We start from the raw sequence: 72,089 nt of genomic DNA, 5'->3' as shown, positions 1-72,089 counted from the left end.
ACTGTGTAGAGGTCAAAGGACACATGTGTCACGTCTCAAGTGCCTTCCACTTTTCTTTGAAACAGGATTTGTCTTAGTCATGTTTTATTGCCTTCAGGAAACACCATAACCAAAAAAGCAAGTTGGGGAGGAAAAGGTTTATTTGACCTATATTTCCAGATCATAATCCATCTTTAGAGAAAGTCAGGACAAGAAGACACACAGTACAGAAACCTGGAGATAAAAGTTGATGCAGAGGCCAAAGGAGGGTGCTGTTTCTTGGCTTGCTCCCCATGGCTTGTTCATCCTTGTTTCTCATGGGACCCAGGACAACCACCACATTGATCCCTGATTGAGAAAATGCCCTACAGCTGATATTTCCTCAACTGAGGCTCCTTTCTGTGTGATGATTCTAACTTTTGTCATGTTGACACACAGAACCAGCCAGTGCAGGGTCTCTTACCAGACTGTAACTTCATGTTTGCCATGCTAGCCGGCTTATGACTTTTCAGTAATCTGCCTGTCTCCACCTTCTATCTCACTAATACTCAGATGACCAGCATGAATCACTGCACTAAACTTCCTACATAAGTTTGGAGAACATGAACCCAGGTTGTCTCTCAGGCTTATAAGGCATATGCTTTACCAACTAAACCAGCCCTCCCCCAATTCTAACTTTTCTTTCCTTCTTAAAGAAAGACTTACTTCACAGGACCAAGGGCTTTTCCTCCTACTGATGCTGGACAAGGCCATCCTTTGTGACACATGTGACTGGAGTCATGGGTCCCTCAATGTTTACTCATTGGTTGGTTGTTAAGTCTCTGGGAGCTCTGGTAGAGTCTGGTTGGTTGATATTGTTCTTCTTATGGGGTTGCAAATCCCTTCAGCTCCTTCAGTCTTTTCTCCAACTCCTTCATTGGGGTCCCCTAGTTCAGTGCAATGGTTAGCTGTAAGCATCCTAATCTGTATCAGTAGAGTTTTGACAGAGCTTCTCAGGAGTCGCACATATCTGGATCCTGTCAGCAAGCCCTTCTTAGCATTAACAATAGTGACTGGATTTGGTGGCTGCATGCAGGTTGGATCCAAAAGTGGGCAGTCTCTGGATGATCTTTTCTTCAGTCCCTGCTCATCTCTTTGCCCCATTATTTCCTCCTGTGAATATTTTGCTCTTCCTTCTAAGAAGGAATGAAGCATTCACATTTTGGTCTTCCTTCTTCTTGAGCTTCAAATGATCTGTGATTTCTTTTTTAGGTATTCCAAGATTTTGGGCTCATATCCACTTATAAGTGAGTGTACACCATGTATGTTCTTTTGTTCCTGGGTTACCTCACTCAGGATGATATTTTATAGTTCCATCCCTTTGAGGTAGGACTGGGTGGGTGGGAGTGGGAGCATCCTCATAGAAGCAGAGGGAGGGGTATGGGAGGGGAGAAAAGGGGATAACATTTAAAATATAAATGTATAAAACATCCAAGAAAAATAAAATTAAAAAATCATGGACTTACTTGCTTATTACATATATGTAAGTCTGTATGTATGTGCCTGAATGAGTTTGTGTACACTACATGCAGTCAAATCCTCAGAGGTCAGGAGGTCCCAGATCACTTGGACAGAGAGTTACATGTAGCTGTGAGCACCCAGATGTGGGATTGGATCCACAAACCCAAGTTCTCTGTAAGAATGGTAAGCACTCTTTTAACTGATGAGGCTTCTTTTTTTTTTTTTTTTAATTAAGTCAGGTCTTTTTTTTTTTTTTTTTTATTAACTTGAGTATTTCTTATATACATTTCGAGTGTTATTCCCTTTCCCGGTTTCCGGGCAAACACCCCCCTCCCCCCTCCCCTTCCTTATGGGTGTTCCCCTCCCAACCCTCCCCCCATTGCCGCCCTCCCCCCATAGTCTAGTTCACTGGGGGTTCAGTCTTAGCAGGACCCAGGGCTTCCCCTTCCACTGGTGCTCTTACTAGGATATTCATTGCTACCTATGGGGTCAGAGTCCAGGGTCAGTATGAGGCTTCTTTATAACCCAAATTCTAATATTTTGATACTTCTAAGTTTTCTCTCTTTTTTACAAATTATTTTTTTTTCATTTTTAATTCATTTGTGTAGTTTTTTTTACATGTTTATGTGCTTTGGTTGCATATGCATCAATAAGCCAGAAGATCATATCAGATCCCTTTATAGATGGTCCTGAGCTACCATGTGGTCCCTGGGAATTGAACTCAGGACTAGTGTTCTCAACTTCTGAGCCATCTCTCTAGCACTATACTTCTAAGTTATCACACAGCGACAGCATAGTATATATAATATGACTGAGTCTTGAATTTATATCATATTTTACAAACTTCATATTCAACTAGAGAAAAGAGCCAAGTATAAGGCAAAACAAAGTAACTTCCAAGGGAAAGAATTGAGTATATTTAGAAGGTAGTTGACATTTTTAACAGCCCCTATCAACTACCTTGACTTTAAAATTTTTTCAAGGTGAAGGCTAAACTTTCAAGAAAGCAAATCGATGACTACTGCTGAAAGCTACTTACAGCATGTAACCGTGTGGCTAGAAATCTGCCTGAGGCATTCTTTGCAAATGTTGAGAACCTTGGCTAATTCTATACTAGTAACCCAAGTATTTCTGCCCCACTGTCAATGTAAAGTGCCGTGGGATATAACTTTGAAAGCCACTCCTAACTGATTTCTACAGATTGCAAACAAAACCCACATTGTAACAATTTATGGAGACAATTAAAAAACAATGAAAGAAAGATTCTTACATTAAACAGGGAAGCTACTACCAATAGCCAGACACAGACACAGAATATACAAACTTTACTTTCAGACTGAGTCCCCCAGACAATTATGTGATATATATATATATATATATATATACATATATATTAAAATAATGTTTTTCAACTTTCCTAATTCTAATTCTATGACTCTTTAATACAGTTCCTCATGTTTATGACTTCAAAGCAAGAAATTATGTCTGTTACTACTGTGTAACTATAATTTTGCAACTGCTATGAGTTGCAATATAAGTATCAGATATGCTGGATAGCTGATATGTGGCTCCAAAAGGGTCACAGCCTACAGGTTGAGAAGTACTGATTTAAAGGGTAGAAAATGGCCATTGAAAAATGGAAGAGGAGACTTGGGATCTGTAATAAATAGTAGGTTTCATGAAAATTCAAAGAACTCTTATACTAACTTCCTTCTTTCAAGATAGACACCAAGAAAAGAATATTTTTGGAGCCAATTTCCTATACAATTTTAGGAAGTCCTAAAGAATGGAGAACATTTATGCAAAAAGGAGCTTTGGGGAATGTCAGAGAGTAGCTTTGTGATAAATAACACCTGAAAGAGAAATGTCTTTCTGTTTATAAAATTGTACAAATATGTTAAATAATCTTTCCAGACCAGCGGAATTATTTGAATAAAAACAAAATCAGAATTTCATTCCCCAGTTTTTCATAGCTTTACTTCCTGCAATTTCCAGCAGTGAACTTTAGCCTGAAAATTTTGATACTTGTTTTGATTCTTTAGGAGAGAATAAATCCAAGTAGCCCTTTATATAATGGTGTAGAATTATAATTGTTCTTTGATTATTTTTAAAACATCTTCTCATTGTGGATGATGTATAAATTAAACTATATCTATACTATATAACCTTTGTAAAGGGTGTTCAGCAAAGAAAGTAATCTAAAAAAACTTTGGAAAATTAGGTTTTGTCTTTAATATATATGGCTAAGATCAAAAAGATCTACTTATAGACAACTGATAAACCTGTTTCCACATGACAAATTCTGAACAACTTAACAATATATTACAATTGAACACCTAAGTACATAAAGGATACGTAATGGAGTCATGTTTCTCATTATCATGAAAAAGAAGTTACAGACAAATTAAAAGCAACCTTTGCAATAAACATTGGCTTAAGTAAGTATTAATTTATGTTTATCTTTATATATACACAAAGAGATACAGAAAAATTGTAGATGTATGCTTATGTCATTGTGTATTTGTTTATTTATACATTGCTCTTTCTGTGGAGAAGGCATATAAGAACACATATCCCACAGCACTCACGATTTTTATTTCTGTGTTCAATTTCTTAATAATAGGCACTAGGACTTATTGAATGAACACCCGATTTTAAGACAGGAGCAGAACATATATAAAGAAACTAAAATATGTGAACTAGTCAAAGATAAGCAGGAACAAGGCTTCCAATAATATAACGTCCAATACCTAAAACTAGAATAATACAAGTGATGAAAGCACATACATACATACATACATACATACATACATACATACATACACACACACATATGAACACACTACCACATACTTATACTAAATCTCATTATGAAACAAATATTAAAAAGTTGTGAAAATAATTAAAAAGCACCATGCCTAACTCACCTGGATTACTTCCAATCCATAATTCATTCACAGAACTTGTAGTTCCCAAAAGTATTGCTCAGTGTAGGTTGATGATAGAGTGTATGCTCAGCATGGAGGAGGCATGGTTTTAATCCTCAGCAGTCCCTCCTGTATTCATTTTCTTTCCTGGTGCTGGAAAGAAAGACGCTGACAAAGACAACTTAAGAGAGAAAGGGTTTACTTATCTTACATTTCCAGATTTTAGCCCATCACTGCAGAGAAATCACAGCAGTAGCAGCCTGGGAAAACTGGCCACATTCACAGGTAGAAGAAGAGATTAATAAATTCGTTCTACTGTTCATCTTACCTTTTCTACTCGTACACAGTATAGGATCCCTGCATAGGAAATGATGCCACAAACAATGTTCTTCTCACTTCAATGTTTTCAAGGTAATACTCCTAGGCATATCTAGAGACACATATTCCAAGTAATTCTAGATTCTGTTCAGCTGACAATTAATGTTAACTACCACAACACTCCAAAGAGAATGGACAGTGTGGATTTACTCACCACTTAATAAAACAATGAAGCCAGATGTTAAAATTTGCAATTTGCTAGACACTATAAGGTAGACAAAAGGATGAGAAAGGTATATGGTGAGAAAAAGGGGGTTCTTAAAAACTGTTAGTGTGGAGAAGCCATGGGCAGAGTAATTAAAATGATATATCTGTTATTTGTTAGAAATATGCATTTGGGTTTCTGTCAATGGATCTACTTGGAAAGGGAAACAAAATAATGGAAGTTTTCAATTATTAGCTAACTCTTGGGATTTGATTTTATTTGTTATAACAGCTATTGTCCAGGTTTCTGAGTTATTATTATAGACAGCATCCAAACCTTGTACAAGTCTAATAGAGATATTATGTTGTACACTCAGGCTCCATACCAGTCTGGTGAATCCATTTGATCCTAGTATAGCCATACCATGGCCAACCTCCAGGTTAAACAAGATTGTACATTCTGTATACCATGTCAGTCTGATGACTCCCACAGATCCTAGCTTGCCTGTGCCATTATTAAACTCTGTGTTTTGTTCTGGGGTCACACATACTATGTGCCAGCCCAGTGTGGTAAACCTGCTAGATACTAGCCTGCCAGCAACATATCCAACCTCTAAATATATAGACTATGATAAACATTTGTGTGCTGACCTACCCTGGTAAGTCCCAAAACATCAAGCTTAACCTCTGTCATACAACTTGTACATTGGCCTATCCTCATGAGTGCCCAAAACCCCAGTGCATCCACATCATTCTCACACTATATGATATAGCTCAGGTAACACAGTCCAAGCAGATCTAATTGTTTGTCCCACTAACATATGCCCTTTGCTTACCACTGAACCAGAATTACTTTCATTCCTCCAATCGAAAATCAACATTGAGTAGATTGTCCAACTAACTCATCATACTTGATCTCAAATCAAACAAGTTTGGAAAACAACAAAAATAAACAATTTTCTACTCAGCACAGCAGCCTAGGATCTCACATCAGATACACAGCTGATTCAAGAAGGTCAAATGCCTAGGTCTCCTTGCAAAATACCAAAGAATATGAAATGCAAGAGAGCTTGCATCCACCCTGAATCTATCAGTCCTATAGGGGACATGAATCTAAAAGAATAATTAACAAAGAATGCAAGGATTTAAAAAGGACAGAAAAAATAGTTCAGTGAACTTGAGGATAGCAATAAATGCCCAAGTGAAGAAAAAATAAAAAGAGAGTGAAATGACAAGGACAATCAAGAATGTGAAAACTGAATTTAATAAATATAAATATTGAAAAGAATGAAATCTGAAAAGAAAATGTAATTGAAATATCTGATAACCCAAGTATAAAACTCGAGGGAAGTTCGTAGAGGTAAGACTGATCAAGTAGACAAAGAAATACAGAGGCAAAGAAAAAATAGAACAATTAAACCACAAAGCAAACTAGATAAGATGGATTAAGCAAAGAAGTGCAGGGTGACAGAAACGGGATGTAGATCTCTCCTGAGAGACACAGCCAGAATATGGCGAATACAGAGGCGAATGCCAGCAGGAAACTTGCTGAACTGAGAACAGGACCCCCATTGAAGGAATCAGAGAAAGGACTGGAAGAGCTTGAAGGGACTCAAGACCCCATATGAACAACAATGCCAAGCAACCAGAGCTTCCAGGGACTAAGCCACTACCCAAAGACTGACCCTGGGCTCCAACCTCATAGGTAGAAATGAATAGCCTATTAAGAGCACTGGTGGAAGGGGAAGCCCTTGGTCCTGCCAAGACTGAACCCCCAGTGAACGGGATTGTTGGGGAGAGGGCGGTAATGGGGGGAGGATGGGGAGGGGAAGCCCATATAGAAGGGGAGGGGGAGGGGATAGGGGGATGTTTGCCTGGAAACCAGGAAAGGAAATAATTGAAATGCAAATAAGAAATATCCAATTTAATAAAAATGGAGAAAAAAATAGTTTAAAAGACATGAAAGGAATGTGCAGAAACTGTGGGGATACTATGAACTTCCCCAAATTAAAGAAAGGCAATTTTATACAGATGCAAAAGAAACACAGAAATCCAAATAGAGCCACTTTACTTGTTTGTTCTTTATTTGTTTGTTTGTATGTTGTTTCAAACTCGGCTTTTCTGCAAATGTTTCCCCTAGTGCTAGGATTATAGCTATGTGACACCATGCCTAGCTAGAAATAGATTTTATATATAGTCTAGCTATTGTCAGCTTTCATAATTTGTCTCTTGCTATGCACAAATATATCATATATAAAAAATGACTCTATATAAATTTAGGACAAGGGACAAATCTTACGTAGAAATACATGCAGATATTGAGCTAATTGGTCAGTTTCTTTGTGAGTTAGAACTATGATTTGCTTCTAGCCACAAGATGTACAAAAATGAAAATGTTGTCCCTTTATGGCACAGAAACTGGGTTGAAGTGGAAACTTAAGGGAGTATTGGAAAGTCAGTTGAGTTGGATGGTGTTTTTCTGGGGCAAACACATGAAGGAGTGAGGAGTTTTTTCTGAAGCAGAAATAATTGGACAGATGCACAAATTCTTACATAGGCAATTGCATGAAAGACATGATAGAGCGACATTAGAAAAATGTTGAATAGAAATCCTCTCTAATATAATTTTAGTGGCTGAAATGCTCCAATACAGAGACAGACACAAAACAATTTACTGCCATGTAGGCATTGAGAAGAGAGAATGTGACAACAATAATCTGCTTCCACAGTTATCTTTTTGGTGGTTCATTTAGTCCAATCTAGTAAAACTCAACATTGCTCAGTAAGTTATTTTTTCTCATTGTTTGATACTGTATGAGGGAATCAGAAAGTAAGAATTATACTGCAGAGCTATATCCCTACAATATTTTCATACCGAGTCATAGTCATTTTATTTTATTCATCCACATAGCCATTTATCTTGTGATTACTCTCCAATCTAGATAAGACAATAGGCATGTCCCATATGTCTAACACCTGTGTTAAATTTTTTGGGGAATATCAATTTTCATTTCATTGGGACAAAGAACTAAGAATGCAGTTGTTGGGTCAGATGTAAGTACTATTTTTGCTGTTTTATTACTGAATATTTTGATATTATAATATAATTATACCCTGTCTCCTTTCCCTTCCTTTCCCTCACCCACTAAAACACCAATAAAATTCTACTTGCTATATTTCAAATTGCTGGATGCTTTAAAATTATTATTGCATATATTTATAAACATAACCTGATTGTTTCATATAATGATACCTACATGTATATTTTCAGGGCTGACTCTTTGTCCCTGGACAGTTAAGTGTTGTACACCTCAGCATGGAAGATTATTTCCTTTCTCAGCATTAATTAATTGCCTATAGTCATTTGTGTAGGCTTGAGGCCCCCATGTGCATATCTTCATCCACTTGGGAATGCATGATTTTCTATCTTTGTTTAGCTCATGTTTGGGCAGTGATGTTGGTGACAGCTTATGAGGTTTAGTTTTGACATAATAAGTAGATACAATCTTATAGCAAATTTCCTGATTTCTGGCTCTTAAAAAACTTTCCTCTATACTAGCAAACATAAATTTTATATATCTCCAATTTAGACATTGCATTCTTGGTCTGCGGTTGATATTTTTTAATGAAATGGAGTTTCCTATCTCCAATTAACATACCAATAATATAAGTTAGTTCTTTCATTGTAATCTCATAAGTTTCCAAGATTGCTTTTGGGATGAATAATATCCTCTTTGAAACTGGCTTTGATTTTCAGCACACATGAGAAAGCTCACAAATGTGTATAGAGTTTCATAGGATCTAATGCAATACTTTACCCTTATGTTGTGCTGCATGAATGGGTGCATAGACATGAATGTAGAAACAAGAACCCTACACACATAGATAAATAACATCTTAGATTAAGTAGGACAAATTCTTTGAAGTGTCCTCTAATTCTGTCCCGCGCGTGACTTCCCGCCAGCAGGAAACACGCGGGTACACAGAAATCCTTACTGTGACCAACTTTATTAATCTTAGAAGAGGAAGCGCCCACCGCGCCAACATGGCGCGCTTATAAACACCCTAGTGTGGCGCATCCACACCTGATTGGTTGTTTACCCACGATCTCATAAGGCACGCCCCGGAGTGGTCAAAGACCTGGCACGAAGGCACTCTTGCACATGCGCACAGTTAACTACCTGAAAGGGAGCCGGCTGGTGCGGTGAAGGCTGGCGCCGTCTTGTGGGGGCGAATGTTATTGCGGCCCTCTACATCTCACCCTTATAATTTATATTTTTTTGGCAGTCATGATCACCCTATCGCGTGCAATGAGGAAACCTCAGCGATGTGGAAGGGCTGATCAAAGGAACAATGAGTCTCATCCCAGTGCAATGGATCCACAGATCCATGGGGTGCAGGAGCAGAGAGCTCAGATACAGAGAGAGTCCCTCTCCTCCCAGTGCAATGGATCCACAGATCCATGGGGTGCAGGAGCAGAGAACTCAGATACAGAGAGAGTCCTGAGCAAGATAACCAAATTCCAGGGGAGGCCCCTTGTACAATGGCCACAAGTGCTTGAGTGATCACGGCCTTGTCACGTTTCTGTTGAGATCTGAGTTTGCAAACCAACCATAGTATGAACACTGATCCACAGCATAGGGCTGCACCAGGCAGAGCCACTCCCGAAGTAGTGGGCACCTCATTTGGTCCTCCTCAGCTGTTACCATCAAGGGCCGTAGTCAATCTGCTCCTAAAATAAAATTTAGAATTCCCAATTGTTAGTAACTACTCCAGAAAGTTCACCTACTGTACTTGTCTAACAATAGATTGGGGGAGGATAACTCCAGACACTGCAGACACAATGTCTGCTACAATAGCAGCGAAAGTGTCAAGGTCTTTTCCAGGACAGTTCAGGATCAGTCATTTTTCTCTGGAACAACCAGCAGACAATGGAACCATTTCTGAGATCTGTATGACCAGGACAGAGTTCCCCAGTCCAATGTAGCTTTACGCAGGTAGCATTCCTGTAAAGCTACAGTCTGTAAAATGACCAATTAAGGCAGCAAGAGTCACCACGGAAAATGAAGGGGGCAACAACGGCTGGAGTCCAGTCTTATCCAACAAGCAGCAGTGTAGAGAGGGTCAGAGAGCAGGCCATAGTGGGACGGGACACACGCAGCGGTAACACTGACTGCAGCAATGGCAAAATCTCTGTGATGACAAAGGATGAAGGGGAATCTTCTATCTTCCTCTCAGGGCAGAGGAATGACTCCAGGGACCCGAACCAGGAGAGCTGAATCTTTATGCAACCAGGATCAGCAAGTCTCAGCAACCACTCAGGCAGCTGGCACACTCTTGTAGCATCCTGTAGAAAAAACACAAACATTCCCTCTTCCCCATATAACATATCTGGACAGGATCATGTCAATAAGTGGATCTCTCTATTTCACCTAGGCAGAAGTATACCTAGTTGTAGGGTGCCATAAACTTTGGCATCCAAAATTTTAAAATTGAAATAAAAGGAGCATTATTTAGCATACAGGGATAACTCCCCCCTTTTTATTTATTAAAATTGTTAAAATATTGTTTATTAAGATAAGTCCTAGAGGATTAAATTGAGGACACTGAGCACTTGTATTTATAAATTGACTTGTATACCAAATTATTGTCTCCAGCATTATTGTTTTGGATATATAAAGAATGAGATTTTTTGACTAATTGTTCCTATGTAAGGCCTATAATCTGTCTGGTATCTTGTCCTCCCTTGCTAAAGAGCCCAGGCAATCCAGTTTGAGTTCTTAAATGTCCTATAAAGGAACAGTATTTAGTGCTCTTAACCACTAAGCCATTTCTCTAGCACCTCACAAACTTTATTTACCTAAACATAAGCATTAATTAGAAATGTCGAATCTTGTAAATATCATCTAGATTCAGTCTTACTAGAAATCCCTGAGCTGGCAGGGTGAGGCTGGGAAATGAAAACAAGCAAATGGAGTCTTCCTCTTTTCCTGAGGGTGTGTTATCAACTCCATTACCATTTTTAAAGAGCTGGGTCTATGGTTTTGTTTAGTTGTCTGAGCCAGAGCACTGAAAGGACAGTGAGTTGTCAGACAATTTACACTGAAATCACTCACTGATTTTAAGTAGAAAACCTGTCTCTAATAAAGCATTAAGTAATTGAAATCAATTGTAAACCATAAGCCACACATTGGCTATCAGTGTGTGAATTGAAAGTTTGATTTAAAAACAGTGGCTAAACTATGGAATTTAATAATCTGTGTTGAAGCAATAGAAACTCAAGAGAATAAACAAGTGATCCAATCATACATGTAGCCTTTTCATTAGATGAACCACCTATAAATACAGTAAGCGCATTTCCTATGGGTTGTATGCACAAATATACAGGAAGTACAAAAGCATGTAAAGAGTAAAATTATCAATTTCGTCTGAAAAATTTGTATATGCAATAGGCCAAATATCAGTATTTTGTAATAACCAATTAACTGTTGTTTGGAATAAGATATGTTTTACCAGGTTTCTTTTCAAAATACTTCTATGACTCTAGTCCACAACTCTGTACTAACACAGCTGAAGCTTTATCTCCAATGTGCATAACAAAGACCTAAGTCCTCTGGTAGGGTGAGGTACTTAGCCAATTAACATATCCTTAGAAGCTTAAAATTAGCCTCAAATATTCTTATCTGGAGTAGTGTAACAGCTACTCCCCAAATATCAAAGCTCATTTTGAGAGCAAAGGTTTGTAGTAAAAATTTCCATATACATTGAAAGATTTAAGTTCTAACTTCTTACACTGAAGAAGCAACAAAATTACCTAATATAAGGCTGTTAGCAATCCTCTAAATCTATCCTGAAATGGCAGTTGGAGTAAGTAAGCTGGCTGTAGTATTCTCACAAGTTCCAAAACCTCATCAATCCTTCATAAATCTTGTAACAATCTCTACCTGTATGATTTTTCCTTAATTAAAAATAAGTTAGAGTTAGTCAATGTAACACTGGCAATCCTAAATCACAATCTTTAAGTTCTCTTTGTAACACCAGAACACAGCCACAAGGTCACCTGAGTTCTGAGTACGTGACTAGGCAGCTGTCCTTAGGGCAGTGGAAATTAGAATAAAAATACCGATAGCTTTAGGGCAAACCACAACTTTGGAGAGCAGAACTCGCTAGGCAACTGTTCTTGGGGCAGTGGAATTAGCATTAAAATACAGATACAAAGTTTGACTGCCAATTCTTATATATGAACACAAGATGGTGCGGTCTCTAATACCTCAACAAAGAGACAATATCCTAAATTCTTTTAGAAGCCTGGTTCCTAGAATAAGAATTCCATAAAAACATTACCTCAATTTAGATCTGTCTCCCTAGGTTGGCCCATGTCACACGCTATCTAGAATGACTCCATCCAGATTACCAGCTTTATGTCAACTTTCTGTTACCAATATTATACCCTTTTAACCATATCCAATAACTTGAAAGCCAATAGTTCATAACCAAGGCAAGTAGAGCATATTTATACATTTAAAACCAATGAGAAACAAAATTGAAGTGGTTACACATATCTTTAATATTTAGACCAAACACCATATTTACCTTTTTAGCTATGATTTTAAGAGAAGCACCTTGTCACCTGTTGAGTCAAATAATAAGTCAGGGATCTCTCTAAGAGAAACAGCTATCAACTCTTGTATCAAAGAAGCTGAGAAGCTGTTGGCGCCTTTAAGATCAGCTCATGTAGACGCTTAGCCTCTGCAGCTTCTCCAGCTAATCTAGACACCTGGCTCCAGGCACAGGGCTTCAAAGACCTGATTGAAACTGTTTTTTATTCATTTGTTCCCTCTTGAAACGAGTTAAAACCAAGTCAAGGTGTGAACGACCGGGAGATAAAGTTTTTACCATTTTTTCTTTTGAACATGAAACATATAACATTTAAACAACGAGAAATAAAAACCACAGACATACACTGACAGACATGGGGACATCCTGGTGCACCAGAGACAAACAATAGACAAAGAGGGGAAAAACCAGATGGTGTTCACCGCGACTATCCACTCGAGTGGAGTCGATATGGGCGATGGATTGTCTCAATTCCTGGACTAGTCCACCAATGTGTTGAAACCCAATTCCTGTAAGACACTGAGATATATTATCTGAGCAGGACGACTGACATTCACCAATGGTATGGAAGTGAAACACAGCCCTGAATATATTTACTAACAACCCAATTACATTAACTCCATCAAGCTGTGCACGGGCACTGAGATGTCCTTTTGTTTGATTCTCCTGAATAAATTTTCAGGCGGTCTGCCTCTATCAAGCCTAATCAGTATGACTCTGCAAAGCCGAGCTTAAGCACACTTCTTACAGGCACAAAGAAAAATTTTTTCTCCCAAAATGTTGTGTTCCTTTTATCTCCTCCCTTCTTCTCACCCGGGGCGTTCTTTCCCCAATCTTTTGCCTCTGGTGGTGGTAAGACCGCAGAGGGGCCTGGTGCTTGAGATCGGTCAGGATCCTTTTCTCGTTGCAACTTTTCACTACCCTCTGTTTCTGACACGCTTCGACCTTCCCCCAACACTCTCCGCTTTGCTGTTACAGCTGGGCAGTTCCCACGCGACCTCTGACGCCGTTTGGTGGTAACTAGAAACTCAAAGGTCAATAGAAACAACCCGAGGGCTGCCAGAGCAACCATAACGGCTCCTGCCCCGTCCGGCAGAGGACTGAGCTGGAACAGATCAAGGCTAAACATAGTCTCTCAGAGTCTTAACCCCACTCACAGCTTCTGGACTTCTTCCATGAAACAGAGCTTCCTCTTGGCACCGGCGATGATGTAGCTTTTTTGTGTCCCGGGTTCTTGGCACCAAATGTCCCGCATGGCTTCCAGGCGGCAGGAAACACGCGGGTACACAGAAATCCTTACTGTGACCAACTTTATTAATCTTAGAAGAGGAAGCACCCGCCGCGCCAACATGGCGCGCTTATAAACACCCTAGGTGCGGCGCATCCACACCTGATTGGTTGTTTACCCATGATCTCATAAGGCACGCCCTGGAGTGGTCAAAGACCTGGCACGAAGGCACTCTTGCACATGCGCACAGTTAACTACCTGAAAGGGAGCCGGCTGACGCGGCGAAGGCTGGCGCCATCTTGTAATGGCGGAGGCTATCCTGGCCTTCCACATGGGGCATAGTGGAAGCCAGCGCCATCTAGTGGTGGTGAATGCTATTGCGGCCCTCTACATAATTCCACTGATACATTCATTCTCAATTTCATTCTGCAAAATATAATTCAGGATGTTCTTTTTCCATTACAAATTCTGTGTGTGATAAATACGTGCACACACATATAAGACAAGTTTTGATCATATCAACTTCCCATGCTAGTTAATCTTAGTTATTTTTCTTTGCTGTAAAGAGATGCCATGACCACTGAAACATATAAAGGAAAGGATTTAATAGGAAGATGATGATTTGAAAGAGTTAGAAGATCGATGAGTTTACTACATTCAGGGACTATGTCAGCAGGCACACATTACATGACCAATGTACTTCAAGCCTTCAAACGAAACCTGGCAGAGGTTAGATATCCGCAGAGGGATCAGAGGTAGGGCTTTGTGAGGTCACAGCCATTCCTTAGCTACTGTTGGCTAGGGAGGAATTGGAGGACCAATCAAGACTGAGAGGTGTGGCCCACCATTGTTCTGACAGGTAGATAAGCAGGGCACTCCGAGCTCTGAGACCAGTAGCTGGGAGAACTCCACTATGGCCCGGGTGGCTAAGAAAGCCCCCAGGCCAAGTTCTGAGCCATCAGCAGGCACGGCCAAGAAATCCAGCCAAAAGAAGAAGCATAGGGTTTCCAACCAAGCAAGGTTCAGACGTACCAAGAAGAGTCCACATTCTTATGGTCTCCGAAATGATAGTAAGGTGAGAGGTCCCAAACTAAGCTCATTCCCTCCCTTCTGTAGTCATCTGTACCCCTAAGGCTTTCTCAGGCCTGCTATAAACTTCTCATCTACCCCTGTCCTTTCTCATGAATCTCCACCCAAGATCTGTATATCCTTGTTCCAGACTAGTGCACTGATGACATTAGTATATACTTCTTTCCATAAAAATGAAGGGGGAGAGAACTCTTCAAAGGCCAACTGAGACAAAGGCCAAGAAATCCTTCCACAGTAGGATTCATGAAGAGATTGGAGAACCGACAATGGCACTGCTCATTCCTGAGCCAATGAATGAGAATACCAAATTATCAGTGCCAGGGCAAGTTTCCTCAGTCCCCAAGAGCACTCTGGTTCCTAATGAAGAACTAACAACTCCCTAGATCTCAAGTAGGTTCAAAGATCTAACAAAGATCAGTGAACAGGTCTGGAAGATGATCATGGTTACCATGATGGGGTCAAATTTCACCACTCTTAATTTATATGATGACAAAAGAGTCAATCAAATATGAAAATATATATGTCACTATCAGTCTGTAAAGGTGGAAGAGGAGTGCAGGGACTTGGAGGAAGGTAAGACTGGATAGATGATAAAAACAAACATTGGTTTCTACAAGTTTGGGAGAGGGAAGAACAATTCCCTGATAGGCAGACAGTGGGGGTCAGAGTATGCTAGTTTACATGTCTCCATGAAGCTTTATTTCAAAGAGTAACAAGAAAAACCCTGAGTAGTCCTGTAAGTGATTGGCAAGGCCTATAGCATGGTTTCAAGCTTTTACCACCATATGATCTGTTAATCATATGGATCAAGCCCCAATAGGCAGCACAACACCTTAAGGATACCTACTTACTTGTGGGGTTTCTTACATTCTTTATTATGACCTCATCTAATAAGACCATCAGAAGTGCCAAAGACCTCACCCCATCAAAGGAGCCAACATATAACAGAGACAGAAATCCTGACAGGAGCTGCAAATGCAGAACTGATTTTAGACTACCTGCTCAGACACTGGTGGAGGAATAGGACAGTAAGGAGTGGGTTGTCAACAAGTAGTCCAAACAAAGACAAAGGAAGTAATGTTCACAGTGTATTTTTACACAGATGTGCCTTTCCATACACCTTTACTGTGTATTTTCTAAAACTTTTTAAATTCCTTCAGGAGGTATCCTAAAACTGATTCGTGGCAGACTCATTTCTAAACAGGGAAACTGGGGCTGGAGAGATGACTCAGTTGATTCCTCACAAGCATGAGGACCTGAGTTTGATCCCTAGAACTCATTAAAAAGTGAAAATTCTTACCAGCTGGACTTTTACTTTCACCACTCAAGAAGCAGAAACAGGCAGATCAATATGAGGTTACAAAGTGAGACCCTGTTTTAAACTTCAAATATCTATGTGTGGGGTGGAAATCATGTATTTACTGCACTGAGGATGAGGAGAAGTGTGGATCCTTGGCACATGCTGGCCAGCTAGCCCAACATTCTTGGTATGTCCCAGGCATGGAGAGACTTTGCAGATTTTTTTTTTCTTTTTCTTATTGTTGTTCTTTAGTTTGGTTGGTTTAGAAGGAGGATAGCATCTGAGAATCTAGAAACTTTTCCTCTCCATCACCTTTCTCTCTCTCTCTCTCTCTCTCTCTCTCTCTCTCTCTCTCTCTCTCTCTCACACACACACACACACACACACAAACACACACACAAACACACACACACAAACATACACACCCACAAACACAGAGAGAGAGAGAGAGAGACAGACAGAGAGCTGTATTACACACAGTCATCCTTAGTGTCCACAAACATAATCACATGAATATATGCATATACATACATACCCAAGTAAACTAAAAACCAAATACATACAATCCATACATTTTGATACATTGTCAATATGCATAAACCCATGAAGTATTCACTATGAGAATGAGTATACACAAAATTCTCTACAATTTTCTTAGTTTGGAGTCTGCATTTTATGTTGCTGTTGTGAAATAACAAACTTTGGACACAACATAAAGCAAAGTATGAGTATGTGTGGAAAAATGTGTGGTTGGTTAACTCTAGTTTCCTGGAGCCTATTAAGGTGCATTAAATGTTTTAATTTTATCTACTTTTTTGGGATATTTTAAACATATCCACCCTGTGCCTCCTAAATATTCCTACACATGACTGTCATTCCCAGTCAACAATCTCATATTTCTTCTTTATTTATGCCCCTATAAAAATCAGTAATGCCAATATGTTCATGAGGTAAGGACCTTCATCAGAATAGGGGCAGCCTACAAGGGAAGTAACATACTTTCTCTTACAACTGACAACTGGACATAATTTTCACCCGCAAATTAGTGTCAGGAACCCTCTTCTATGCATGCTAATTTGCTATCTGGATTGATCTCCCGCCAGTCTTATATAGTCTACCATAATTCCTGTGAGTTCATGACTCTTCTGGTGTTGTCATATCCAGAAGACATTTCTGGTGTTCTGGGCCTCCCCAGTATCTAGTTCTTACAATCTTTCTTCCATCTTTTAATCTTCCCTGAGCCTTAAGGGTAGAGGAGTGATATAGATGTGACATTTGTGGCTGATCACTCCACTGGTGTCTATTCTCTGTAGTTTTAGTAGCTGTGAGTCTTGGTGTTGAACGCTGTCCATTGAAAGAAGTTTTCAATGAAAGCTGTAGTAGTATGTGGATGCAAAGTTAAGTGTCTTTTATTTACATTTGTTACCTTCATCAGTGTGTGTGTGTGTGTGTGTGTGTGTGTGTGTGTGTGTGTATGTGTGTGTATCCACATTCATACACATGCATCCATGAAGGCCTGGGGAATTGTTACTTTCCTAACATGAGAGTCTCTGGAATTGAACTTAGGTTGTAAGGCTTGACGGCAAGTGCCATTTTGCCTAGACTCATCCCAATTGATTAATATATTTAAGCTGCAGGTTGAAACTATATTAATTTAGCACAATGGTAGTAGTAGGCCATGATCTCCCCTTTGAGCCTGAAACCTTCACAGCCATCAGTTCTTGACAGGGTTTACAGTGCCAGTTACAACTTCTTTCCTGTTGTGTGCCCCTAAATACAATAAGAGAACTGTATGCAAAGCTACTAGAGGAGAAAAGTCTTCCAACTCTTATCCAGCTATGAGTCCTGCAAGGTCCAAAAATGACCAGGTGGAAACAATTGCCAATTGTGACAACCATAACAGGTAAATTAAAAGCTTTTACAGTGTTATAGCACTAACAATGCCATCACAAGCTGGATAGATCAAGATTTGGGGTTGGGGTAAATCTTAAGTCAAGTGATAGAAAGAAAGTGGTCATGGGTCTGAATTGATCTGTTAGAAAGCATCACTACCAAGATGCCATAAAAGGTAAGAATGACCTTTGGTGTCATTGTGCTTATCACCTCCCTCTAAGAGCACCATCTTTTGAAGAACATTCCATGTATCTTTTTTTTTTTTTTTTTTTTTTTTTTTTTTTTTTTTTTTTTTTTTTCCATGTATCTTTAAGCAGGTGACCGATGGCCTGAACTTAAGAGGTTCAATGAGACAAACTCACTCAGATGTACTCCTGAGACAATTCCTCAAGGTTTCCACTCTAGGCTGTTTGAAGTAGTCAATGAAAACTGACTTAAAAAAATTAGCACGCGTTAATGTGTTGTCTCTTAGCTCCATTTTCCCCACCCTCCCAAAATCATACTTCCTACACACAACATTCTTGGAATTGGACTTTTATAAATTATGATCATTTTCAGCATGATAACACAAGACTTGAATACCAAAACTTGGTAAGCAGATGTTGGTGGATCTCTATAAACTCAAGGATAGCCTAGTCTTCCTAGGGAGGTACAGAACATCCCAAACCATATGGTGAGAACCTCATTTCAAAAATAAGCAAAAATTGGGTTCTAAGGATTATTTAATTTTTTGTCATGTTAGGGCCCAGCTATTTATTACATCAATGAAGCAATGTATAAATTATAACTAGGGAATGTGGAAAATATATAGACTTTATGTGAATTTTTAAATTTTTAATGTATTTATGTTTTTGCCTACATTAATGTCTATACAATATATGTGTATGTTAGGTTCACAGAGGCTAGGACAATGTATCATATCCCTTCATATTTTAAGGATAGATGTATGTGAGCTGCAATGTTTGTTCTCTGGGAGAGTAGCCAGTGATCTTCAAAACAGAGCTATTTCTCTAGCCACATTTAGATGTTTCACCAAATTTCTGTTCTGAAAGGGAATTATCACTTTATGCTGAAAGTATGCCCTTTATATTTTCATTGTTCCAAATAAATTGCCAGTGTCATATCAACTGCATGATTAGATATTTTGCTAAGCTGTTTTTCTCTGTATATTTTAGTTCCCCTCTTTCTTTTCTTTTTTGTCTTACTATTTTATTTTTATTGCATATTTTATGTATTTTCATTTCAAATGTTATCCTGTTTCCCAGTTCCACCACTGCCATGGGTGCTGCCCATGAATGTATTAGGATGCTCCCACTCAAACTCATGCACTCCTTTCAATGCCCTGGCATTTCCCTACACTGTAAAATGAAGACTTCATAGGACCAAGGGCTTCTTCTACTATTAATGCCCGACAATGCCATCCTCTGCTACATATATTGCAGGAGTCATGGGTCCCTCCATGTGTACGCTTTGGTTGTTGATTTATTCCCTGAAGGTTCTGGGGATCTGGATGGTTGATATTGCTATTCTACCTATAGGACTGCAAACCCCTTCAGCTCCTTCAGTCCTTTCCCTAACTCCTCCATTGGAGTTCCCATGCTCAGTCTGATGGGTCTCTGCAAGCATCCTCATGAATATCAGTAAGACTCTGGCAGAATCTCTCAGAAGGCATCTAAATCAGACTCCTGTCAGCAAGCACTTCTTGGTATCAACAATAGTGACTGGATTTGGTGGCTGCATATGGGATGGATCCTCAGTTAAAACAATCTCTGGATGGCCTTTCCTTCAGTCTCCTCTCCACTCTTTGTCCCTGCATTTCCTTTAGACAGGAGCAGTTCTGGGTTAAAATTTTGAGAAAGGTGGTGGCCCCATTCCCAACCGGGGGCCTTGCCTAACCTCTGGATATGGTCTCTACCTATTTTCCCTCCACTTTGTTGGGCAATCTCATCCCTATTGGGTCCTGGGATCCTCTTGCTTTCCTGTCATCTGGAACTTGCTGGTAACTACCACCAGTCTCCCATCCCCGACTGCTACATACCTCTCTTCAAAGTTTTGTCCCTTTGTGTATCAACCAAGTCTCCTCTCATACTTGCCCCTGCCCTGCTTTTGCCACTCTGCCTCCTCTCTTCCTCACATGCCCCTTCCATCCTCTAGAGCTTTTAGGTGTGCTGACAAGCTGTTAGAGTGCTCTTGTCGCGCGCCTAATGTCCCACCAGTAAGAACGACGAACGGCAACAGGATTCTTCTGCGAACAAGCCTTTACTGTGTTACAGCTCTTCTTAGTGTTACAGCTCTCTTAGTGTTACAGCTCTCTTGAACAGGCACCCCGAGCGGCAAAGTCACTCGCCTTATATACACAACAGTATGCTAATTATCTCTCAGGGATTGGTGGGGCATTCACCCCACTATCACCCAACTACTTGTCCTCCAGGGATTGGCGGAGAATGAATCACCCCATTAGCATGGTACCGCCCCTCATTAGCATATTAATGGTCAACTGACACCTGGTGCAAAAACTGCACATGTGCAGTACCGTTGTTCACCACTGGAGGGCGCCCTACATCTCATTACGGTATGGCCGCCCTAGCAAGGGGACAAGCCTGCACATGCGCAGTAAGTTGTCGACATCCAGACAAGGCTGGATGTTGGCGCCATCTTTGTTTCGCCATGCCGCTCTGTACACGCTCTCTCCATTTTCTTTTTGGAGACACTCAGAGCTATGAATTTTCCTCTTAGCACTGCTTTCCTTATGTCTCATAAGTTTGGGTATATTGTGCCTTCATTTTCATCAAATTCTAAGATGTCTTTAATTTCATTCTTCATTTCTGCCTTGACCGAGTTATTGTTGAGTAGAGCTTTGTTCTTCTTCCATTTGTATGTGGACTTTCTGTTGTTTTTATTGTGATTGAAGAACACATATTTGTGTCTTGTACTTTGTCCTATTGATCTACCCTATATAAATATCTGTTGGCAACACGTTATTGTTATTCATACTTATTTTTAATGTGTCTTGGCATGTACAAACATGCCTTTCCAAAAGTCATAGTCTATTAAACAAAAATCCCAGTAACTGTCACAGAAACCATACCATTTTGTTATTGATCCAAGAGAGTACAGAAGTAAGGCAGGCTATCCCATTGCTGTTGCTTGCCTCCCAGAAGAAGAAGGAAGCCACTATTTCTGATGACAATACACACATGTTAGATACAGGACTTGTTGACTATGATCTGGATCTCTTTGGAAGCCTAATTTTCTTGTAAGTATATGCTGTTGAGACATATTCAAGTTATATATAAAATTAACTCTTTTTAAAGTATTTCTTTTCCTTTAAGTACAAAATTCCTCTTCACTTGTACAAAACCATTTGATTATTCACACATTTATTTCTCTAGTTTTTCTCTTGTTTTTCATGTTCATACATTTATATAGTCTTTAGCCACTCAATTTTTCTCACCATCCCCCCTTGACCTACTGAAATCCTCTTCTTCACAAGTCTCCTTCCTTCTTTGTTTTGGGCTTTCTAGTTTTTTGTGAGCCACAGAATTTAATTAGAAATTCTTGGCATCTTTTGCTTGGGGGTGGGGAGAAAGGGCAATTCCTTAGCTACCCCTTTGAAGAAAAGGACATTCTCTTCCCTTCAAACTGTTAATTAATATTAGTTCCTCAGAAAGGGGTAGAGAATCAATGGTCTCTCTTCAATACAACAGGTAACTGCCAATATGCCCCTAGGGAAGAGGGCTGTGACTTGATTGGCCTCTCTCATTCATTTTTTATTTTTTTTTTATTTTTTTATTTTTATTTTTTTATTTTTTTTGATCTTCAAGATTTATTTAGATAAGAAAGCTGTTGATCTCAACAGGAGGGGAAGAGGGAAATTTAAAAAATCTATAGGAAAGTGGTCCCCAAACCCTGACCCCTCAGCACAGCACAGGGTGCTGCTTTTGTCTGCTTGTCCTTCAAAACCAGCCAGCCAGCCCAAAGAACTGGTGCTGACCTGAGGCAGGTAGGTGTGTGCTCTAATTCCAGTCTGAACCGCACTATGCAAAAGATGCACTGACACGTTAACACTCATCAAAACCAACAGCCTCAAATGGCTTCCCGAAGCTGGTAGCCCAGAGTAGTGCGTGTGTGACGCTCTGCAATGCAGTCTGTGACTTTGGTACTAGGGTCCTGGTAGGACAGCAGCATCTACCGAGTGGTGCTGCCTCGGTGAGGCTGCTGACAGCAGGAGCCGTCCGTGAAGGCCACAATGTCAACGTCTGTTCGTGAGGCAGAGTGACAGCAAGAGTCCTGTACAGGCTGCTCGCTTCCACACTGGCTCACTTAGTGTTCTGCTTAGTAAAACTGGCCCTGAGCCGGAGCTCATCCTATAGGTAAATCTGAGGGGACAGTGGAAGAAGCTTTTTACCAAACTGTTGTTTCAGCTTTAGTGCTTTCTAAAAATTGCTGGGTTTTATAAAAATGTCTTCCAGTAAATCAGTGAGTCTATCAAACAGTGGGACTTCCCCAAAGGACTTCATGTAAACTGTTAGGTGCAACCGGTGGAAAGGAGCCCTGTATTGCAGGTGCCCGGTCACGTGCTTAGGCTGTGAGATGGTTTGGTGAGGACTGCTTAGTTAGGAACACAGTTGGAAGCTGTGTGGTGCCATCGGTGCAGAGGTGCCGGGACCCGGCGGCAGGTCGTATTCTCAAGAGTCTGCCTCATCCTTAACTTCAGTAATTCTGTCGATAGACTTGAGGATTTCAGCAACAAGGTTCAGTGTCTCTGCTCCAGACACCAGCTGCTTTATAGATGCGTGTGCACTGTTCATGACAACATGGAGGTTCTGCAAGGCCACATCGGTGTTCTGCTTCACCACGGTAAGGCTGGCACCCTGGCCTGACCGCAGGGCTTCGTTTTCTCGCTTGAAGTTGGAGAGCTGTGCCTGGAGCAAATTTACTTCCTGTTTCAGCTTCATGACATGATTTTCTGCTTTTACAGCCCGTTTGGTCATCAGTTCGAGGTTCTGTTCGACTTGCTGGACTACTGACTCCAGGTCATGGAAGTCACTCTCTTCCTTGATCATCTTCGCCTCCAACTTCCGTTCGAGCGTCCTGACCATTTTTGTTTGAGTTTCAGAGAAGCTCTGAACCTCACTTAGCTTTCTTCTGAGCTTAGAGTTTTCATCTTTCAGTGCTTCGTAACTTAACTGCAGCGTCCGCAGGTGTCTGTCCCCTAAGGATTCTTCATGAGCTGCAAAGTCTACATTAGGATTCCCAGCTGGAGACGCTGGGGAGAGCCTGGAGTCAGTGTCACTCAGTGTCCATGGGGGCAAAGACTCAGGACCTGCCAGCTCTGACGCGTTGGAAAAGAAGGAAAGGTAGGTGCCACAGGGCGATGAGTTCTGCGTGGCTCTCATGGAGTGAGTCTGCTCCACGGCAGACGGCAGGTAGGCTCTGCTCCACCCGTCCTCTTCATCCTCCTCTAGGTTGCTGGCTCTTGTTGGGTCTTCAAAAAATGGCTGCTGATATTCCAGGCCATATCCCATGGGCTGGGAGACAGGGGAGTTGTGGTCTAGTCCCAGTGGGTGCCTCGAGGCCTCCTTCGGGTAAATTCGACTGGTGGCTGTGTCTTCTTTTGACAGGCTGAGGTTCTTGGTTTTCAAAAACTCTTTGAAGGAGAATGGATTGGCTTCTTCAAGGTCTTCAAGTTTGTCACCTCCAAAGCGCGTCTCATGGGCTCCCGACGGACCTTGTTTAGTACATTTCCCCTTTCCATAGCCAAAATCGTCGGGAACTACGAGGCTCCGCGTCCGCGATAGTGGGGGCGCGCCCTGCCGCCGCGCGTAGCCCGACATCGCCGTGCCCTAACCCGGCCGCGGCCCCATGGCCCACAACGCCGTCGCCAGCCCCTGCCTCATCCGGCGCGGCCGGCCGGAAGCCTGCCGGCCTCTCTCATTCATAATAAAATATTGAAGTTTCAATTTGCTGGAGGCCTCTGCATTAACACCTATAGCAGTGGTATGTTGAGCAGTGAGTGAGCTACACCGTGTCAGAAAGACATCCTTTGGATGTGCATCTCCCCATCCTCTCATTTGTTCCGCTACCATTTTCTTCATATCCCATGAACCTTGAAATGGGGACGGAGGATATAGCTGTCCCTTTTATATTTTGAGAAATGTATCATTTAAGATCTTGTGCCTATCAAGAATTGCAAACCTCACTCTTCACCCTTGAGATAGGATTAGAATCATGTGCCAATACAAATACTTACATCATTTGCGAAAAGAAACAGAATTAGAATTAGAGTTCATATATATATATATATATATATATATATATATATATATGATAGATAGACAGATATGCATCCATATATACATTAACATCCACATATACAAAATATCCATACACATAAGCATGCACATCCACATACCTATACATACCTATACATACATATACATGCACACACATGCACATGGATATGCAAATGCACATGTACAAACATTACATATACACATACACATGTGTATATATACCTAAACTTAAAATAAGGAGATATATCTGACATATCTGACATGTCCTTTGTATAAAACACACACACACACACACATATAGATATAGCTGATATGTAGAGAGACAATGTTGAAAAAAGAAGGAAAGACAGACAAACACAAATAATCCACATGTAGATAGATGCTACCTACCAAACTTACATAGAAAATTACATGGAAGAGATGTAATAGAGTGACATTGGAAAGGATGTTGTATAGAAATGTTGTCTGATATAATTTTAGTTGCTGAAAAGTTTTGATATAGAAACAGACACAAAACTCCTTACTGGCACTTAGGCATTGAAAAGACACAACATAACAACAATAATCTGCTTCCACTATCTTTTTGGTGATTCACTTAGCGCAATCTAGTAAAACTAAACATTGCTCAGTAAGTTATTTTTTCTCATTGTTTGGTAATATCTTTTGGTATGACAGAGTAAGATCGCTACTACTCAGCTATATTCCCTAGGCATGAAAAATATTTTAATGTTGAGACAGAGTTATTTATATTGGTCCATACAGCCATGGATATTGTGATTACCCTCCAGTTTAGAGGAGACTGTTGGCATGCCCCATATGTACAACACATGTGTTAAGATTTGTGGGAATATCCATTGTCATGTCTCTGGGACAAATACCAAAGATGCAGTTATTGGGTAACATGGTAATGCTATTTTAGCTGTTCTCTTATTGAATGTTTGGAGAATATCATATGATTAGAACATTCCTCCTGAGCTTCCCCCCAAAGCCCCAATAAAGCTCTTTTTGTTCTCTTTCATATTCATGCCATCTTCTTTTTAATGATTATTGCATTTATGTTTCTAAACATAACCTGATTGGTTCATATAATAACATGAGCCCTTATGTTTTTAAGACTCACTTTGTCACTAGACAGTAATGTGCTATGCTTTTCACAGTGGAAGACTAATTCTCCTCTCAGCATTCCATAAGTCCCAATAAATTAATGTGTAGGCTTGAGGACTCATAGGCATTTCTTTGTCCACTTTGGTATGCCTGTTTTTGTCATTCCTTTTTAGCTCATATTTGGGAAGTGATGTTGGTAATAGATTCTGGATATACCATTTGACATAACAAGGAGATGCAATCTTAAAGCAAATTCCCTGATCTCTGGCTCTTACAAGCCTTTCTTCTGTATCTACAAACAAACTCTGTGTAATTAATTTTCTGTATATATCATCCAGACTTTGCTCTTTCTCTCGAGCCTGAGGTTTAAGATTTTAGTGGAATATTGTTTCAAATATTTTTCTAAGGTACTGATAATATAAAATTTAGTTTGTTCATTGTAATCGGATAAGTTTTCATGTCTGCACTTAGGATGAATAATTTTCTCTTTCATGACTATGATGTTTATAATTCCAGGACCACAGGATCTAACATACTATTCTGCCCTCATGTACCTCTGTATGAATAGGTACATAGACATGAATAAAAACAAGACACCTACACACAAAACATAAAATAGAGGATATTTTTATACTGTAACTTGGTTCTTTTAATTGGTTATTTTATTATTTACATTCTACATCTTATCTCCCTTCTGATTTTCCCCTCCACGAGCCCCCTTTAACCCTTTCCCTCCTACTGCTTCTATATAGGTTCTCCCCCAACAAACCACTCACTCCTACCTCCATGGCCCATTCCCTTATATTGGGTCATCAAACCTTCATAGGACCAAGAGCCTCTCCTCTCACTGATGTCAGATAAAGCCTATCCTCTGCTACATATCAACCAAGAGCCATGTGTCACTCCATGTGTACACTTTGGTTGGTGGTTTAGTCCCTGGGAGCTTTAGAGTGTCTGCTTGGTTGATATTGTTCTTTTTCCTGTGGGGTTGGAAATGCCTTCAACTCCTAAAATCCTTAGCAAAACTTCCTGATTGGAGTCCTCAGGCTGAGTCCAATTTTGGGCTGTGTATATCTGCATCTGTATTTGTCATGTTCTGGCAAAGCCTCTCAGGTGACAACTGCATCAGACTCCTGTCAGCAAGCACATCTTAGCATCTGCAATATAGTATGGGTTTGGTGTCATAGATGAGATGGATCCTTAGGTGGGGCAGTTTCTGGATGGTCTTTCCCTAAGTCTCTGCTCTACTCTTTGTCCCTGCATTTCATTTTGACAGGAACAATTATGGATTAATATTATTGAGGCATGTGGGTAGCCCCAATCACTGAACTGGGGACCATGCCTGTCTACTGGATATGGTCTCTACAGGTTTTCTCTACCCTTTATTTGGTATTTTGGCTAAAGTCCTCCCTGTTGTGTCCGGGAAATCTCATGGGTCCCTGGCATTGGGGCTTTTCTAGTGGCTAATGCAGTTGCCTCTTAACAACTGCTACATGCCTCCTTTCACATTCTTTACCCTCTATATATCTCCGTGATCTCTCATTTCTGAACAGGCTCCTATTTCCCGCCCCCTCCTCTCTCCATCCCATATTCCTCTCTCATTCTACTTCCCACAGATTTTTCTCTTCTCCCTACTGTAGCTTCCACACCTTGGTGTGATCTTTTTTCTTCTTGGGTTTTACATGCTCTGGGAGTTTGATCATGGATATTCTGAGCTTCTTTTTGGATAATATCCACTTATCAGTGAGTACGTACCATGTATATTCTTTCTGACTGGGTTACATAACTCAGAATGATTTTATCAAGTTCTATTCATTTGCCTGAGAATTTCATGAAATTGTTGTTTTTAATAGATGAATGCGTAAATGTACCATAGTTTTGGTATCCATTCCTCTATTGAAGGAAATCTGGGTTCTTTAAAGATTCTGGATATTATGAATAAGGCTGCAATGAGCATTGTGGAGCATTTGTCCTTGTTATATGTTGGAACATCTTTAGGCTATATGCCCAGAAGTGGTATAGATAGGTCATCAGGTAGTATTATGTCCAATTTTCTGAGGAACCTGCAGCCTTATTTTGAGAGTGGTTGTACCAGCTTGCGATCCCACCAACAATGGAAGAGTGAGTGTTCTTTTTTCTCTACATCCTTTCCAGCATCTGTTGTCAGCTGAATTTTTGGTCTTAGCCATTCTAACTGCTGTGAGGTAGAATTTCAGATTTGTTTTGATTTGCATTTCCATGATGACAAAGGATGTTGAACATTTCTTTAAGTAGTTCTCACACATTCAATATTCCTCAGCTGAGAATTCATTTAGCTCTGTATCCCATTTTTAATAGGATTAATTGATTCTCTGGAGTCTAACTTGCTGATTCTCTGCATATATTAGGTATAAAAACTCTATCAGATGTAGGATGCATAAATATTTTCCCAATATTTTAGTTGATATTTTGTCTTATTGAGAGTGTAATTTGCTTGACATAAGCTTTGAAATTTATGAGACCACATTTGTCAATTCTTGATCATAGAACAAAAGACATTGGTATTCTTTCAGGAAAATTTCCCTTGTACCTATATATGTGAGGATCTTCCCCATTTTCTCTTCTAATAGTTTCAGTGTATCTGGTTTTATGTGGAGGACCTTGATCCACTTGGAATTGAGATTGGTACAAGGATATAAGGATAGATTGATTTGGGGTTGGGGATTTAGCTCAGTGGTAGAGCGCTTGCCTAGGAAGCTCAAGGCCCTGGGTTCGGTCCCCAGCTCCGAAAAAAAGAACCAAAAAAAAAAAATAAAAAAAAGAATAGATTGATTTGAATTCTTCAACATGGTGACCTCCAGTTGAACCAACTCAATTTGCTGAAAATGCTGTCATTTTTCGATTGGACGATTCTAGCTCTTTTGTCAAAGATCAAGTGACCATAGATGTGTGGGTTCATTTCCGGGTGTTCGTTTCTATTCCATTGATCTACCTGCTTGTCTTTGTACAAATACTGTGCAGCTGTGATCTCTATTGTTCTCTAAAACAGCTTGAGGTGTATTCAGGAATGGTGATTCCCTCAGAATTTCTTTTATTGTTGAAAAAGTTTTTGACTCTCATGGTTTTATTTTTGTTTGTTTTGCTTATTATTCTGGTATTCCAAATGAATTTGCAAGTTGCTTTTTCTAACTCTATGAAGAATTGAGGTGGGATGTTGATGGTGACTGAATTGAATCAGTAGATTGTTGTTGGAAAAATGGATATTTTTACTAGAATAATCCTGTCAATACATGAACATGGGAGATCTTTCCATCTTCTGACATTTTCTTCAATTTCTTTCTCATACAGATCTTTCACTTGCTTGATTAAAGTCACACCAAGGTATTTTATGTAATTTGTGACTATTATGAAGGGTCTCATTTCTCTAATTTCTTTCTCAGCCTGTTTATCTTTGAGTAGAGGAAGGCTACTGATTTGTTTGAGTTAATTTTATACACAGCCACTTTTCTGAAGTTGTTTATCAGGCTTAGAAATTCTCTGGTGGTCACTTTGAAGTGACTTTGAAGGTCACTTTTATATACTATCACAACATCTCCAGTAGTGATATTTTGACTTCTTTCCAATTTGTATCCCTTTGACCTTTTTTTTTTTGTCTGATTGCTCTGGCTAGGACTTCAAGTACTATATTGAATAAGTATGGGAGATCTTTCCATCTTCTGAGGTCTTCTGCAATTTCTTTCTTCAGAGGCTTGAAGTTCTTATCATACAGATCTTTTACTTGCTTGGTTAAAGTCACACCAAGGTATTTTATATTATTTGGGACTATTATGAAGGGTGTTGTTTCCCTAATTTCTTTCTTGGCTTGTTTCTCTTTTGTGTAGAGGAAGGCTACTGATTTATTTGAGTTAATTTTATACCCAGCCACTTTGCTGAAGGTGTTTATCAGGTTTAGTAGTTCTCTGGTGGAACTTTTGGGATCACTTAAATATACTATCATATCATCTGCAAATAGTGATATTTTGACTTCTTCTTTTCCAATCTGTATCCCTTTGATCTCCTTTTGTTGTCTGATTGCTCTGGCTAGAACTTCAAGAACTATGTTGAATAAGTAGGGAGAAAGTGGGCAGCCTTGTCTAGTCCCTGATTTTAGTCGGATTGCTTCAAATTTTTCTCCATTTAGTTTAATGTTAATTTAGCACAATAAGAGTGGGACATGAAACCCCACACACACCTTAAGCAAAGGATCTTCCTAGCCATCAGTTCTTGGCAGTGTTTACAGTGCCAGCCATGAGTTCTTCCCTTTGAAGTGCCCCTGAATACAATCATAAACCCATATGCAAAGCTACTAAGGAGAAAATTCATCCAACTCTTACCCAGCTATGAATTCTGCTGTTGTCTCACTGTCTCTTTCTTACAGTCACACACATACACATACACTCACAAACATATATGTGTGTGTATGAGTGTGTGTGTGTGTGTGTGTGTGTGTGTGGTGTGTGGGGGGAGAGAGAGAGAGAGAGAGAGAGAGAGAGAGAGAGAGAAAGAGAGAGAAACTTAGAAGTTAGGTAGATTGAAAATAATGTATTAAAAAGGAGTATAGAAGAATGAGCATTAGTGATTTATAAGTACATAGGTATATGTTCAATTAAGTAAGTAATTTGAAGGGAAATAAGTGATAGTGTGAGATTGGTAAAGGTATTTAGTAAAACTGTTGTCTCACATAATTTCATTGGCTAAAATATTACAATAAAGGGACAGACACAAATAATACCCTAGTGACATGAAAGCATTCCAAACTGTCAACATTACAAATCAAATCTTCTTCCACACTCAAATGGGGGGTACATATAGAGAAATCTAATAAAACTCACCATCACTGGGTAAAGGTTTTTTCATTATTTAGTAATATATTTTGGAATCAGATAGTAAGAAGTCTACTGCTAAAATACATTCCCTAGACATTTAAAACATTTTCATTTTGAGACAGGGTCTTTTTAATTTATCCACAGATCCATTGATCTTGTGATTATCCTACAGAGAGGCTGTGAATATCAGCATGCCCTCTGTGCTCAACTCTTGACTATTTACTATTTATTACTGTTCTTATTACTGACATTTTTCTCCAGCCTTTACTTGTATTTTATCAGTTTGTTCTATCTCTATTTTTAACATTATGTTATTATTTATATTTACATTTATTTAAAAACCCAGTCATTGCCCCCTCCCCATTCCCCTTCCAACAATTCTTCATCCCATTTCTCCTCGGCCCTGTCTCTGAGTGGATGCTCCCACACTGCAGACTTCTTCCCTCCCTGTAGCCTCAAGTTTCTCAAGGATTAGGCCCATCTTCTTCCCCTAAGGCCAAACCAGGCAGTCCTCTGCTGTGTCAGGGCCCTTGGACCAGGTCCTGTATGCTGCCTGGTTGGGGGCTCAGTGTCTTGAGGCTCCCAGGCATGCTAGTTAGTTAAGACTCCTTGTCTTCCTATGGGGTTGCCCTCCTCTTCTGCTACTTACATCCTTCCCCTAATTCAATCAAAAGATCCCTGACTTCAGTCCAATGCTTGGTGTAAATATCTGCATCTGTTTCAGTCAGCTTCTGGTTGGGCCTCTCAGAGAACAGGCATAATTAGCCAAGTCTCTCCATGAGGTGTATCTCCAGTTGGGCTGGTCACTGGATCATTTTCCCCTTACTCTTTGTTCCATTTTTGTCTCTGCAGTTCTTTAAGTCAGGAACACTTCTGGTTCAGAAATTATTTGTGAGTTGCTAACACCATTCCTAATCTTGAAGGCCTATCTAATGGAGGTGGACTCTATGTATTTCCTCTCCTGACTGTAGAGAAGTTCATCTATTGTCACTCCTATGAAGGGTCTCCCCACCTCCCACCTTCTGAGGCTGCATGTTTCCATTAATTCCACTGGACCCCTGGGCTTCACTCCTGCTCCTCCATCCCTGATCCAGTCCCCCCTTTCCCCTCCTTCTCCCCCTCCCATCCAAGTGCCTCCCTCCCTCCCTATGCCTCCTATGATTATTTTCTTGCCCCTTCTATGTGGAATTGAATCATCCTCACTTGGCATTTCTGCTTGTTTAAGATCTTAAATTCTGTGGATTTTATCCTAAATATTCTGTACTTTGGGCTAATATCCACCTCTTAGTAAGTACATATCATATATGTCCTTTTGGCCTGGGTTACCTCACTCAGGATGATATTTTCTAATTCCTCCATTTGCCTGCAAATTTCATAATGTCCTTGTTTTAATAGCTGAATAATATTCCATTAGGTAGATGTACCATATTTTCTGTATCCATCCCTCTGTTGAAGGACATCTGGGTTCTTTCCAGGTTCAAGCTATTATAAATAAGGCTGTTATGAATACAGTGGAGCATATGTCCTTGTTATATGTTGGAGCATCTTTTGAGTATATGTTCAGGAGTGGTATAGGTGGTACCTCAGGTAGTACAATGTACACTTTACTGAGCAACTGCCAGACTGATCTCCAGAGTGATTGTATCAGCTTGCAATCCCACCAATGATAGAGGAGTGTTTCTCTTTTTCCACATCCTCACCAGCATCATCTGTCACCTGAGTTTTTGATCTTAGCCATTCTGATTCACATAAGGTGGAATCTCAGGGTCTTTTTGATTTGATTTATCTGATCACTATGGATGTTGAAATTTTTTTTAAATTTTGCAATCAGATTTATATCAATAAATTCAAACCCCACAAAATGTCTGAACAATAAACTCACAACCAATTGATAATGATATAAACCACTCACCGAGTGGATAAATTGACCTATAAAAATCTATCCCTTAAGAAATATTCCTAACTTCCTGTGGCCATTTGAAGCCACGTGGATCTGGGTCATCATTTTTTGACTCCATTTTGGTTCTCCTCCTCTTTCTCCTCTCTCTTCCCTTACTAATACTTTGTCTCCAGCTCTCTTTCTCACTGCCTAACCACTGGGCCTGTCCCATCCTTTGCCAGCCCTCACCTGCATAACCAGCAATCTACACTTCACCTTTTATGTCTAATTAAAAAGGGAACTTTTCTCTCAAATGCAAGCTGAGCATAGCTATTACCATTTTGTAATTTACAAAATATAAATTACACCTGTGCTTCTCACCCATTTGAGATTCCTCAACTGAATCGCTTCTCGGCCTTTTGGCTAAGATCAAGTGTGGAGATTCCTCAACTGAGAATTCTCTGTTCAGTTCTGTGTCCCATTTTTAATTGGGTTATTTGGTTTTCTGGTGTTTATCTTCTTGAATTCTTTGTATATTTTGGATATTAGCCCTCTATCAGATGTAGCATTGGTAAAGATCTTTCCCCAATCTTTGCCAGTTTGTCTTATTGACTGCATCCTTTGCCTTACACAAGCCTTTCAGTTTTATGAAGTCCCATTTGCCAATTCTTGAACTTAGAGCCTGAGCCATTGGTGATCTGTTTAGGAAATTTTTCCCTGTATTTCAGGCTATTTCCCACTTTCTCTTCTATTATATTCATTATTTCTGGTATTTTCGTGGAGGTTCTTGATCTACTTGGACTTGAACTTTGTACAAGGATATAAAAAATAGATCAATTTACATTTTTTCTAATGCTGGCCACCAGATGGACCAGAACCATTTGTGGAAAATGCTGTCTTTCTTTCCACTGAATGCTTTTGGCTTCTTTATAAAAGTTCAACTGGTGATTGTCATGGTGGGGGGAAAGTTGTTTCTGGGTCTTTGAATCTATTCTGTTTGTAAATCTGTATCTATACCAATAGTGTTTAGTTTTTATCACTACTGCTCTGTAGTAGAGCTTGAGGTCAGGGATGGTGTTTCCCCGAGAAGTTATTTATTGTTAAGTATTGTTTTGCTATCTTGGGTTTTTTGTTTTTCTATATGAAAGTAAGAATTGCTCTTTCCATTTCTTTGAAGAATTGTTTTAGAATTTTTATGGGAATAATGTTGAATCTGGAGATGACCATTTTTACTATGACAGTCCTACCAATCCACGGGCATGGGCGATCTTCCCATTTTTTGAGGCCTTTGATTACTTTTTTGAGACTCTTAAAGTTCAAGTCACACAGCTCTTTCACTTGATTGGTTAGAATTACCCCAAGATATTTTATATTATTTGTGACTATTGTGAAGGGTGTTATTTCAGTATTGTCTTTCTCAGTCTGTTCATCATTTGTATAAAGGAAGGCAACTGATTTGTTTGAGCTAATTTTATATCCAGCCCCTTTGCTGAAGTTATCATCTATAGATGTTCTCTGGTAGAATTTTTGCAGCCATTTATGTATACTATCATATCATCTGCAAATAGTAATATCTTGATGTCTTCTTGACCAATTTGTATGCCCATTGATCTCCTTTTATTTTCTTCTTAACTCTAGTAGGCACTTCAAGTACTATGTTGAATAGATACAGGGAGAGTGGGCACCCTTGTCTTGTCCCCGATTTTAGTGTGATTGTTTCCACTATCTTTACATTTAATTTGATATTGGCTGTTGGTTTGATATATATTGCTTTTATTATGCTTAGGTATGTGCTTTGAATTCCTCATCTCTCCAATATTTTAACCTGAAACAGCGTTGTATTTTGTCAAATGCTTTTTCAGCATCTAATGAGATGAACATGTGTTTTTTCGTTGAGTTTGCTTATATAGTGGATTATATTAATGGATTTTCATATATTGAACAAACCTTGCATCCCTGGAATGAAACATACATGATCATGGTAAATGGTGGTTTCGATGTGTTTTTGGATTCAGTTTGCTGTAATTTTATTGAGTATGTTTGCATTGATATCTACAAGTGAAATCAGTCTGAAGTTCTCTTTCTTTGTTGGGTCTTGGTTTGATTTAAGTAGCAGATTAATTGTGGCTCTATAGAATGAATTAGCTAGTGTCCCTTCTATTTCTATTTTACGGAATAGTTATAGAAGAGTTGGTATTACCTCATCTTTGAAGGTATGGTAGAATTCTGAACTAATGTCATCTGGCCCTGAATTTGTTGGTTGTAAGGTTTCTAATGACATTGATAAAAGAAACTTTACTAAAGCTCAAAACATACATTGAACCCCACACAATAGTAGTGGGAGACTTCACCACCCAACTCTCACCAATGGATAGGTCATTGAAACAGAAACTAAACAGAGACACATTCAAACTAATAGAGGTTATGAACCAAATGAATTTGCCAGATATATACAGAACATTTCACCCTAAAACAAGAGAATAAACCTTCTCAAAAATTGACCATATATCTGTCACAAAAACAATTCTCAAGAGATACAAGAAGAGACACCGCCTGGACCTGAAGGAACTGAATCAACACTTCTCTGCACCCAAATCCCGTGGGAAGGAGATCTAAACCTTCAGAGGGGCAGACACACCTGGGAAGCCAGAAGAGACTACACTCTGCCCACATTTCTGACTCCAAAGGAAAACACCTAATGCCATCTGGGACCCCAGTGGACAGGGGCTCACAGAAAAGGCAGCACAGGCCTTCCTGGTTGCTGCCTTCACAGAGAGCTCAAAAACAGGCCCCCACAAGCAACTTGAGCCACAGGACCACAGGTAAGACCAACTTTGCCGCTCCAAGCAACCTCCCTGGTGGACTCAGGACACAGGCCCACAGGAACAGCTGAAGACCAGTAGACAGGAAAGACTACATGCCGAAAAGCAGAACACTCTGTTCCCATAACTGGCTGAAAGAAAAGATGAAAACAGGTCTACAGCACTCATGACACACAGGCCTATGGGACGGTCTAGCCACTGTCAGAAATAGCAGAACAAAGTAACACCAGAGACAATCTGATGGCAAGAAGCAAGTGCAGGAACCCAAGCAACAAAAACCAAGACTACATGGCATCATCAGAGAACAATTCTCCCACCAAAGCAAACACTGAATATCCAAACACACCAGGAGAGCAAGATCTTGATTTTAAATCATATTTGATCATGAGGATGGCAGACTTCAAGAAAGACATAAAGAACGTCCTTAGAGAAATGCAGGAAAACATAAATAAACAAGTAGAAGCCTATTAGAGAGGAATTATAAAAATCCCTGAAAGAATTCCCGGAAAATTCAATCAAACAGGTGAAGGAATTAAAAATGGAAATAGAAGCAATAAAGAAAGCAAAAAGGGAGACAACCCTGGATATAGAAAACCAAAGGAAGAGACAAGGAGCCACAGACACAAGCACCACCAAGAGAATACAATAGATAGAAGAGAGACTCTCAGAAGCAGAAGATTCCATAGAAATCATCGACACAACTGTCAAAGATAATGTAAAACAGAAAGAGCTACTGGTCCAAAACATACAGGAAATCCAGGACTCAATGAGAAGATCAAACCTAAGGATAATAGGTATAGAAGAGAGTGAAGACTCCCAGCTCAAAGGACCAGTAAATATCTTCAACAAAATCATAGAAGAAAACGTCCCTAACCTAAAAAAAGAGATACCCATAGGCATAAAAGAAGCCTACAGAACTCCAAATAGATTGGACCAGAAAAGAAACTCCTCCTGTCACATAATAGTCAAAAGACCAAATGCACAAAATAAAAAAAAATAGAATATTAAAAACAGTGAGGGAAAAAGGTCAAGTAACATATAAAGGCAGACCTATCAGAATCACACCAGATTTCTCGCCAAAGACTATGAAAGCCAGAAGATCCTGGACAGATGTCACACAGACCCTAAGAGAACACAAATGCCATCCCAGGTTACTGTATCCTGCAAAACTCTCAAGTAACATAAATGGAGAAACCAAGATATTCCACGAAAAAACCAAATTTACACAATATCTTTCTACAAATCCAGCGCTACAAAGGATAATAAATGGTAAAGCCCAACATAAGGAGGCAAGCTACACCATAGAAAAAGCAAGAAACTATTTGTCTTGGAAACAAAACAAAGAAAAGAAAAGCACACAAACATAATCTCATATCCAAATATGAATATAACAGGAAGCAATAATCACTATTCCTTAATATCTACCAACATCAATGGTCTCAACTCCCCAATAAAAATACATAGATTAACAAACTGGATACGCAACGAGGACCCTGCATTCTGTTGCCTACAGGAAACAGACCTCAGAGACAAAGACAGACACGACCTCAGAGTGAAAGGCTGGAAAACAACTTTCCAAGCACATGGTCTGAAGAAGCAAGCTGGAGTAGCCATTCTAGTATCGAATAAAATCGATTTTCAACTAAAAGTCATCAAAAATATAAGGAAGGACACTTCATATTCATCAAAGGAAAAATCCACCAAGATGAACTCTCAATCCTAAATATCTATGCCCCAAATACAAGGGCACCTACATACATAAAAGAAACCTTACTAAAGCTCAAAGCACACATTGCATCTCACACAATAATAGTAGGAATTTCAACACCCCCTCTCATCAATGGACAGATCATGGAAACAGAAATTAAACAGAGATGCAGACAGACTAAGAGAAGTCATGAGCCAAATGGACTTAACAGATATTTATAGAACATTCTATCCTAAAGGAAAGGATATACCTTCTTCTCAGCTCCTCATGGTACTTTCTCCAAAATTGACCATATAATTGGTCAAAAAACGGGCCTCAACAGGTACAGAAAGATAGAAATAATCCCATGCGTGCTATCAGACCACCACGGCCTAAAACTGGTCTTCAATAACAATAAGGGAAGAATGCCCACATATACGTGGAAATTGAACAATGCTCTACTCAATGATAACCTGGTCAAGGAAGAAATAAAGAAAGAAATTAAAGACTTCTTAGAATTTAATGAAAATGAAGGTACAATATACCCAAACTTATGGGACACAATGAAAGCTGTGCTAAGAGGAAAACTCATAGCGCTGAGTGCCTGCAGAAAGAAACCGGAAAGAGCATATGTCAGTTGCTTGACAGCACACCTAAAAGCTCTAGAACAAAAAGAAGCAAATACACCCAGGAGGAGTAGAAGGCAGGAAATAATCAAACTCAGAGCTGAAATCAACGAAGTAGAAACAAAAAGGACCATAGAAAGCATCAACAGAACCAAAAGTTGGTTCTTTGAGAAAATGAACAAGATAGATAAACCCTTAGCCAGACTAACGAGAGGACACAGAGAGTGTGTCCGAAAAACAAAATCAGAAATGAAAAGGGAGACATAACTACAGAAACAGAGGAAATTCAAAAAATCATCAGATCTTACTATAAAAGCCTATATTCAACAAAACTTGAAAATCTGCAGGAAATGGACAATTTCCTAGACCGATACCAGTTACCGAAGTTAAATCAGGAACAGATAAACCAGTTAAACAACCCCATAACTCCTAAGGAAATAGAAGCAGTCATTAAAGGTCTCCCAACCAAAAAGAGCCCAGGTCCAGACGGGTTTAGTGCAGAATTCTATCAGACCTTCATAGAAGACCTCATACCAATACTATCCAAACTATTCCACAAAATTGAAACAGATGGAGCACTACCAAATTCTTTCTATGAACTCACGATTACTCTTATACCTAAAACACACAAAGACCCAACAAAGAAAGAGAACTTCAGACCAATTTCCCTTATGAATATCGACGCAAAAGTACTCAATAAAGTTCTGGCAAACCGAATTCAAGAACACATGAAAACAATCATCCACTATGCTCAAGTAGGCTTCATCCCAGGCATGCAGGGACGGTTTAATATATGGAAAACCATCAATGTGATCCATTATATAAACCAACTGAAAGTACAAAAGCACATGATCATTTCATTAGATGCTGAGAAAGCATTTGACAAAATTCAACACCCCTTCATGAGAAAAGTCCTGGAAAGAATAGGAATTCAAGGCCCATACCTGAACATAGTAAAAGCCATATATAGCAAACCAATCGCTAACATTAAACTAAATGGAGAAAAATTTGAAGCAATCCGACTAAAATCAGGGACTAGAAAAGGCTGCCCACTCTCCCCCTACTTATTCAATATAGTTCTTGAAGTTCTAGCCAGAGCAATCAGACAACAAAAGGAGATCAAGGGGATACAGATTGGAAAAGAAGAAGTCACAATATCACTATTTGCAGATGATATGATAGTATATTTAAGTGATCCCAAAAGTTCCACCAGAGAACTACTAAAGCTGATAAACAACTTCAGCAAAGTGGCTGGGTATAAAATTAACTCAAATAAATCAGTAGCCTTCCTCTACACAAAAGAGAAACAAGCCGAGAAAGAAATTAGGGAAACGACACCCTTCATAATAATCCCAAATAATACAAAGTAGCTCAGAGTGACTTTAACCAAGCAAGTAAATGACCTCTACAATAAGAACTTCAAGCCTCTGAAGAAAGAAATTGAAGAAGACCTCAGAAGATGGAAAGATCTCCCATGCTCATGGATTGGCAGGATTAATATAGTAAAAATGGCCATTTTACCAAAAGCGATCTACAGATTCAATGCAATCCCCATCAAAATACCAATCCAATTTTTCAAAGAGTTAGACAGAACAATTTACAAATTCATCTGGAATAACAAAAAACCCAGGACAGCTAAAAATATCCTCAACAATAAACGGACTTCAGGGGGAATCACTATCCCTGAACTCAAGTAGTATTACAGAGCAATAGTTATAAAAACTGCATGATATTGGTACAGAGACAGACAGATAGACCAAGGTAATTGAATTGAACACCCAGAAATGAACCACTTGATTTTTGACAAAGGAGCCAAAACCATCCAATGGAAAAAAGATAGCTTTTTCAGCAAATAGTGCTGATTCCACTGGAGTTCAACATGTAGAAGAAAGCAGATCGATCCATGCTTATCACCCTGTACAAAGTTTAAGTCCAACTGGATCAAGGACCTCCACATCAAACCAGATATAGTCAAACTAACAGAAGAAAAATTGGGATAGCAGCTCGAACACATGGGCACTTGAGAAAATTTCCTGAACAAAACACCAATGGCTTATGTTCTAAGATCAAGAATCAACAAATGGGATCTCATAAACTGCAAAGCTTCTGTAAACAAAGGACACTGTGGTTAGGACAAAATGGCAACCAACATATTGGGAAAAGATTTTTACCAATCCTACAACAGATAGAGGGCTTATATCCAAAATATTCAAAGAACTCAAGAAGTTAGACCGCAGGGAGTTAAATAACCCTATTAAAAATGGAGTTCAGAGCAAAACAAAGAATTCACAGCTGAGGAATGCCGAATGGCTGAGAAACACCTAAACAAATGTTCAACATCTTTAGTCATAAGGGAAATGCAAATCAAAACAACCCTGAGATTTCACCTCACACCAGTGAGAATGGCTAAGATCAAAAACTCAGGGGACAGCAAATGCTGGCAAGGATGTGGAGAAAGAGGAACACTCCTCCATTGTTGGTGGGATTGCAGACTGGTACAGCCATTCTGGAAATCAGTCTGGAGGTTCCTCAGAATATTGGACACTGAACTACCTGAGGACCCAGCTAAACCTCTCTTAGGCATATACCCAAATGATGCCCCAACATATAAAAAAGATACGTGCTCCACTATGTTCATAGCAGCCTTATTTATAATAGCCCGAACCTGGAAAGAACCCAGATGCCCTTCAGCAGAGGGATGGATACAGAAAATGTGGTACATCTACACAATGGAATATTACTCAGCTATCAAAAGCAATGACTTTATGAAATTCATATGCAAATGGTCGGAACTGGAAAATATAATCCTGAGTGAGGTAACCCAATCACAGAAGAACACACAGGGTATGCACTCATTGATAAGTGGCTATTAGCCCAAATGCTTGAATTGCCCTAGATGCACAGAAGACATGAAACTCAAGACAGACGATCAAAATGCGAATGTTTCACTCCTTCTTTAGAAGGTGAACAAGAATACCCTTGGCAGGGAATAGGGAGGCAAAGATTAAAACAGAGGCAGAATAAACACCCATTCAGGACCTGTCCCACATGTGGCCCATACATATACAGCCACCCAATTAGACAAGATGGATGAAGCAAAGAAGTGCAGGCCAACAGGAACTGGATGTAAATCTCTCCTGAGAGACACAGCAAGAATACAGCAAATACATAGGCGAATGCTAGCAGCAAACCACTGAACTGAGAACGGGACCTTCGTTGAACGAATCAGAGAAAGGACTGAAAGAACTTGAAGGGGTTCGAGACCCCATATGAACAACAATGCCAAGTAACCAGAGCTTCCAGGGACTAAGCCACTACCCAAAGACCATACATGGACTGACCCTGGGCTCCAATCTCATAGGTAGCAATGAATGGCCTAGTAAGAGCACCTGTGGAAGGGGAAGCCCTTGGTCCTTCCAAGACTGAACCTCAAGTGAACGTAATTGTTGGGGAGAGGGCAGTAATGGGGGGAGGATGGGGAGGGGAACACCCATATAGAAGGGGAGGGGGATGTTGGCCCAGAAACCGGGAAAGGGAATAACATTCGAAATGTAAACAAGAAATACTCAAGTTAATAATAATAATAATAATAATAATAATAATAATAATAATAATAATAATAATAAAAGGAACCACAATAATCCCTTAAAGAATTACAGGAAAACAGGATCAAACAGGTGAAGGAATTGAGCAAAATCATCCAGGATCTAAAAACAGAAATAGAATCAAAAAAGAAAGCACAAAGGTATATAAACCTGGAGATAGAAAACCAAGAAAAGAGATCAGGAGTCATAGACACAAGCATTACCAACAGAATACAAGAAATAGAAGAGAGAATCTTGGTGGCAGAAGAGAGCACAGAAAACATTGAGACAACTGTGAAAAAAATATAAAATGCAAAAGGGTCTTAACCCAAAGCATTCAAGAATTCCAGGACACAATGAGAAGATCAAACTTAAGAATAATAGGTATAGAAGAGAGTGAAGACTCCCAACTTAAAGGGCCAGGAAATATCAGCAGCAAAATTATAGGAGGAAACGTTCCTAACCAAAAAAAGAAGAGATGCCCATGAACATACAAGAAGTCTACAGACCTCCAAATAGTTTGGACCATAAAAGAAATTCCTCTTTTCAAATAAGAGTCAAAACACCAAATGTACAAAACAAAGAAAGAATATTAAAGGCAGTAAGGGAAAAAGGTATAATAACAGACCTATCAGAATTGTACCAGACTTAACAGAAGAGACTATGAAAACTGGAAGGTCCTGGGCAGATGTCATCCAGACACTAAGAGAACACAAATGCCAGTCCAGGCTACTGTATCCAGAAAAGCTCTCAAATAAGATAGATGGAAAAAACAAAATATTCCATTAAAAAACCAAATTTGCACAATATCTTTCCACAAATCCAGCCATAAAAGGGATAATAGATGGTAAATTCCAAAACAAGGAGAGAAACCATACCATCAAAAAAGGAAGAAAGTAATCTGATTGCAATGACCCCAAAAGAACAGAGACACACAAACATAATTCTACTTCTAACAACAAAAGTAACAGGAAACAACAATCAATATTCCTTAGTTTTTTTAACATCAATGGACTCAATTCCCCAATAAAAGAAATAGACTAACAAGCTAAATATGTTAAGAGGACCCAGCATTTTCTGCATATAGGAAACACACTTCAGTGACAAAGACAGACACCACCTCAGAGTGAAAGGCTGGAAAACAATTTTCCAAGCAAATGGTCCAAAGAAATAAGCTGGAGCAGTCATACTAATATCAAATGCAATCGATTTCAACCAAAAGTTATAAAAAGGTAAAGAAAGGACATGTTATACACATCAAAGGAAAATGCACTAAGGTGAACTCTTTTTTTTTTTTTTTGGTTCTTTTTTTCAGAGCTGGGGATCGAACCCAGGGCCTTGCGCTTCCTAGGTAAGCGCTCTACCACTGAGCTAAATCCCCAGCCCCTAAACCAAATATATTTAACAGATTATAGAAAATTTCATCCTAAAACAAAAGGATATACCTTCTTCTCAACGCCTCATGGTATCTTTAAAATTGAACATATAATCAGACACAAAAGAGGCTTCAACAAATACAAGAAGACTGAAATAATCCCATGCATCCTATCAGAACACCACAAAATAAGGCTGATGTTCAATAACAACAATAACTACAGAAAGCCAACATAAACATTGAAGTTGAGCAGCACTCTACTCAATAATAACTTGGTCAAGAAAGAAATAAAGAAAGAAGTTTAAGAGTTTTTATAATTAATGAAACTGAAGACACAACATACCCAAACTTACGGGACACAATGAAAGCAGTGTTAAGAGGAAAACTCACAGCTCTGAGTACCTCCAAAGAGAAAGAGAAGAGAGCATACATTACAAGCTTGACAGCACACCTAAAAGCTCAATAACACAAAGAAGCAAATACATCAAAGAAGAGTAGAAGGCAGGAAATAATCAAACTAAGGACTGAAATCAACCAAGTAGAAATGAAAAGATCTATATAAAGAATCAACAAAACCAGCAGCTGGTTCTTTGAGAAAATCAACAAGATAGATAAACCCTTAGCCAGACTAACCAGAGGGCACATATAGAGTATCCAAATTAATTAAATTAGAAATGAAAATGGATACATAACAACAGAATCTGAGGAAATTCAAAAAATCATCAGATCCTACTACAAAAGCCTATATACAACAAGATAGGAAAGTCTGGATGAAATGGACAATTTTCTGGACAGATACCAGGTACCAAAGTTAAATCAAGGTCAGAGAAACTAAACAGTCCCATAACTCCTAAAAAAATAGAAGCAGTCATTGAAAGTCTCCCAACCAACAAAAGCCCGGGACCAGATGGGTTTAGTGCAGAATTCTATCAGACCTGAATATACAGGTAGAATAATGGAATAGAATTGAAGACCCAGAAATGAACCCACACACCTATGGTCACTTGACCTTTGACAAAGGAGCTAAAATCATCCAGTGGGAAAAAAGATAGCATTTTCAACAAATGGTGCTGGTTCAAATGGAGTCAGCATGTAGAAGAATGCAAATTGATCCATTCTTATTGCCTCATAGAAAGCTCAAGTCGAAGTTTATCAAGGACCTCCACATAAAACCACATACACTCAAACTAATAGAAGAAAAACTGGGGGAAAATCCTCAAATACATGGGCACTGGGGAAAATTTTTTTTAAACAGAATACCAATGGCTTATGCTCTAAAATCAAGAATGGACGAATGAGTCCTCATAAAATTTCAAAGCTTCTGTAAGGCAAAGGACACTCTCATTCATGCAAAACAGCAAGCAACAGATTAGGAAAAGATCCTTATCAATCCTATGCGATAGAGGGCTAATATCCAATATATACAATGAACTCAAGAAGTTAGAATCCACAGAAACAAATAACCCTGCTAAAAATGGTGTAGAGAGCGAAACAAAGAATTGAGGAATATTAAATGAATGTGAAGTACCTAAAGAAATGTTCAATATCCTTAGTCATTCGTGAAATGCAAATCAAAACAACACTGAGATTCTAACTCACACCCGTCAGAATGGCCAAGGTCATAAACTCATGTGACAGCAAATGCTGGCAAAGATGTGGAGAAAGATGAACACTCCTCCATTGTTGGTAGGATTGCAAACTGGTACAACCACTCTGGAAATCAGTCTGGAGGTTCCTCAGATAATTGTACATAGCAATACATGAGGATCCAGCTATATCACTCCTGGGAATATACCCAAAAGATGCTCCAACATACAACAAGGACACATGCTCCACTATGTTCATAGCAGCCTTATTTATAATAGTCATAAGCGGGAAACAACCCAGATGTCCTTCAAAGGAAGAATGCATACAGAAAATGGGGTACATCTACAGAATGAGTACGACTCAGCTAATCAAAAAAATGACTTCATGAAATTCATAGTCAAATGGATTGAACTAGAAAATATCATCCTGAGTGAGGTAACCCAATCACACACACACACACACACACACACACACACACACACACACACACACACACAAACACAAACACACACACACACACACACACACACACACACACACACACCCCACATGGTAAGTACTCACAGATAAGGGGATATTAGACAAATGCTTAGACTATACAAGATACCATCCACATATCACATGAAGCTGAAGAAGGACAACCAAAGAGTGGATGATTCAGTCCTTCCAAAAAGGGGGAACAAAAATGTTCATAGGAAGAAATATGAAGCCAAAGTCTAGAGCAGAGACTGAAGGAATGGCCATTCAGAGACTGCCCTACCTGGGGATCCAGCCCACATGCATATAGGCACCAAACACAGACAAAATTTCTGATGCCAAGAAGTGCGTGCTGACAGGAGCCTGATATAGCTGTCTCCTGAGAGACTGTGCCAGAGCATGACAAATACACAGGTGAATGATAGCAGCAAAATATTCAACTGAAAAGGGGGTCCCTATTGGAGGAGTTAGAGAAAGTATTGAGGGAGCTGAATGGGGCTTGCAACACCACAACCCTATAAGAATAACAATACCAACCAAACAGAGCTTCCAGGGACTAAACTACTACCCAGAGAGTACACATGGACATACCCATGGCTCCAACTGCATATGTAACAGAGGATGGCCTTTTTGGGCACCAATGGGAGGAGAAGCCCTTGTTCCTGCCAAAGCTGGACCCCCCCACCCAGTTAGGGGAATGTCAGGGTGGTAGGCGGGAACGGGTGGGGTGATTGGGTGGGGCAACACCCTTATAGAAGGTGGAGGGGAGATGGGATAGGGGGTTTAAGGACAGGAAACCGGGAAACCGGGAAACCGGGAAACCGGGAAACCGGGAAACCGGGAAACCGGGAAACCGGGAAACCGGGAAACCGGGAAACCGGGAAAGGGGATAACATTTAAAATGTAAATATAAAAATAACTAATTTTTAAAAAAGGAAAAAATATTAATTTCAGGACTAGGGAAATGGCTTCACAGATAATGAAGTTGCTCCATAATTGTTAGAACTCCCCAGATTCAATCAGGATAGAAAAATGTGTTAGAATTATTCAGAGTTCAGATTCATTATTGCATTGATGCTGGGTAAATCTAGTGGCCCTCTAGCAATACCACAGGCTGGAGTTGGATTCAAGAGAATATTAGATGAAGCAGGCTAACTATACTAAATTAATCTTGCAGCCCTTGTTTCAAATGAAGTAATTTGCCTTAATGTATACAATGAAGAAATATTAGAGATTTTATCCAATGTCAATCTCTAGCCACATGTGTACCTATATGTGTTCAAGCAACCACCTCATGCACAATACTTACATTGTATTTTAAAATATATTCAAAGAATAAAAGTGCAATAAAAAGATAAAAAGAAGGACTTTCACTTATTGCCTCTACTGCTGAAGCTAAAGTGGTATTTTCATCATAGAAAAGCTTTAAACTACAAACTATTTGTAATAGTCATTTACAATGTAATTGTGGCATTAGCATGTTTTCTACCTGATGGCATCAAGGTTGTCATGGGAACAAATAATCAAGAGCTTTTTGCATCCATTTCTCTTTTCAAATCTCAGTCACCTAAAAAAAAACAAAACAAAACAATGTGTGTGCGTGTGTGTGTGTGTGTGTGTGTGTGTGTATGTGTGTGTGTGTGTGTGTGTGTGTGTGTGTGTGTACGTGTCTGCTTGCATTTGTGCACATAGGTGTGTCAGAGATAGGAGAACTCATTTTCACAGGTGAAGCTTAGTCATTAAAGTGTTTGTTATGTAAATCTCAGGGTCTAAATTCAAATCCTGAATTTCCACCTGAAAACTCTAGTGTGGCAGCTTAAAGCTGTAATCCCACTATTAGGTAAAAATAGGTGCATCATTAGAACTCACTGGCTAGCCTGCCTCACTGAATCTGTGAGAGACCTTGCCTCAAAACACAAGATAGACTGTGAGAGTTATTGAGAAAACACCTAATGTTAACCTTTGGCCTACGTGTATACACACACACACACACACACACACACACACACACACACACACACACAGTACACTCACAGATAGAGGGGGTGCAATTCTAACATCTCAGGAAGACAACAGATTTGTGAACAAAGGAAACAGGAGAAAGAGAGAGAGAGAGAGAGAGACAGAGATTGGTTGCAAACAAAAAAATCCGATACCAAGAAAACAAAATAATCACAAGATCACATTGCTACATCTGTCTTCTTTAATACAAAGTAAAAGAATATCTGTTCTCTCTCAATCCCATAATTACAAATGAGAAAAGAAGTGATGTAGAACAGAAACAAAGAAACAATTAACAGGGGAATTGTCTTGTGTTCTCAATTAGTGGCAAGGTGACCCAAATGAGGTTCAAGGCAGAAATATATAATGACTCTTTTAAAATTAAGCCATGCATATTACTTTAAAAGAACCATGGGAATTAGAAAAATATTTTGCATTAGTGAAAATTAAATTGTATGATGGGTTCAAGTGCAAAATTACCATATTTATTTTTCAGTCTTTTTTTTTCTAAGAAGGTCAGAGAACTTGATGCTGTATTAAATTACAATTCTTAGGCCTTGAGCCTATCATTGCCACTTGGCCAACAAGCTTCTTTATTTGAAAAATGCAAAAGAGTACAGCTATATGCTTCAGTGTAATCAATGTTTCTCTCACAAAAAAAATCTCCAGCCTTCGAAAGATTTTTCTAACCATTCTCCTTGTTTTAATGTCTGGAGGAAGGAGGTGTCTGATAAAAGAAGAAAAAACACTGTTCCTTGGAAATATAAGACTGACAAAAGGCTGTTCCTTTAGCTATCAATTCTGGGGTCCATATCATAGATTTTCAACTTTGTTGTGGGAGTATATTGATGGGGGAAGAAAGAAAAGGGGGAGTAAAAGATAATATGCTATTCTTTCACTTGTAAGAATATAGTTAGTTATCATCAAAGCTCATATGAATTCACAGAGATGGAGGCAGCAAGCACAGAGTCTACACAGATCGCCTCCAAGCCTTGTGTGCATTTATTATGACTTTCAATCTAGTATTTTTATGGTAATTCCAAATTGTGTGAACCACTGGTTCTCTGATTTTTATCCCTCTTCTTAGGATCTTTTCCTTCTATTTGTTTTGTCCAATGTGATGTGGTAGCTTTTGTTTTATTTTATTATGTTTTACTTTTATCCCATAGAAGCCTATTTGATTTTTAATGAGACACAGAAAAGGGATAGATTCTGAAAGGAGGTGAGAAATGGGGTGCGGGGAGTAAAAGAAGGGGACTCCATAATTAGGATATTATGTGAGAAAAATACCTATTTTCCATAAAAGGAAAAAATCATTTAATGAAAAATATAATTAGTGTGTAGACTGCTATATTAATTGATAGTTTGAACATATTTCTTCTTTAGATTAAGTAAGTGCCTTCAAATGCCACTCAGATGAGAGATGACATGGGTTGTAGTTTATTTTCAATCTTGAATCCCACTCATACCAATAAGATCAAACTTAGTGTTTCAAAAACATTTTTCCCATGACTATGATGAAGCAAACCCTTTGAACAATAGTTTCAGCTCCTACATTTCTAACTAAGTGTATATCCTTGGGCACATTGTTCAATCTCTCTTCGGTAAAATTTCTTGGATAGAAAAAGTGATGTTAGAGTTGATTATGATGCAATGAGAAAACATGAGCTTTGGAGTTGTATAAAACTTGCTTGAAAAATGTCATGTTTGACAATGGCTAGCCCCACTGATTAAGCAAATTGCCAAACCTGAATCTTGGTGTTTTTCCTTTGTATTTACCACCAAGGAAAATAGGATATATTGTAGCAAATAATTCCAAAATTTAGTAACTTAATAGAGAAGTTTATTTCTATTTTCTGATACAATATGGTACAGTTTGTACATTTATTGAAGCAGCTTTGTGTTAAACCAGTTGTTCTCAAACCAATGGGTCAAGACTTCTTTGGGGGTCATATACAGACATGCTGCATATCAGTTCTTTACATTATGATTCACAGCAGTAGCAAAATTACAGTTATGAAGTAGCTATGAAAATAATTGTATAGTTGAGGGAAGACACCACAACACAAGGAAATGTATTAAAGGGTCGGAACATCATTATGGTTGAGAGCCACTTCTTTAAACTAAGGGTTAGACATCTATAGGGCAAATATGAACATATTTTTCTTGTTTCAAGGCACCCTTTACTGTAGCTAAGGTAGGCCCGGTGATGGCTGAGACAAAGAATGAGACTGAACTTCTCATCTAACAGCCTTTATCTCATGGGTAGCTTAGTTTATAGGCTAAAAGAGGGAAATACTAAATTTATGGCTAATCTTAGCTATATACTGAAAACCCATTTCAAAAATTCAAACCTAGGAGAGTGCTTACACAGTACACATAAGACCCAGCACTGAGGGAGTAGAAAAAGGCTGCCTATGGAGTTTGAGAGAAAGAGTAAAGGTGAAAGAATGGAAATGGGTTTTCTGTGAACATGGTTTTAATTTTCAGTAAAAAAAAAAAAAAAGTTAAGGACTCAGACTGAAACTTAATGATATAGTACTTCCCTGGCATATGTAAGGGCATGGCTTCCATTTTTAGCAATGAATGAATGCATTAATTAATTAATTAAAGAAACTTTGACTTTTAACCCATATAAATGTGAAAAAAAAAAACTATGCTATTCTGCCATTCTACAGAATTCAAGGGGAAATTAGAGAACTTAACAGCAATCCCTCATTCAATCTCAGATTTGATGAAAAGTCATCTCCAGATCTTTTATCCTTGTTGTAAGGGAAGAGCGAGGCCTGAGGGTGACAGAGAGGGTAAAAGCACTTGGTTGTCTGAGCATGAGGACTTGATTATACATTTTCAGAACACATACAAAAAGCCACATAGGAGTGGCTAATGCACAGGAGGCAGACCCTAGAGCAAAATAGTTAGATACACTGTCAGAACTGGTGAGCTCCAGGTTCAGTAAGACACCATGCCCCATGCATACACATACAAATACAATCACACATACTCATGAACGTCATATACCCATACATATGTAAAATATTTTTACTCTCAAAATATAAGATCAATTATTCTGGGAATGCTTAGAGATGAGAATCCCGAGAAAAGGCAATAGGGTTGCTCCAGGTTTGGGGAAGCTCAGGTCAGACTATACCCCCCACACCCCATCATTACAGCTATCCTCTGAGCACAGGGGATATCAGCCTGTTCAGTCATATAGTAGGGACAGTGCTTTGTTAATGAGCACACCAGATGACTTGGAATGATGTTTAGTCAAAAGTTAATTAAGATTTTATTCCCTCACATAACAAGGAAAGTCTGAGTGGATGGGGGAACATCATTTAACTGTAACTAGTAGATGAAAAGTTGCACCAAAGCAACAGAAGACAAAAAGGAAAACCAATTATTTTCTTTGATAGAAAGAGAGTCCAAGGGCACCCTACAAGCAGAGAAAACTGCAGTGTTACATGGTGAACAAATTCATGTGTTATCAAATCAAATAGATCTGAGCCTTGTAACCCTGCTGAGTGCCTTAATTTCTCCGACCTTCTATTGCTTCCCTACCAGAGTGAGGATGATATCTTCTACTTCATAGAGATTTTGTGAGATTTGGGAGGTGAGCTATGTAAACTATTTGCAGAGATTCCCTACAGATGGCAACCACTCAATGCATGGTAGCTATGCTGTTTTGTTTTGTTTTGTTTTGTTTTGTTTTAAAAACACACTATACAATATATTTTTGAAGGAGCCAAATATATGCATCTTTGCACTCACAGGAACAGGATACAGAGACTGCACAACAAACCGACCCTGTTATGTAATGAAAACCATACCAGCTAGAGTTAATGCTTACAAACATCTATTCTTCCTTGGGAGTTGTTTCTTATTTACAGAGCAAGTGAAGGGGGAAATAAAAATCTCCATTTGAAGAGCTTCTAGGGAGCTACATAAGGCAGCATAATTACAAGCCCAAGGAAACTGCACCTGTGCATAATCAAACAGGAACTTTTCTCAAAAAGGCTTAACGTGAAGGATCAAAAGGTGACCTGGGCTTAAATCCTAAGCTGTGTGTTATATATGTGCACAAGCTTACTCTTCTGTCACTTCAAATAATACCAGCAAGCAACTAAGCTAGCAATAAAATCTAGAATGCAGTGAACACTTTGTCAGTGCTGCACATTTGTAGTTATTAACTTACTTGGTTTTATGACAACTACGTTAGGACCATTTTACACATGAAGTTACAAAAGCAAAAGTAGGTAGAATAATCTAGGAAGGAAAAACCTGAATCCATTTCTCATGGCAAAGGTGAGTGCACATGCATACATACATAAATTAAGATAAACACAGACAGAAGAGAGGTAAATGTAGAGTCTGAACTGAAGAAAGAGGTGTGTCTTTGTGTGTGTGTGTGTGTGTGTGTGTGTCTGTGTGTGTGTGTGTGTGTGTGTGTGTGAGAGAGAGAGAGAGAGAGAGAGAGAGGGAGAGAGAGAGAGAGAGAGAGAGAGAGAGAGAGAGAGAGAGAGAGAGAGAGAGAGAAATGTGGTGTTTTTGTTTTGTTGTTAGTTTTTCCCTGTCAAAGATGTTGTATTGGGACAGAGCTATGAAAATAGTGATTCCAAATAAAGTCTATATAATGTCTGGAGCATTTTACAGCTGATTTCCCTCACTTGGTCTCCACATGGTCACAGAAAACTCAAATCATCTCTAGTTTTGCCATTCTGTACTACTCCTCGGGCCCTCAATAGTAGTTTTCAGGCTCATCAAACCAGCTACACACTGTAGCTAAGCAATGACAGTAGCCACAAGTAGCATATATTCACAACTCCTGTATCTGCCTTTAACCTACAGAGCAAGACATTTAGAGCAGATGAAAAACCAAACCTTGCAGCTTGACCTCAACTTTCACCCGGATTTACTATCCTCAGCCGCCCCAGAAAAGTAATTTGCAGCTTAGTCTCTTACTGATAGTCATCTGCACCACAAAACTGTTACCCACCGTGTGCCTTCCTACTTAACTCAATGTGCTCTGAGTCTGATAACTGACACTGCTGTGGAGTCACTCCAGACTGGAGCTAATAGAGACTCAATTGCATTTCACCCTAGAGGGAGCTGTTTACAGGTCAGCACTGAGATAATCAGCCAAGCAGCTTATACCATCATTGTGCTGCTGCTGCCTTTGTGTCTGTGCTGGTTCTGCTGGTTCTACTGTTGGTTCTGCTGCTGCTGCTGCTGCTGCCGCTGCTGCCGCTGCTGCTGCCACCACTGCTGCTGCTGCTCGTGGTTATTTCATTGCCTGTGAAAATTTAAACAATACTTATTCAAAAAGAAAAGTGCCAACAAAAGGCTAGTAAAATCTCATTTTCTTAATGAAAATTGGATACAGCTATTAGCATTCCCCTAAGCTTGGTTTCATTTTCCTTTCTAATTCATCTCCCAAATAATCTATCTTAAATTTCTGTCTGAGGCTGAGAAATAACATAAATCAACAAGAGCTTCCTCCAGCTGATACAGCCACAGTTTGATCTAGAATAGAAAATACCTGCAGTAATAAGGCTTAATCGACGGTGAATTTGATCAACATTCTTAAGGTCTTAAACTTAACTCTTGACTAGCGAAGAAGTTGTATGTTCATTTGTTTAAATAAAACCATTATGCAAACATTTTGTCCTGGATATTATAATTTATACAGAATATATTTTCATAATTACATATATGATTTGGTACATATTAAAGATCAAAGCACATAAGCCATTATGGACCATGAACACCAGTTACATACTTCTTTACTATCTGGAGTTCAGATTACTTAGGATCAAAATTACTACACAAAAGGGCTACTGACTGTGAGGAGGGGACACAGATCCCTCCAAAAGAAGAAAAAAGGATGCCAAAGTGACTCCCTTATCTTCATCCAAGGGGAGAAAAACCAAAGGATGAATGCAATACATTCTACTAAGTGATGAAAATATCAAATGGTTTATACATAGCATTTTTTGTTTGATTATTCTTTGATTTTTTTCATATTTGTTGGTTATGTTATTTACATTTAAATATTATTCCATCTCCAAAACCCCTGCCCCCTTTCCCCTACCTTTGCCTCTATGAGGGTGCTCCAGCACCCACCCTCCCACTTATGCCTCAGTGTCCTGGAATTCTCCTACCTTGGGTCATCGAGCCTCAACAGGACCAAGGGGTTCCCCTCTCAGTGGTGCCAGATAAGGCCATCCTTTGCTACATATCCAGCTGGAGTCATGGGTCCCCACATGTGTACACTTTGGTTGGTGGTTTGTCCCTGAGAGTTTTGGGGACTCTGATTACTTGATATTGTTGTTCTTCCTATGGGGTTGCAAACCCCTTCAGCTCCTTCAGTCCATGCCCTATGTCCTCTATTGGGGTCCCCATGCTCAGTCAGATGGTTGGCTGCGAGCATCCCTGTCTGTATTGGTCAGGCTCTGGCAGAGCCTCTCAGGGGACTGCTATTCCAGTCTCCTGTCAGCAAGCACTTCTTGGCATCAGCAATAGTGTCTGGGTTTGGTGTGTGTAAATAGGTTGGATCCTTAGGTGAGGCAGTCTCTAGGTAGCCTTTCCTTCAGTCTCTGTTCCATGCTTTGTCCCTGCATTTCCTTTTGAATATTAACTATTCCCTTTAAAACAATGATTCTCAACCTTCCTTGTGCTGTGACTTTAATGTGGTTCCTCATGTTGTGGTGACCACAAGCATAAAATTAATTCATTTCTGCTTCATGACTATTATGTTGCTACTGTTATGACTCATAATTTAAATATCTTATACACAGGATATCTGATATGTGAACGCAGTAAAAGTCCATTCAACCCCCAAAGGTTGAAAACCACTGCTCTAAAAGATCCCGTATTGGGGACTTTGTGCCCACTAATGGTGATAGAGCTCTTCAGGAGTCATTGGTTCAAAAGAGCTTTGACTTCATCAATGGCTTTGTGGATTGATAGGGTAAAAATCCTCTTAGAAGTGACAGAGTCCTTAGAAAGTACGGTCTAGGAAGAAGTAAATGTTCCCTTGAAAGGAAGTATTTGTTTTTGATCCCCTCCTTCCAATCAATTTACACAGTATACTCTGGCCTGCCTTTTATGATAAGGCCATGAATTTTCCAGACCAAAGCAATGAAGACAGCCAGCTACACACTGGGTCATCTGAAACCATAACTCCAAATAAATATTGTCTTCTTTAAGTTGCTTTTCTCAGGTATCTTGCTACAGTTAGTTCAACTCATTAATATACTAATTTAAAACTCTTAAATATAAGTGGTCTTCATTTGGGGGGGCATTTTCAACAGTTTAATTTTTAAAAAAAGAAAGATAATATCTTTAACAAGGGGTGCTGGTGAAACTGGACACCTGCATGTAGAAGAATCCAAACAGATCCATATTTACCACCCCACACAAAACTCCATTCCGAATGGATCAAAGACCTCAACATAAAACAGGATACACTGAACATGTTACAAGAGAAAGTGATGAATAACCTTGAATGTATTCACAGAAAACCCTTTCTGAGCAGAATACCATTAGCACAAACACTACACTCTACAATTAATGAATAAGATCTCATGAAACTGAAAAAGCTTTTGGATGGCAAAGAACATTATCATTAGAACAAAGTGACAGCTTACAGAGAAGAAAAAAAAAGATTTTATCAACTACATATCCCTCAGAGGGCTAATTTCCAAAATATATAAAGAACTCAAGAAATGAGATATCAACAAAACAAACAATCTAATTAAAAACTGGGTTAGAGAGCTAAACAGAGAATTCTCAATAGAGGAATCTCAAATGGCTGAGAAATGCTTTAAGAAATATTCAAAATACTTAGCCATCAGAGAAATGCAAATCAAAACAACTCTGAGATTCCACCTTACACCTGTCAGAATGTCTAAAATCAACAAGTGTCAGCTGATGCTATCAAGAATATTGAGTAAGAGGAACACTTTTCCACTGTTAGTGGGAGATCAAAATTATACTTCTACTATTGAAATCAATATGTTGATTCCCCCAGAAAGTTGGGAATATATCTACCTCAAGATACAGCTATACCACTCTTCAGTATCCAAAAAAATTCTTCACCTACCAAAGGAACACTTTTTCAACTATGTTCAATGCTACTCTATTCACAATATCCAGAAATTGGAAACAACTAGATGGCCCTTAACGGATGAATGGATAAAGAAAATGTGTTGAGTTTATACAATGAAGTTATTACTTAACCATTAAAAAGTTAAAACATAGGTGTGTGGGTTCATTTCTGGGTCTTCAATTCTATTCCACTGGTCTATCTGCCTGTCTCTGTACCAATAGCATACAGTTTTTACCACCATTGCTCTGTAATACTGTTAGAGTTGAGAGATAGTTATTTCTCTGGACGTCCTTTTATTGTTGAGGACAGTTTTAGCTGTTCTGGGTTTTTTTGTTATTCCAGATGAATTTGCAAATTGTTCTGCCTAAATCGCTGAAGAATTGGATTGGTATTTTGATGGGGATTGCATGGAATCTGTAGATCGCTTTTGGTAAAATGACCATTTTTACTATATTAATCCTGCCAATCCATGACCATGGGAGATCTATCCATCTTCTGAGATCTTCTTCAATTTCTTTCTTCAGAGGCTTGAAGTTCTTATTGTACAAATCTTTCAATTGCTTGGTTAAAGTCACACCGAGGTATTCTATATTATTTGGGACTATTATGAAGGGTGTCATTTTGGTCACTTGATTTTTGACAAAGGAGCCAAACCAATCAAATGGAAAAAAGATATCATTTTCAGCAAATGGTGCTGGTTCAATAGGAGGTCAGCATGTAGAAGAATGCAGATTGATCCATGCTTATCACACTGTACAAAGCTTAAGTCCAAGTGGATCAAGGACCGCCATATCAAACCAGATACACTCAAACTGATAGAAGAAAAAGTGGAGAAGAATCTCAAACACATGGGCACTGGAGAAAACTTCCTGAACAGAACACCAATGCCTTATACTCTAAGATCAAGAATTAATGAATGGGATCTCATAAAACTATAAAGCTTCTGTAAGGCAAAAGACACTGTTGTTAAGACAAAACGGCAACCAACAGATTGGGAAAAGATCTTTACCAATCCCACAACTGATAGAGGGCTTATATCCAAAATATACAAAGACCTCATGAAGTTAGACTGCAGGGAGACGAATAACCCTATTAAAAATGGGGTTCAGAGCTAAACAAAGAATTCACAGCTGAGGAATTCCAAATGACTGAGAAGCACCTAAAGAAATGTTCAACATCTTTAGTCATAATGGAAATACAAATCAAAAGAACCCTGAGATTCCACCCCACACCAGTCAGAATGGCTAAGATCAAAAACTCTGGCAACAGCAGATGCTGGTGAAGATGTGGAGAAAGAGGAACACTCCTCATTTGTTGGTGGGAATGCCGTCTGGTACAACCATTCTAGAAACTAGTCCTGAGGTTCCTCAGAAAATTGGACATTGCACTACCTGAGGACCCAGGTATACCTCTCTTGGGCATGTACCCAAAGTATACGCCAACAAATAATAAAGATACATGCTCCACTATGCTCATAGCAGCCTTATTTATTATAGCCAAAAGCTGGAAAGAACCCAGATGCCTTTCAACAGAGGAATGGATACAGAAAATGTGGTATATCTACACAATGGAATACTACTACACTATCAAAAACAATGACTTTATGAAATTTACTGGCAAATGGATGGAACTGGAAAATATCATGCTGAGTGAGGTAACCCAATCACAGAAAAACACACATGGTATGCACTCATTGATAAGTGAATATTAGCCCAAATACTCGAATTACCCTAGATGCACAGAACACAAGAAACTCAAGAAGGATGACCAAAATGCGAATGCTTCACTCCTGGGGAGTGAATGAAAGGGGAAAAAGAATACCCTTGGGAGGGAATAGGGAGACAAAGTTTCGAACAGAGGCTGAAGGAACGCCCATTCAGAGCCTCCCCCACATGGAGCCCATACATATACAGCCACCAAACTAGATAAGATGGATGAAGCAAAGAAGTACAGGCCGACAGGAAGCAGATGTAGACCTCTCCTGAGAGACACAGACAGAATATGGCAAATACATAGGCGAATGCCAGCAGCAAACCACTGAACTAAGAACCGGACCCCCGTTGAAGGAATCAGAGGAAAGACTGCAAGAGCTTGAAGGGGCTTGAGTCCCATATGAACAACAATGCCAACCAACCAGAGCTTCCAGGGACATAGCCACTACCCAAAGACTATACATGGACTGACCCTGCGCTCCAACTGCATAGGTAGCAATGAATAGCCTAGTAAGAGCACCAGTGGAAGGGGAAGCCCTTGGTCCTGCCAAGAGTGAACCCCCAGTGAACATGATTGTTGGGGGTAGGGTGGCAATGTAGGGAGGATGGGGAGGGGAACACCCATATAGAAGAGGATGGGGAGGGGTTACAGGGATGTTGGCTGGGAAACCGGGAAAGGGAATAACAATTGAAATGTACATAAGAAATACCCAATTTAATAATGATGGAGGAAAAAAAATATTAATGAGATTAGTCTGAAGTTCTCTGTTTTTTTTTTATTTTTTGGTTGAATTCTTGTATGGTTTATTTATCAGTGTAATGGTGACTTCATATAATAAATTAAGTAGTGTTCCTCATGTTTCCAGGATATGTCCATTGATGAGAGTGGGGTGTTGAAATCTCCTACTATTATTCTGTGAGATGCAATGTGTGTTTTGAGCTTTAGTAAGGTTTCTTTTATGTATGTAGGTGCCCTTGTATTCGGAGCATAGATATTTAGGATTGAGAGTTCATCTTGGTGGATTTTTTTTGATGAATATGAATTGTCCTTCCTTATCTTTTTTGATGACTTTTGGTTGAAAATTGATTTTATTCGATATTAGAATGACTACTCCAGCTTGCTTCTCCAGACCATTTGCATGGAAAGTTTTTTCCAGCCTTTCACTCTGAGGTAGTGTCTGTCTTTGTCTCTGAGGTGTGTTTCCTGTAGGCAGCAGAAGGCAGGGTCCTCATTGCATATCCAGTTTGTTAATCTATGTCTTCTTATTGGGGAGTTGAGTCCATTGATGTTGATAGATATTAAGGAATAGTGATTATTGCTTCCTGTTATATTCATATTTGGATATGAGGTTATGTTTGTGTGCTTTTCTTCTCTTTGTTTTGTTGCCAAGACGATTAGTTTCTTGCTTCTTCTAGGGTGTAGCTTGCCTCCTTATGTTGGGCTTTACCATTTATTATCCTTTGTAGTGCTGGATTTGTAGAAAGATATTGTGTTAATTTGGTTTTTTCATGGAATATCTTGGTTTCTCCATCTATGTTAATTGAGAGTTTTGCAGGATACAGTAACCTGAGCTGGCATTTGTGTTCTCTTAGGGTCTGTATGACATCTGTCCAGGATCTTCTGGCTTTCATAGTCTCTGGTGAGAAGTCTGGTTTGATTTTGATAGGTCTGCCTTCATATGTCACTTGACCTTTTTCAGCTACTGCTTCTAATATTCCTTCTTTGTTTTGTGTATTTGGTATTTTGAATATTACGTGACAGGAGGAGTTTCTTTTCTGGTCCAATCTATTTGGAGTTCTGTAGGCCTCTTATATGTTTATGGGCATCTCTTTCTTTAGGTTAGAGAAGTTTTCTTCTATGATTTTGTTGAAGATATTTACTGGTCCTTTGAGCTAGGAGTCTTCACTCTCTTCTATACCTATTATCCTTAGATTTGATCTTCTCATTGAGTCCTGGATTTCCTGTATGTTTTAGACAAGTAGCTTTTCCCGTTTTACATTATCTTTGACACCTGTGTCGATGATTTCTATGGAATCTTCTGCTTCTGAGAGTCTCTCTTCTATCTCTTGTGTTCTGTTGGTGATGCTTGTGTCTACGGCTCCTTGTCTCTTCCTTTGGTTTTCTCTATCCAGGATTGTTTCCCTTTGTGCTTTCTTTGTTGCTTCTATTTCCATTTTTAATTCCTTCACCTGTTTGATTGTGTTTTCCTGGAATTCTTTTAGGGATTTTTGTGATTCCTCTCTATAGGCTTCTACTTGTTTATTTATGTTTACCTATGTTTCTCTAAGGGAGTTCTTTATGCCTTTCTTGAAGTCCTCCATCATCATTATCAAATGTGATTTAAAATCACGATCTTGCTTTTCTGCTGTGTTTGGATATTCAGTGTTTGCTTTGGTGGGAGAATTGGGCTCCGATGATGCCATGTAGTCTTGGTTTCTCTTGCGTGGTTTCCTGTGCTTGCCTCTCGCCATCAGGTTGTCTCTGGTGTTACTGTTTTCTGCTATTTCTGACAGTGGCTAGACCACCCTATAGGCCTGTGTGTCAGGAGTGCAGTAGACCTGTTTTCCTCTTTTCTTTCAGCCAGTTATTGGAACAGAGTGTTCTGCTTTCGGGCGTGTAGTCTTTCCTGTCTACTGATCTTCAGCTGCTCCTGTTGGCATTTGTCCTGAGCCCACCAGGCAGGTCACTTGGAGCAGATAAGTTGATCTTGCCTCTGGTCTCGGGCCTGAAGTCACTCCTTGCTGCTGGGTCTCAGCTCTCTGTGAGGGGCAGCAACCAGTAGGGCCTGCCCTGCCTTCTCTCTGGTCCCTGTGCACCGGGGGCCTAGATGGTGCTAGGTCTTTTTCTTTAGAGTCAGAAATGTGGGCAGAGAGTAGTCTCCTCTTGCTTCCCAGGTGTGTCTGCCCTCCTGAAGGTCTAGCTCTCCCTCCCATGGGATTTGGGTGCAGGAAGCTGTTTGACCAGGTCCCTTCAGATCTGGGAGGTATCTGGACTGCACCCTTGTGTGCCCCTATCATCCTGTTCCCAGAGACTCTATACAGTTTCCTCCTGGGCCAAGGATGTGGGCAAGGGTGGGCAGTAATGGTGGTCTCTCCTGTCCTGTAGTCTCAGGAGTGCCCACCTGTCAGGGCAATGAGCTCTCTCTCTCCCATGGGGTTTGGGAGCAGGGAGCTGTGGCCCGGGTTCAACGAGGTTCGGGTCCCAGCAAGAAACCGAAAGTCACTTATGAATATTTATGCAAAAATGCTCAATAAAATTCTTGCAAACCAAATCCAAGAACAGATCAAAACCATCATTCACCATGATCAAATGGGTTTCATCCCAGGGATGGAAGGTTGGTTCAATATACAAAAATCCATTAATATAATTCTCTATATAAACAAACTCAAAGAAAATATCACATGGTCATCTCCTTAGATACAAAAAAAATCATTTGATAAAATATAACACCCCATCCATGTTAAAATTATTGGAGAGTTCAGGAATTCAAGGCCCATACCTAAACATAATAAAAGCAATTTACTGCAAACCAACAACCAATATCAAATTAAATAGAGAGATATTAAAATTGGGGACAGGACAAGGATGCCCACTCTCCCCATATCTATTCAATATAGTACTCGAAGTACCAGCGAGAACAATAAGACAACAAAAAGAGATCAAGTGGATATAAATTGGCAAAGAAGAAATAAAGGTGTCATTATTTGCTCAGATGATATGATAGTATACATAAGCGACTCCAAAAGTTCTACCAAAGAACTTATCCAGCTAATAAACAACTTCAACAACGTGGCCAGATATAAAATTAACTCAAATAAGTCAGTACCCTTCCTTTATATAAATGATAAACAAGCTGAGGAAGAAATTAGGGAAATAACTCCCTTCACAATAGTCACAAATAATATAAAATATCTTGTGGTAGGTAGCTCTAATCAAACCAGTGAAAGATCTGTATGACAGTAACTTCAAGTTTCTCAAAATACAAATCAAAGAAAATCTCCGAAAATGGAGAGATCTCCCATGCTCATGTATTGGCAGAATTAACACATTAAAAATGACCATCCTACCAAAGGCAATCTATAGATTCAATACAATCCCTATCAAAATCCCAGCACAATATTCTTCAAAGACATGGAACGAGCAATTCTCAAATTCATCTGGAAATGCAAAAAAATAGTGAAAACAATTCTTAACAATAAAAGAATGGCTGGGGTAATCACCATCCCTGACCTCAAGCTCTGCTACAGAGAAATAGTGATTAAAAACTGCATGGTATTTGTACAGAGACAAACACATTGATCAATGGATTAGAACTGAAGACACAGAAATAAAACCACACACTTATGCACACTTGATCTTTGACAAAGAAGCCAAAAATATACAATGTAGAAAAGAAAGCATATTCAATAAATCCTGCTGGTCTAACTGGCTGTCTATATGTAGAAAATTGAAAATAGATCATATTTGTCACCTTGTACAAAGCTCAAGTCTAAATGGATCAAGGACCTCAACATAAAACCAGATACACTGAATCTAATAGAAGATAGAAAGTGGGAAAGAGCCTTGAATTCATTGGCACAGGGGGAAAATTCCTAAACAGAACTCCAATGACATACACTGTAAGATCAAAAATTGATAAATGGGACCTCATGAAACTGGAAAGCTTGTGTAAGGCAAAGCATATAATCAATAAGACAAATCAGCAATCTACAGATTTGGAAAACCATCTTCACTAACCCCACATCTTATAGAGGGCTAATATCAAAAATATAAGAACTCAAGAAGCTTACCACCATAAAACCAAACAACTCAATCAAAAAGGGGTATAGAACTAAATAGAGAATTCACAACAGAAGAATCTCAAATGACTCTGAAGCACTGAAAGAAAATTTTGAAGTTCTCAGTGATCAGAAAAATGGAAATCAAAATGACTCTGAGATTCAACCTTACATCAAGCAGAATAACTAAGATCAAGACAATATATGTTGGCAAGGATGTAGAGAAAGAGGAAAAGTCCTCCCTTGCTGGCTGGATTGCAAACTAGTACAATCACTCTGGAAATCAATCTGGAGGTTCCTCAGAAAATTGGAAAGAGATCTACCTGAAGACCCTGCTATACAATTCTTGGGAATAACCAAAAAGATGCCCCACCATGCCATAGAAGCACATGTTCCACTATGTTCATAGCAGCCCTGTCTGTAACAGCCACAGCTAGAAACAAACCAGATATTCCATGACAGAAGAACAGATACAGAAAATACAGACTATTCATTTACACAATGGAATACTACTCATCTATTAAGATTGAAGACATGATGAATGTTGTAGGAAAATATGTAGAACTAGAAAATATCATCCTGAGTGAGGGAACTCAGATCCAAAGGGAGATGCATGGTATGTACTCACTAATAATTGGATATTGGCCCAAAAATCGTACAGAATACCCAAGATACAGTCCACAGAACTCGAAAAGTTCAAAAAGCTGAAGGGCCTAAGTGAGAATGCCTCAGTCCCACTTTGGAAGGAGAAGAAAACAACTACAAGGTGGAAGCGAGGGAGGGATCTGGGAGGAAAAGGGAACGGTGGAGGGGGAGAGGTGAACATGATCTGATATTGGGTTGGGGAAAAGGACTGAAGTTGTGAGGGCCAGTAGAAAGAATGGATATAGGCAACCTCGGGGAATAGGAGGTGGGGGGACTCTCCAGAATATACCTGAGATCTGGGAAGTAAGAGACTCTCAGGACTCAAAGGGAGGGACCTTAGATGAAATGCTCTACAGTGGGGAGAGGGAACTTGTAGAGCCCATCTCCAGCAGAAAGACAGGGTATCAAGTGAGGGATGGGGTTGCTATTCCACAGTCAAAACTTTGACTCATAAATAATTGTTCCTGTCTGAAAGAACTGCAGGGATGGAAATGGAGAAGAGCCTGAGAAAAAGAAGGTCCAGAAACAGGCCCAAAGTGGAATCCAGCTCAAGGGGAGGCCCTAAGACCTGACACCATTACCGAGGCTATTGAATGTTCACAAAAAGGGACCTATCATGACTGTCCTCCAAAAGACCCAGCAAGCAGCTGAAATAGCCAGATGCAGATATATGCACTCAGCCAATGGACAGAAGCTGCTAACCCCTGTGGTTGAATTAGGTAAAAGCTGGAGGAAGCTAAGGAGGAGGCCCATCCTGTAGGAGGACCAACAGTCTCAATTAACCTGGACCCCCGAGATCTCTTAGACATTAGGTCACCAACCAGGCAGCATATACCAGCTGAGATGAGGCCTCCAACACATATACAGCAGAGGACTTCTGGGTCTGGGCTCAGTCAGAGAACATGCACCTAATGCTCATGAGACTGGAGGCCCCAGGATGCTTAGAGATCTGGTGGGGTGGGGGAATGGGGATGGGGACATCCTCATTGAGTCAGGGGGTGAGGAGGAGGTATGGGATGTGGGACAATTGAAAGGTGGACTGGAAAAAGAATAAAATCTGGACTGCAAAAAATAAATAAAAAGAAGGAATGAGAGAGAGAGAGAGAGAGAGAGAGAGAGAGAGAGAGAGAGAGAGCTTATAGGAACAGGCAGAGGAACCCTAGAACAACTCAATTTTCCCCAAAAAATCAGGGTGAAATTGGGCGTTTGAGTGGGTCAGTGTCACTAATGTTTGATATACAGGTCAATGAAGACACAGATACATAACTATAGAACTATGGGACCTAAAGAGAGTTTTCCTCAAGTGCTCTGCCAAGTATGGATGGATGTAACACTGTGTGGAGAAAATTCTCTGGGGCTAAAGATAGAACTATCCAAAAGTCCTGAAGAGGAATTATAAACTTGAATAATAAGAATATCTGCTTAGTAAATCTGAAAAGAAATTGTAATTCACAGAATAATGTTTGAGTATTCAGAGTACCTTGGGATTCCTTAACCTTAGTAGTGAGATTTGGTCACATCTAACACTAAACCAAACCCTGAAAGGATAAAACTATGTTCAAGTAATCTATCCATCTAGCCAAAAAACCTACAAGATGGTTAAGTTAGTAAAATCACTTGCCACACAAGTCTGATCACCTAAGTTGGATCAGAAAGACATGTACAGTTGGAAAGACAGACCCAATAACCAGAAGCTGTCCTCTGCTTCCTGCTGTATGTGTGCAAAGACACACACACACACACACACACACACACACACACACACACTAATAATATTTTAAGTGAACAATAATGAACAATATTATTGAAACATAAAACTGACAAGGTATGGGCTTCCTTTAAAGATGTGGCCTCACTAAGTAAGGTACCCTAACTGAAATTTGTAGAGCCTCCTGAATGCTAGTATTAAAGGCATGCAGCACTTTACTCAACCCACTTGATCTGTAATATAAATAGAGACAAATAGGTCAAAATGTTAAACAATGAAAATGAATGTACTATACCAATACTAATCAAAGAAATGATACACTGAATTTGTATCATTGGGGTTTTTGTCACATGAGTGTGTTCTATAGGAACCAATGTGAAAAAATTGGTATAATTTCTTTCTTTCTTTTTACATTTCATCAATTTGTTCTTATTTTTTTCTTTCACTTTAAAAAGCAGTCTTTGGATATAATTTATTTGCTAGGAATAATGATCTCATCTTTTTTATTCTGGACCTGTTTGCTTTTAAGGTAGCCTGCCCTATACTCCTTGTCTATGATGAGGAAACCTGATATATCCACACAACCACACAAAGGTACAACTTAATAACCTGAGATACCAATGCTCAGGGCTTTTGATGGTGAGACCAATATGCACCAGGGTTCCAGACCAAAATTTCCAGGATCTGAGTTCTTTGTAACTCATACTCCTTCACCTCCAGGCCTTTCTCAAGGATTTCTTATCCCTCAGCCACACAGCCTATTCAGTAAACAGCCTTCTTTTCATTTCTCCTGAAGCCAAATATCTGACAGTGTGTCTACCTTTGGAAAATAAAATTATCATGAATGTGAGATTTTTTAGCACTTTAACTGCTTAGGTCAGTCAGTCTGTCTCCACTCTCCCTGACAGAGGTATTGAGACAGAACTCCCAGTTGCAAACTTCCTTTGTGGCTTCAGCTCTTTGTCTTGACCCTGTACCATGACAGAGAATAGTAAGCAACATACTGGTATAGAATTTTTATTACATTTATTTATTTAAACACATGTGTGTGTGTATGTGCATGCATGCACACACACACACACACACACACACACACACACAAACAAACAAGTAAAAGTCAGAGGACATCTTGTAGAAGTCTGTTCTTTCTTCTACCACATGGGTTCTAAGGATGGAACTCAGATCATCATGCTTGGCAGCCACCACCGTTATCCTACTAGCAACTTGCCAGTCTGCTATGTATTTTAAAATACCCTTTAAATAACTCTGTAGACAGTATAAATTTTCCCAAAATAGTTATGTTTAGATTTTTTATTTTTTTTAATTTAAAATAATTTGTATTGTTTTTTTGGATTTGGAGTTGCCATTGCCAAAAACATAAACAGCCCAATCAGACAAAAAAAATACAAGAATAACCCGATATGTTTATTATCAGGTGACATGTCAAGGAAATGCAAATTAAAATTGCTTTAATAGTCTCTCTCACTAAAGTCAGAATGACTATTGACAAGAGCACAAGTGACAACAGCTGTTGGTGAGTGAATAGGGTTTTCTAGAGGAACAGAAATTATGGAATAATATATAGGTATATATTTATTATAGTGGCTTATGGGATATGATCTACCTAGTCCAAAAATGGATCTCTGTTAATGGAAAGTCCAAGAGTCTAGTAGTTGGTCAGTTCACAAGGGTGGATGTTCCATCTGGTCTTCACTATATGACAGAATCCCAAAAAAGTAGTCTCTGATGACAGTGAAGATGGAATGAACTAGTTAGCAAGAGCTAAACAAAAGAGAAAATGATCTTGTTTCTTCCATGTCCTTTATGTAGGTTACCAGCAGAAGTTGTCGCCCAGATTAATGGTGTATCTTCCCACCTCAAAAGATCCAGATTAAAGATCAGTCTTTTGACTTCTGATGGTTAAGTTAGGACAAGATCCCCCACCCCCAAGTGTACTCAGCTGCTTTGATGTTAGTTGATTCCAGATGTAGTCAAGTTGACAACCAAGAAGAGCCAACATAATGAGACTATTTGGAAAAGAGAACGCAGTTTCACTGTTAGCAGGATAGTATACAGGTATAACCAGTGTGGAGATCAATGTGGATGTTTCTTTTAAAAAGTAAATGTAGAGCTTCCATTTGACCCACCTGTATGAATTCTTGGCATAGGCCCATAGGATTCTATAGATAACTGCTCGGCCATATGTATTTCTGCTTTATTCACAACAGCCAGGAAATGGGAACAACCTAGACATCCATCAACTGATGAAGGAATAAAGAAAATGTGATAAATTTACACCATGGAATATTATTCAATTGTGTAATTTCAAATTATGAAATTCACAAGTAAATGTGTAGAACTGGAAACAATCATTCTGAGGGAGGTAATTCAGACCCAGGAATTCAAATACCACATTATTTCTCTCATATGCAGAACCTAATTTCTAAATGTTAAACATGCATATTTAAGTGGGAATAAGTATGGGTAAAACCTAGAAAGGTAGAAAAGGATTTCATGAGACATAAAAAGAATAGAGACTTTACAGCATGTGGGACAGTGAATAAACATACATGTAATATATGTGAGATATGAGGAGAAGCAGGGAACTACTGAGAAGGCAGAAGGGCAATAGGGAGGTAAAGCAACAGGATCATGGTATGCTTGCATCTGAATTACACACGCACATATTTCTTAGTATTTTTGAATACTGTACTTATTTAGCATATGCATCATGATAGATATTGTGAACTTTTGAGATTTTTGTCTGAAGCTAAGGTCTCATAAGAGAAACAGAAAAAATTTCTATGGCAATATGTTCCTACTAGAAGACTTGGTTAGGAATCCAACTAGGAAAGTCCCTTTTGGATACAATATTTTCTATCTTAACTTTTTGATAAGGAAAAAATGATTGTAAAACAAGCAGGAAACTGCTACATAGAAAAATAGAATTTACTCTGTGGTTCTAAGCCTTGAATTCAGAGATAACTACTGTTACTGTTATGTTGTATGCACCCTTTCCAATGTCTCCTTAAGCATAATACACACACACACACACACACACACACACACACACACATTGTGATTGCATTTATTTTTCCAAAGACAATATCACAATTATATACTCACTTACAAATTGTTTTATAATCTAACCAATGTATAGCCCTTTCACGGATTCACTGAAACCATCTCATTCTTTGAAGTAGACGCCTGCCCTATTATTAATATAGTAGAGTCTTTTAACCATCCCTTTACTGGCACATTGTAAGTATTTGAAATGTGTTGTTGGGTTTACCAATGGCTTCCTGATGAATCCCATTAAACAGCCTTAAGTGTGTATACAATTTTTGCTTGCTTTTGTAAAAAGTCATAAAAGTTAGTATTCACTCAGTTCCCCAACTTTAGGAATGCCACTTTGTCCACTCTTGTTGCAACACTGGATCATATCTATTTTTTAAACTTTGCCAATATTCACATCTATTAATTTACTAGGATGAGAACTTAAAAAGTATCACAGTTTGTGTTCTGGAGGCTATATTCTGTCTTAACTGAAAGTGTCAGTTATTCTGTTTCACACCCCTTCCCAAACTCTCCAGTGCTCTTTTGGCTTAATAAGCATGGATTTATTACCAGAACCTTCATCTTCATATGGGCTTTTCCTAGTTTACATGTGTTACAAAATTTCCCCCTTTTCAATAAGAATAGACTATTTGGGGACCTACCACTGAGCTTCCAGTATCTCATTGTCTTAAATAATTATATTAAATTATCTAAGTTCTAAATTTGACAACATTCATATTACTAACACTTAAACATTAATTTGTACACTACTGGTATAACAGGCACTAGGCACTAGGCATGTGATAGGCACCAAATATTCTTACTATTAAAATAGTAGGCTAGGGTGTTAAGGTCCTCTGATAAAACAAATTTAATAGAATATATTTTGGGTACATATATAAATATATCTACTTCTATCCCCTCTATCTCTATATACACATACATATATCTCCTAGAAGATAGGTATGAAATGTGTATATAGATACCTTTTCTACTTCTTGGACACAAGGAAACTGGTTCATACTATCAGGGAAATGGAGAAACCACCAGATCATTAATAATATGGGAACACAAGAAGTCCAATAGCATAGTTTTGTTTTGTGAGCCTCAGAAGAGCCAATTGTGTAAGTGCTTGTCTAGAAACAAGCACATGTGTCACCCAAGAAGAGTTCATTTTTCAGCTTCAGTCTGAAGGCTGAAAATGATTGATATTCCTAGTTCAAGCAGTTCTCCTGGTGAAATTCTTTCTCCGCCTTGTCTTCTATTCAAATCTTCAGCTGAAAGGACAAGGCCCATTGCCCTGGTGTAGTAGTTCCCAGCCTTCCTAATACTGGGAACCATTAATATAGTTCTTCATGTTGTAGTGCCTCCTGACCATACAATTATTTTTATTTAAACTTTCATATAGTACATCCCCACCACAGTTTACCCTCCATCCTCTATCCCCAGTCCCTCTGCACCACTTCCTCTTCCTAGTAGATTCACTTCTCCATTTCTCTTTAGAAAACCTCCCAGGAATGTCAACCAAACATGGCAGATCAAGTTGCAGTAACACTAGGTTTATTCCCTCATATTAAAAAAGCAACCCAGTAGGAGGACAGGGTCCTGAATGCAGGCAAAAGAGTCAGAGACAGCCCCTTCTTACACTGTTAGGAGTCCTACAAGAAGACCAAGTTACACAACCATAATATATATGTAGATCTGTTGATGCAGGTGCCCTGATTACCAGTTTCAGTCTCCGTGAGTCCCTGTGAGCCCTTATTTAGTTGATTCTATAGGTTTTCTTGTGGTGTCCTTAAAACCTTTACCTTTTAAAATTCTTTCTTCCCCTCTTCTGAGGAATTACCTGAACTCTACCTAATGTTTGCCTGTGGGTCAAGGCATCTGTTTCCATCAGTTGCTTGGTGAATTTTCTCTGATGATGATTATGCTACAAGTATAGCAGGATGTTGTGTGCCATTTTGACCCCAACAAACCTTGCATAAAAATTTTGTCGCTATTTCATAACCATGATCTTGCTACTGTCATTAATCATAGTATAAATATCTGTATTTTCTGATGATCTTAGGTGATCCCTGTGAAAGAGCTGTTCAATGCCCAAAGGGGTCACAGTCCACAGTTAAGAACTGCAGCCCTGGAAGGAATAGTAAGTTTTATTCAATCTACTGACTCAATATTTATCTCATGTAAAAGCATTCACATAAATACACACAATGTTTGGTCAAATGTCTGAATTCTGTACTGCAGTCAAGTGGACATATAAAATTAATCACCATGGGGTTGGGGATTTAGCTCAGTGGTAGAGCACTTGCCTAGCAAGCGCAAGGCCCTGGGTTCGGTCCCCAGCTCCGAAAAAAAGAAAAGAAAAAAAAATTAATCACCACAAGTGAGCAATTTCACATAAATAAATACAAATTTGATGTGATTATTGATTCTTGGTTTCTTTTGTGAATTGCTTTTGCATATATATTCCTTGTTTTTTTATTTAAAACCCTGTTAAATATATCTATGCTTGATTAATTGAAAGGCAGCATATCAATTAATAAACATGTGGAGAACATACATAAGCGCTCATAAATCAAAACGTTTTTACTTTCAAAGGTCAGCTTCCAGTGATATTTTTTTCATTATGAAAACCCACTATTGCTTGTCAGAGGTGTAATATATAATTTATACTGTGGTTTTTAAGAAGATTTTGTATGGCAAATATTAAATATTGCTTAACATCCTATCCTGAAATATAAAAAGAAAGGAGAAGGTTGCTGGAAAAGAGACATTTGCAGAAATAAAACTGAAGGTGAAAAGAAGTTGTTTGAGCTTTGCCATACTCTCTTTCTTTCTCTTTACTGTCTATTTTTTTCTCTCTATTCTAGAAATTGTCTAGAGCAGTCAGAGATTAAATATCACAATGAAGTCACCAACTTTGATTTCTTCTGTGGGCATCCACAGTGGGAAGGAACCTTGAATACTGGAAAAATAGAAGTGGTATCACCCTGGGCCTCTGGCAGGAGTCTACAGTCAGCTCAGGCAACAAAGATAGATCCCATGTACAGACATAAGAAAATAAGTTAATAACTTGTATTCTTATTAATCTGCAATGAAATCATGGTCATACCTCCTGTTTTGTCTGTAATTATGCTTAGATCTTTCACTATTTGTGCTTTTGACAGATAAAGGACTACTTAACTCACAAGTTAGAATATATGTAACTTGCCAAGGTCTATACCTGGAAGTAGAAACAGAACTAATAAAGAAAACCAAAACTGAGAGAAATCAGGAAACGCAAAACTTAGGGATGCAAACAGGAAGCACAGAGGTAAGCTTTACAAACAGAATACAAGAAATGGAGGAGAACATCTCAGGAAGATACAATAGAAGAAAATGATATATCAGTCAAAGAAAATGTTAAATATAAAACACTCCAATCATAAAACATCCATGAAATCTGTGACAGAATGAAAAGTCCAAATATAAAAATAACAGGAATAGAGGAAGTAAAAGAAACCCAAGTCAATTACATAGAAAATATTTTTTAACAAAATCATAGAAGAAAATTTCTCTAGCCTAAAGAAAGAGATGTCTAACAACATACAAGAACCATACAGAACACCAAATAGACAGGACCAGAAAAGAAAAGTCTCCTGGAACATAATAATCAAAACACTAAACCTACAAAAGAAGGAAAGAATATTAAAAGCTGCAAGGGAAAAAGAACAAGTAACATATAAATATAGACTTATCAGAATTATATCTGACTTCTCAATGGATATTCTAAAAGCCAGAGGGCCTAGACAGATGGGCTGCAGACTATAAGATACTACAGATGCCAACCTATACTACTATTTCTAGAAATACTTTTAATTACATAGATAGAGAAAATGAGACACTTCATGATGAGGCCAAATTTAAGCAATATGTATATACCAATCCAGGACTATAGAAGGTGCTAGAAGGAAAACTCCTATCTAAAGATGCCAATAACATAAAGAAAACACAAGAAATAATCTCAGACCTCAAAAAGGGGAAACACACACCACCTCACCACCTCTACACACACACACATACTCAAACACACATATTCAACAAAATAGCAGGAATCAACAACCATTGGTAATGCAGTCTAAATTTCCCAAAAAAAGGATCCATTCTTACCCTACATCTAAGAAACACATTTTAACACAAATGTTAGCGATCATATGACCTCAGTGTAAAAGTTGAATAAAAAAGATAATTCAAGCAAGTGGACCTAAAAACAAGCTAGCATAGTCATTTTAATAACTGACAAAGTAGACTGCAAATCAAAACTAATCTGAAGAGATGAGGAAAAAGCTACATATTCATCAAAGGAAAAAATAACAGCAAAAGGACATTTCAATTAATAACAAATTTGCCCTAAACACAAAGGCACCAGACTCTGTAAAAGAAACACTATTAAAGCTTAAATAGTTCTACCTAAAGACCCAGCTATGCTGCTCCTGAGAATATACCCAAAAGATGCTCCATCATATCACAAGAACACTTGCTTCACAATGTCCATAGCAGCTTATTCATAATAGCAAAGAATAGAAACAACATATATATATATATATATATATATATATATATATATATATACCTCAAGCATAGAATGGATATAGAAAATGTGGTTGGTTCATTTATACAATGGGATATTATTCAGATATTAAAAAGAAGACACCATGAATTTTGCAGGAAAATATCAGCTTGAGTGAAGTAACATGTAACCAAAAGAACATGCAAGGTATATACTCATTTACAAGTGGGTATTAGCCATAAATTACTAGATACCCATATTACACCTCCACAGACCCAAAGAAGACAAACAAGGAGGAAGGCACAAGCGAGGATACTTGAATCTCACTTAGAAAGGAGAACAAAATAGTCATAGGAGGCTGAAGTAGGCAAGTGGGTGGGGGAGAAGAGGAGGAGGGAGGCAAGTCGGGGGTGGGGGCAGCAAGAGCAGGTATGGGCAGCAACCAGGGAGAGGGACAGAGGGCTAGGAGAATGAATGGAAATCTGCAGCTGCTGGGGTTGCAAGTTGAGGGTAATCTCTAGAAAGTCCAAGAGACCAGGGATGAGCCAGTTTCCTTAGGAATCAATGCTGGCCACCTTAGCTGAGATGCCTAACAATGAGGAACATACATGGGTTAGATCCCCCATATGTATGTAGTAGATGTGAAACTCAAGTTTCCATGTGGGTCTTCCAAAAACTGAATTAGGAACTGACCATAAGTTGTAGCCTGACTGTGGAATCCCCAACAAGGCTGGATTCTCTGGCCTCAGTGGGAGAGGATATGCCCAACCCTACAGATATTTGATGTGCCAGGGTCAGGGTTTACTGGGAGGAGGGCATCCTCTCAAAGGAAAATGAGAAGGGGAGAAGAGATGGGAGCTTCCCTTTGAGGAGGGTACTAGGAAAGGAGAACTGTTTGGGATGTAAATAAATAAATAAACAAAAAGTTTAAATCACATATTGACCCTCACATACAAACAGTGGGAAGAGAAGAAAGGTTTCCCTATCTTGACCTAATGTTCTCACTTCTGTTGACCATTCTATCAACTATACCTCTTCCCTACTCAAGTTCTCCACTTCTTCAAATCACCTATGTCCTCTCATTTCTGTTACAATATGCATGTAGCTCATACCAAATTGTTTATCTTTACTTACTTTTCCTATAGCTGCTTAATTTATTTTCCCAGAGGTAGCACAAAATTAGTAACTA

The 72,089-nt window shown here is 39.0% G+C and overlaps 1 pseudogene across 1 annotated transcript; it reads right to left on the bottom strand.

Annotated features, from left to right (window-relative positions):
• Positions 1–21,821: 21,821 nt before the first annotated feature.
• Entr1l3 (endosome associated trafficking regulator 1 like 3) lies at positions 21,822–23,981 on the bottom strand (annotated as a pseudogene). Its single transcript, XR_015646466.1, has one exon. The product of XR_015646466.1 is annotated as an endosome associated trafficking regulator 1 like 3 (transcript).
• Between the last annotated feature and the right edge of the window lie 48,108 nt (positions 23,982–72,089).

This window comes from Rattus norvegicus, chromosome X, assembly GCF_021556685.1.
Source record: "Rattus norvegicus strain SHRSP/BbbUtx chromosome X, alternate assembly SHRSP_T2T, whole genome shotgun sequence".
Taxonomy (NCBI): domain Eukaryota; kingdom Metazoa; phylum Chordata; class Mammalia; order Rodentia; family Muridae; genus Rattus; species Rattus norvegicus.
The sequence above is the reverse complement of the archived record's forward strand: the minus strand, read 5'-3'. Positions and strand labels throughout refer to the sequence as shown.